Genomic DNA, 69,770 nt, shown 5'->3' with positions numbered 1-69,770 from the left:
GATGAAAAAACTTTGTATTGCGATCTCCTTCCCGCAGCTAGTCAATACGTGATCGTTGCAACCACATGAGTTCTTCCTTGTACATGAGATCATTCATATGGTCTTGTACTGCCCGTATTTCATTGCGATCAGCATTCATATGCAGCAACTCCTCCAGCCTTGTTCTAGACTTCTCATGTGCACGCACCACACATCCAAACCTACATTTGCTCCATACATGTAGCTCGGCCATCAGCTCACGTAAGCCTCTGCGTATGTCACCCAGGTGTATCTTTGATCCCGCGTTAGCCCATGCATTCTTAACCCTCTCAGGCAGGCTATTATCAGTCTCCCACATAATCTCGTATCGTTTCTGGTTTGGCTTGAAATTCAGTTTTTCCTCCTTTATACACTGTAAGACCACTGGACAGTGGTCCGAGCAAGGGCTTACATGGTGCATGACCCATGCCTCCGAGAAGATGTCCCGCCAACGGTTATCCGCCACTGCCCGGTCAAGGCGGACTTTAACATTCCGACTTCCAGCTTGCTTATTGTCATAGGTAAAAGGCACACCCGAAAATCCCAAATCTGACAACTCACATATCTCCAAGGTGTCTCTGAAGGCCAACATCTGTCTTTCTCCACGTTGTGTTGCTGAGAGATATTCGAAAGACCACATGGCTTCACTGAAGTCACCAATCACACACCACGGTAATGCAGACCTTGTTTTCAAGCCTTGTAATTTCTCCCACATCAAATGGCGGTTTTCCACCCTCGGTTCACCATACACACAAGTTAAATGCCAAAGTGGATCATTATCAGACACACGAACATATGCATCAATATATCTATCATTTATTTCTTGAACATCGACAAAGATTTGATCACTCCAGAAGAGGGCTAGGCCCCCACTCAGACCATTGCTATCACATCCAGCAAAACCCCTCAGACCCAGTCTACCTCTTAAACGACGCACTTTTTCAGCTTTAACTCTAGTTTCACATAAAAAGACCAAATGTGCTCTGGCGGTCCTCGCAAGTCCCGCCAACTCATGAACTGTCGGTTTGTTGGCCGCACCCCGACAGTTCCAACTCAGGCAATTAATTGCTCCTGACGGGATGCCACATTCGGCCCCGTCAGTTCACCGGCAGCCCCTGGGTCGGTTGCTTCCTGCTTAATAGACTGGTCCTCTGTCCCGGCGGACGTGCCATCCGCAACCACCTTGCCCCTCTTCTGAACACCACCTGCCATGACAACCTCCTGAAAGATAACAATTGCCTCGTCTTGCTCGTTCTGGTTCACGCGTTGCTCCTTTTCTAGCACTGTATGCTTGTTCTGAAACAAGAAAACATCGTTCATCTCCGTGTCTTGGTTGTTCAAGGAGACAACCTTGTCTATCGGGTACCTTGATTGCTGCAGATTGGCAATGCACTCTTTGATCAGTGATCCTCTCACTGGTACATCAACATAAGGCACAAGGGCTTTGACACAACCAGCCTCTGTTTGGTGTCGACGATCGCAAATACACCATGGATCACGGCTGCGTGTTCCACGGGTTCCCATTAACCGGCTTCGGGTTGGCAGCATCCACAAGGGGAGCCCCATGATCGCCCCCACCGGCTTCCGGGTAAAGTACACGGCTGGATTTCCTTCGGCTGCACCAAAAGTGACATCGCCTCCGCAATCTTCATCTCCACAGAACCGTACTCAGGAGGCAGGGATCGATCTGGCGGGTCGCAAGCCTTCAGATGAGTTTGTGCCATCAGTCTAGGGTCCCTTAAGACCGCGCCCACCTCTCCTTCCCCTTCCCTGAAGTGGTTCATGCATATATTGGGCTTCAGCTCTTGCACATGGATAGGATACTCCATGGATACCCGAACATGGATAGGGTATATGCCATCAGGCGACCAGCAGGGTCAACAGGAGCCCAGGGCTCAAGCGACGGGCAGGCGGACGTAGCCGCGACGGGGCCGTGGTACGCCCTGGGGACGCACACGGGAACATTGCCATTGGCCGCGATGCCAGGGCCGGGCGGCGGCGGCGACAAGGGCGTCGCCCCTGAGACGCCAAACCCTAACATACGGGAGGCGGGGGCAGGGGCGGCAGCGCGGGGAGGCGCGCGGGGGAGGCGGGGTGCAGGTGCGGCGGCGGGGGAGGCGGCGGCGCGGGGAGGCGCGTGGGGCGGCGGCGAAACTAGAGATATTCATGCACGAATCCATGATATGAGAATCTAAGAGTGGTGGAGATTGACTGGTCCTATAGAATTCAATCTTACGAATCAAATAATCAATACAGGAAAATTCTTAAGGATCACAACCTCCAAAAAATTTATGAGAATCCTCTTATTCAAAGAGGCCTGTATAACTTTGGTACTCCACTATTTTGGAGTACTAATAGTATCTATATATTTTGTGCGCCTCGCTCAACCTCCTTGTCTTTTTTAATAATAACTCAGCCAATATTTGTGACGCGTGAGTGAGAATGCATAGTGTGCAGCAGCTCAGCATTGTGGATTCCTTGAAAAAAAATAGATCTACCATTGCAGCTTTGTTACAGACTTTCGGTTTTCAACAAAGGGTCTACTTTGTAATGATTGTGGCCAAACAAAGTTATGCGAACCCCTGAATTAGTGAGATGACCTATGAATTGATAAATTGTCCATCTTTTTTTTCAGACACGCTTGTATACTCTTATGTTTCTTTTTCTAGTCGCCACGTGTAAATTCACTTTTAATTTCTTAGGACGGGGTATGATTACTTTAAATCACATTAGCCTGTTCATCACATGGTTTGCAGAAAAGGAGGAAGTTGTGCCCAGCTAGTTAATCTAAGGAATAGTGGTGTAGCATGTAACCATGCATGAGTTATTCGGACTTGTAACATCCTCATACATACCTTTTCTTTTGTGGAGATTCATAAAAAAGTATCACCAGTCTAACTGACGATTACATTTTTTGGTTGTTCACAAATTTTGTCTTATTTCGAAGTGTTATATAATGTTTCATTGAGTTTCTCTATTGTTTCAAAGTCTATCATAATATTTTGTTGACTTTTTTATTGTTGCATTAAAGCACACAAAACATGCAAGTGTGTGTGCGTGTGTGTGTGTGTGTGTGTTTTGCAATGTAATTTTAAGTGATACGTTTTTGAGAGCTGAATGTTAAACCGTAAAACACTCCATGTTAAGACACTAATCACGTCGTACAAAAAGGCCCGAGAGAACACGGTAGCTGACGCTCTCTCTAGAGTGGGTTGGTGTAAATGGATGTTACAACTTTGCAAGCTAAGAACCTTTTTTTAAGGGAGGAAAACTATTTGTCTCGGTCCATTAATTAAGAGATATTTAGAACAACATCAACCAAAAATGATAGGCTAACAACGAAAGGCTGAAATAATAGAATGGGGCTACTCTTCCGGCATAAAATTTTCCCAATCCTTTGCCCCGGCCTTGATCCATGTTGCCACCTTATTTTTAATCTATGTAAGGATGATGTTTTCCATGGTTGAAATACCTTGAAAGACGTTCATATTTCTTTCATTCCAAATCGTCCAATTAATAGCATAGTTACGGTTTCTATAGCCTTCCTCTTATGATTCTTGTTGGACACCTGTTTAGACCAACATTCTTTGATCGAGGAGTTTACACTCCAGGATTTGGTCTCCAAAGAGACCAAGCCAGTCTCCAATCTAGCTCTGAACTCTATTGAAAAGTTACATACAATACATATGCACACAACATGCAAGACACAAGAACAACGTCATAATCGTCAGTTGTACACTATCAGTGGACATAACCCATCATCTATGTGGGTGCTTGGTTGCCTCTCCTGACCGGTGTTTGGTGGTCCGCCAATTATGATCCCTTCCTCCATCGGGCCAAAATGGGCCCATTAGTGGAGGGGTTCAAGATATATGTGATAATATTATGTACCTCTAATATTAGTTACATCATCAACAATGTTTAGAATCCCTCAAACAAAAAATCAACAATGTTTAGTAGAAAAAGTACACCATCAGCAGTACAAGATCGAAGTTAGGAAGAACAACACATCTATACTATAATATAGCCCATGGGTTTCTCGCAAAAAATAACAGTGGACCATGGATGCACTGATTAAGCAACAAGCAGCTTTCCCAGAGCATGTCTAATTCATAATAACTGATCTCAAGTTCTCAACAATCGAAATTAATCAAGCAACAACAGGGTGCGCGCGGAGGCGATTATTGACGAAGCATGCATATGATTAAGAGCATGGAGTTTATTCATTCGTGGATCAGGACTGAGGAGGAATCAATGGTGTCAGGAAACAGCCTAGCCGATGTAGTACATGGGGTCGGGGAGCTTGAACGTGCGGGCGCCCTCCGGCGCGCCAAGGATGTCGCTCCACTGATCGCCGATGTTGCCGACGATGACGAACCCAGCGTCCTGCAGCTTCTGCCTCTCGCCGGACTTGTAGTTCACCGCAGAGCCCTTGAAACCGGGCTGCTTCAGCAGCAGGTTCATCCAGCCGGAGATCCCCTGGCGGCGGAGGTTGGTGATGGTGACGGCCCTCTGGTCCTCGGTCCTTTCAGTGAGGAACACCGGCTTGATGCCGACCGAGAGCAGCTTGTTGTACAACCTCTTCGTCTCTGGCAGCGCTGGCGCGCTCCCCTCCAGCACGTACGCATTGAAGCTCGTCGCGTTGAACGGTGTAGCCCTAAAAGCACATGTATATGAGGATAGATTAATGGCAGATTCAACCATATTAGCTACTAGTAATTATGCAAACCGAAGAAACATGTGTAACCTAGATTGTGGTCCAAGTGATCAAATGGTCAAGTGGATGAGCAGTACCTAAACCTAATGCTCTGTATCTGTACGTAATGCACATGCATGGGCAGTACAGTACGTATTGTGGACGAAGTAGAGGATATAGTGAGGTCGTACTGTTTTGCTGGACCAAGAACGAATGCCAAACTTACTCACTACTTGTAATATTTAACATAATCGTGCAAAGCTTTGTATGTAGCAGCTCAGCTTTGTTGATTCCTTGGATCAAATAGGTTTACTATTGCAGCCTTATACTCCCTCCGTTCCTAAATATTTGTCTTTCTAGACATTTCAAATGACTACTACATACGGATGTATGTAGACATATTTTAGAGTGTAGATTCACTCATTTTGCTCCGTATGTAGTCACTTGTTGAAATGCCTAGAAAGACAAGTATTTAGGAACGGAGGGAGTATATTGCAACTGAGTCTCGGCTTTCAACAAAAAAAGTTAGTTTTTTTCATGATTGTGGTGAAGCAAAGTTATTGGAACCCCTCGATTAATTAGATATGCAGCTGTTCATCATTATTTCTTTTCTCAGACACGCTTGTAAACCTTTTATGTTTCTTTTTTCTAGCCGCCCATTGTAGATTCACTTAAAATTTCTTAGGGCAAGGTATGATTTACTCTAAATAGCAATGCACTAGTTCCTTCGTTACATTATGTAAGGAAGTTATACACAGCTAGTTAATCATAGCTTCAAACAAAACCTTTAGCATTATCTTGGCTATATATTATCTAGACTTCTACTACGTTTCAAGTTAATTTCCATTTTGGTTCAACAGAATGTTCTTAACTAAGGAACAGTGTTGTGGCTTATGTAACTATGCGCAAGATGTTCTGACTTCGTACATTTTATAAAAAAAGTATTCTCGATCTAAACTCAATTAAGAATAACATAATTAGAAAGTATATGTCGATAAGGACGGTTGAAAAATAAATCCGTTGATAAAAGTAGCCAAGTGGACAGCAGATATACGGTCCTACTCCGGCAATCACATGCCCATGCTCTTGCCCATCACATCTCTATATCTAAAAACTGGAGGGACATATATATGGTCCTGCTGGCCGTCTCTGTAACTCCGATTAATTGGAGGTGACCAGCAATGATGATGTCCACGTGTCCAGTACAAAGCTAATGATGAGTACTCCCACTCTCGTTCAATAGAGATCTTACGACGCTAATGATGAGTACATTCCTTTTTATATCCACTTCTACTCTCACTTGTTTTCCAACTCTCATTCAATAGAGATCTTACGATGCCACAATGTTATTGGTGTTTTTTCTTGTCTAACTTGTGAGTTGATTTTAACTAACGAGGTCTAGTCAGATCTTTACTTCCTGTGAACGAAAAATCCCTGCTCAGATGGACCTGCAATAATTCGCAACTGCATGTATATATGTACACGCATATGTAGCATGGTGTGCACGTAGGTATACAATCAAGTAGTACGTACCCGAAGCCGTGCTTGGCGTAGTAGGGGAGGTTGGAGAGGGTGGTCTCGTCGATGTCGAAGACCCACACCTCCTTGCCGTTGCCGGCGAGCTTGAGGTTGTCGACGTATGCGAGGGCCTGGTCGATGACGATCTTGGAGTCGCGGCGGAAGTGCTTGCCGAGCATGTAATGGCCGACGTAGCCCTCGCAGCTGGCGGGCACCGTCTTCCAGTCCCGCACGTTGTGCGCCTCCACGCCCAGCACCCAGCTGTCGCACTCCACTCCGGCGTGCTTGCCGGAACCCAGCAGCGGCCGCAGCGCATGGATCAGCGGCGCCACCACGGCCTCGTCCACGTCCGCGGCCGAGGTCGGCATGCGGATGTTGACCTCCCACGCGCTGCATGAGGCCCCGAGGAGAGCCGCGGCGACCAGCAGGAGCGTCGTAGTCCTGGCCATCGCCATTCCTAGCGTGTGTGTTGGTGCTTGCTGAGGTGCAAAGGGTGTGGGGTGGCTACCTTGTTAAATAGGAAGGGAAGAGAAGGGAAGCTGCATCGATCGATCCTAGCTACACGGCGTGTGAGCTTGAGGTAGATTAACTGACAGAGCAAAAGAGGGAGGGGAGGGGGTCGCTTCCAGAGAGCGTGGGACACGAGCGTCCATTGGAGAGATATTTTAATTGGAGGATAGGGTCGATGGGATCCGATCTTGATGCGGTTAGTCCAATAATTCAGTCGATTATAGCATGCATACGTACCATGCAGATCACTTGTTCTGATTTACTGCATAGCCAATGCTACATTTTCTTTATAAAATGCAGTATTATAAGGGAGTGCTTATAGAAGAAAAAAAAATCCTATAGAATTCAATCTACGAATCAAATAAGCAATACAGGAAAATTCTTAAGGATCACAATCTCCAAATGTTTTATGAAAATCCTCTCATTCAAAGAGGCCTATAATTTTGGTACTCCACTACTTTGGAGTACTTATAGTATTTATTTTTGTGCACCTCACTCACCCTCCTTAATAACTCACCCACTTCCTCTGGGACTCGTGAGTGAGAATGCATTGTGTGCAGCAGCCTAGCATTGTGTGGATTCCCTTGGTAAAAAGAGATCTGCCATTGCAGCTTTATTGCAGAGTTCCGGCTTCAACAAAAGGTTCACTTTGTCATGATTGTGGCCAAACAAAGTTATTCAAATTAAACCCCTCGATTAGCTAGATGGCCTATGAAGGATAAGTTGTTCAACTTTCTTTTTTCAGAAGCGCTTGTATACTTTTATGTTTGTTTTTCTAGCTGCCCAATGTAGATTCACATTTCATATCTTAGGGCGAGGTACGATTACTTTACATCGCATTAGCTTGTTCATCACATGGTTTGAAAAAAAAGGAGGAAGTTATGCCCAACTAGTTAATCTAAGGAATAGTAGTTGTGTAGCATGTAATCATGCACAAGATACTCTGACTTCTAACATATTCATACATAAGTACCTTTTTTGTTGTGGAGATTCATAAAAAAGCATTATCAGTCTAATTGATGATTACATTTTTTTGGTTGTTCACAAAACTTGTCTTATTTCAAAGTGTTATATAATATCTCGTTGAGCTTTTTATGGTTGCATGAAATTGCAAAAAAAATGCAAGTGTATGTTCTTCTTTTTGCGATGTAATTTGAAGTGATATGTTTTTGAGAGCTGAACGTTTAACGCTCAAACATTGCATGTTAAGACACTAATCGCGTCATACAATAATGCCTGAGAGAACACGGTAGTACACGCTCTCTCTAGCGTGAGCATTGTAAGTGGATGTTAGAACTTTGCAAGCTACGAGATTTTTTAAAAATGGACGCAAACTATTTGTTTCATTCCATTAATTAAGATACGAAAGGATAAAATAATATAACAGGTCTATTCTTCAGGCATAATGTTTCCCAAATCCTTTGCCCCACCCTTGACCCATTTTGCCACCTCATTTGTAATGCATGCAAGGACGATGTTTTCCATGGTTGAAATACCTTTGGAAGACACATGCATTTCTATTGTTCTAAATCGTCCAATTAACTAGCATGGTGAGGGTTTCCATAGCCTTTCTCTGACGAAATTGGTAAACACACAGATGGGTTACATGAGGTTCATGGGCTCCTTCCTCTAATCCCCCCCCCCCCCCGCCCCCAACTTGAATTTCGGGTAGGTGTCCCCCCCCCCCCCCCTAATAAATCACCATTTTCCAAATCATAATGACCTTGTAAAACCCCCGTAATGATCCATGAATGTAGCATTACTCTTTATCTGATGATTCATGCTGGACAACTGTTTAGGCCAGCATTCCTTGATTGAGGTGTCCACACTCCAGGATTTGGTGTCGAAAGAGACCAAGCCAGTCTCCAATCTAGTTCTGACATTTATTGAAAAAAGGCGTGCTTTATTTGTGTTGCATAATTAGCTGATAAAAGTTACATACAATACATATGCACACAACATGCAAGACACAAGAACAACATCGTAACTGTCAGTTGTACATTGTCAGTGGAGACAACCAATCGTGTATGTGGGCTCTTGGTTGACTCTCCCGACTAGTGTTTTTCTTAGGGGTTAAACCAAGTCTTTATTGCTCAAAAGCCACATTGAGTGGGATACAAAAGGGATCATGGGGCTCGATCAACCATAGGTGATGACCCCGATCAAAAGAATGTGCAAACTTGGCTAACTTATCGGCATCGCTATTAGCAGCTCTGCCCTCGAAAGTAATATTACAATTAAATGATAATAAGTGTTGCATAATCTCCTTTATTATTGCTCCATAGCTTCCCTGGCTTGCCTTCTAGATGTCGGAGACAATCTGCTTGGAGTCCGAAGCCAAAACAAAATTTTGTAGCATCAGATCTTGGGCGAGAGCTAACCCTTCTCAGCAGGCGATAGCTTCTAATGTTGCCACATCTGTTATTCCATGCACGACCAACACTGAGCTGCCCATATAGTTTCCATCTGTCTCTACACACTGCAGCAGCAGCCCCTCTGTTCTCTATTTTGGCCACTGCTGCATCCACATGTACTTTCGCGTAAGCTGCGGGGGGAGCCTTGGGGCGCACTGTATCAATCCTGGACGCTACAAGGGCCTTGCCCGGGCTCTTTGGTAGGAGTTCCAAATCTGCAATGAATCTATTTATGAATTCATGAGTTGATGCTGGACTTTGATAGACTTCTTCGTGAATTGCCTTCCTTCGTGCCCACCGGACTAGTGTTTGGTGGTTCGACAATTATGATCCCTTCCTCCAACGGGCCAAAATGGGCCCATTAGTATAGGGATTCAAGATAGTATGCAATAATATCATGTATCTCTGATATTAGTTATACCATCAACCATGTTTTTGTAAAAAAAATGCACCATCAACAGTACAATATCCATGTTAAGAAGAACAACACATCAAACAATAATATAGCCCATGGATTGCTGGCAAAAAAAGTGGACCATGGATCCATCGACTAAGCATCATGCAGCTTCTCCCGGAACACGTCTAATGGAAATTAACCAAGCAACAATGCCGAGACGCGCGGGGGGGGGGGGGGGGGGGGGGGGGGGCATGCATATTAACAGCCTAGCCGAGCCGATGTAGTACATGGGGTCAGGTAGCTTGAAGGTGCGGGCGCGCCAAGGATGTCGCTCCACTGGTCGCCGAAGTTGCCAACAATGACATACCCAGCGTCCTGCAGCTTCTGCCTCTCGCCGGACTTGTAGGTCACCGCAGAGCCCTTGAACCCCGGCTGCTTCAGCAGCAGGTTCATCCACCCAGAGATCCCCTGGCGGCGGAGGTTGGTGATGGTGATGGCCCTCTGGTCCTCAGTCCTGCCGGTGAGGAACACTGGCTTGATGCCGACCGAGCGCAGCTTGTTGTACAGCCGCTTTGTCTCCGGCAGCGGTGGTGCGCTCCCCTCCAGCACATATGCGTTGAAGCTCGTAGCATTGAACGGCGTAGCCCTGCGCGCACATATATATGAAGATAGATTAATGGCAGATTCAACCATATCAGCTACAGGTATTATGCATACCGAAGAAGCATATGTGACCTAGCTAGATTATGCTCCGAGTGGCAAAATAGCCCAGTGGATGAGCAGTACCGAACCCAATGCTCTGTATCTGTACGTAACGAACGTGCATGAGCAGTACGTAGTTGTGGACGAACGTGAATTAAGTTGGCTAAGTGGAGGGTATGCATTACCTCGTGAGTTAACATGTGCATTGTACTAGTATGCAGTAGCGCGGCTTTATTGATTCCTTTGATCAAGATCAAATAGGTTTACCATTACCATTGCAGCTGAGTTTCGGCTTTTAACAAAAAAAAAGTTAGTTTTGTCATGATTGTGGTGAAGCAAAGTTATTGGAACCCCTCGATTAGTTAGATACGCAGCTGTTCATCATTATTTCTTTTCTCGGACGTGCTTGTAAACCTTTTATGTTCTCTTGTCTAACTAGTGAGTTGACATTAACTAAGGAAGTCTAGTCAGATTTTTACTTCATGTGAACGGAAAAGTCCCTGCTCAGATGCACCTGCAATAATTAGCAACTACATGTATGTACGCATGTATAGCATGGTCTGTACGTATGTATACAATCGAGTAGTACGTACCCGAAGCCGTGCTTGGCGTAGTAGGGGAGGTTGGAGAGGGTGGTCTCGTCGATGTCGAAGACCCACACCTCCTCGCCGTTGCCGGCGAGCTTGAGCTGGCTGTCGACGTAGGCGAGGGCCTGGTCGACGACGACCTTAGAGTCACGGCGGAAGTGCTTACCGAGCATGTAGTGGCCGACGTAGCCCTCGCAGCTGGCGGGCACCGTCTTCCAGTCCCGCACGTTGTGCGCCTCCACCCCCAGTACCCAGCTGTCGCACTCCTCCGGTGTGCTTGCCGGAGCCCAGCAGTGGCCGCAGTGTGTGGATCAGCGGCGCCAACACAGCCTCACCGACGTCGGCATCCGGATGTCGACCTCGCATGCGCTGCATGAAGCCGGGAGGAGAGCCGCGGCGACGAGGAGGAGGAGCGTCGTCGTCCTAGCCATCGCCATTTCTAGCTACTCTTTGGTGCTTGCTGAGGTGCAAAGAGTGTTGGGTTTCTAGCTTGTTAAATAGGAAGGGAAGGGAAGCTGCATCGATCAATCCTAGCGACACGGTGTGTGCGTGAGTGTGAGCTTGAGGCAAATTAACTGACAAAACAAAAGAGGGAGGGGGTGGTGTTATATGGTAGCTAGGGCTCGCTTTCAAAGCATGGGACACGCGCCTTGGGCCAATGTTTTGATTGGAGGAGAGTGTCGTCGACAGGGATTGGATCGACGTGATCAGATCTTGATGCAGTTAGTCCAATAATTCAGTTAATTATAGCATGCATAGGTACTACCATGGAGATCAGTTTTCCTGATTTATCATATAGGATTTCGCTACAAATCAAACGTTAACTCTTTAGCATGGCAAATCGAACGTGCGAGATAACAAATTATATTATCGCGAGGATGGCAATTTCCTTTAGCAAGCATGACAAATCTTTGTCATGTTAGTTTTTCACCAGGAATTGACATGCTTGTTAAAGCAAATTGTCATCCTTACGACAACATAATTTGCCATAAAAAACGTTCGATTTGTCATGCTTCAAAATTTGATGTTGGATTTTTAGCATTTCCGTTTACCATATGTACTACGTAGTGTTACCATTCTTAACTTCATATATTTTATCCCCTGCAAACAAGAAAAACTTGTATATTTTATGTCCTGGATTCCAACGTAGAGAGTGACAGGGGGACAAAGGGGGTTTGATGTTAATGACGGGGCCACATTTGGAGCGTGGAACCTGTCATGTGATATTTGAAAGGATTGGATGCATGGTTGTGATTTGAGGAGATAGATGTGTTTTTTTTTCCTTCTAAAAGTTACTCATGTGATAGATGTGTTGGCTATATGATAGATGAGTATTTATTTATATGATTTTTTTTCCAGGGAGGGGGTAGGTGTCATTGGCGGGGTCGCATTCAGAGCATGGAGCACGCTGGGTCCATATTTTACAGGATTATTACACGATTTTGATTGGAGGAGAGTCGATGGGGATATGATATTTCCTTTTAGGGATGACCGGGATATGATGTGATCCGATCGAGATGTGCTACTTTAATAATTCAGGTAACAATGGCACACGTAGGGCATAGCCAGGCCCAAGAAACGTGGACCACGGTCTGAGGTGTGGCGACATGATTCATTAGTGACTGATAGTAGCATTGTTTGGCACTGTAGCTGTGAGGTTGGCCTGGGGCGTCGCTCCGACCTGGCTACATTATACGTATAATGTTGATCTTACCTGGCTATGTTATGTGATATTTGTAAGGCTTGGATGCATGTGGTTGTGATTGGAGGGGCAAGATGTGTTGGATATATGCGGTTTAATTCAAAAATTAGCGAAAAAAGCCTGATGAATATTATAGGCATATTCAACAAGCAAACAAGACTAGATGATCTAGACATGCTATCTCATACACAAACAATATCTATCTTGATTGCAAGTACTAAGAGACCAAAAATGATCCCTACCAAAAGGGATAACAACACTTACTGAGTGGGTGTAGCACCCTTCGCCGCAATGGTGGTAGACTAGTACGGGGCCATGGGATGAAGCAGTCGATGCCGGGGGAGTGGGTGAAGCAGCAAGTAGTCATGCACACGCTCCGTAAAAACCTCATTTGCCCTCACTCGTGCCAAGTCTTTGAGAGCGGAGGTTCTGAAGACTCACTCTCTTGGTGCGACCAGTGCATGCACCTTGCCAGGATGGGAAAAACCTAGAGGCAACCCAAATCGTTGCAATAGAAGGTTGCGGAATAGTTACTTCTTCTCTCCTTGAGGAACGACCACTTGTAGACGAGTAGTAACTAAACCATAATGGGTGGGTGGTTGTCGTTTTCATCAACGTTCTCCCTCCATAGTAAGATTCCCCCGTGAGGGACAACAAAAAGGAAATAACTTGCACATTTCGCATGGATCCAAGCCCAGCTCGACTCGTTCACATAATACAATGAACATGAAATGCCTGTAGATGCGGACAACACCGGAGGAGCACATGAGTATCAGTTCACTTCTCAAGCTATTAGTAGATGGTAGAAAACGAAGTCTTATATCCTGGTCATACTTTAAAATAACATCTTATATCCCTAGTGGTTTCGATGATTAACGAGAGGGTAGAAAACCGGGCGTTATATTTGATCTAACTCATTCTCCATAATGTTGGACTAAAGTTCCACTACTTGTCATGCATCAGTGGGCTTCTAGAATTTGTTTTGAATTATTGTGATTTTTAACTTGACTGGCTCTACAATTCCAACATCATGTGTGATCCAATCTCGATGTAGAGCGCTCCGACTATGCTCAAATAATTCAGTTACTACATATGCCATGATCAGTGCTCATTTATTGTTTTATCTTTCCTGATCAGTGCTCATTTATTGTTTTATCTTTCCTATAAAAAATTGTATTCTTAGATTTTTGTTTAATATGTTGCACAACTATTGTTAGCTAACTGCAAATCTAAGCACATCTTTGGATGTAGTTGGCACAGTGTAATGATCGGTGTGGCGCATCATGGATCGTCATCCCAATTATTACAAATTGATTGTATGTTTATCCCACTCAGTCCTGCTACCACTGGGTAATTTGTGTCATCATTCTCTATATGTAAATTTTAACTTGTATTTATGACAGAATTGCTAGTGCAGAATATTTTCGGTAAAAAGATAGAACAAATATGTCATGATCTCGAATTTATGTCATATCTATTATGTTTATGTCTCCGACCAAATTAAACCATTCGATTCGTAACTACACAAAAGATAGGGCAAGGAACCGTATCCCTTTGGTAAGTTTCATTTTGTACTTCTGACTTATCATATTTATGTACAAGTCCCATTGGTTCATGCTTCAGCCCTCCAGCTTAACAAAATGTTGCAATTTAGGACTTTGTCTTACCATATATTCGATTAAAACCATTAGACCCATTGGACTTTGAAGTTTAGCTGTTAGGCTAGTTGTTTTCAGCAATTTAACTATATGGTTATTGTTACTTGTCTTTTGAGCTCTCTGCTTTAGAACAAATAGACATCTAGACCCGCATGTCTTTACAAATAATTACGCACCATTTTATATCATCTGAAACTACAATATAAGTCTGTAAAGTACTCATATATTGCACAAGTACACACACTTTCAACCATGTATATGCTTTCGATGGATTCAACACAGCACGGCCACGCGCACCAAAACCAATGGTACACTAGCGAACAACCAACCAACAGATAAACCCTGAAAAAACTTGCACAGCAAAGCACGCTTCTGCTCCTTCTTGCACAAATGTTTAAATGTTAGATGAATAATGATGTCGTTTGTATGATGACTGAATGAAACTAGAAATTAAATTAGGTTGTGCTTGTTCTATATAAGGTTCTAAACAAGAGAGCGACTAGTGCGCAAGAAATCAGGTATCTTGGTTTGTATGGATGTGCACATGTCTGTGTCGGCCATTTGGTAGATGGTAGTCCGCAAGGATCCCGCTGGAATATGGAATGATTTACACAAGGGGGTTGATAGGTCTCTGTACAATTAATGATATACTCCTCCATTCCAAAATATTAAGTATTTTTCTTGAAAAGTTAAACTTCCATATGTTTTTACGGGGTGGAACACTAGTGCAGAGTTTTGGAACATGGGTCTATGCGGACCCGGTTAAGACTTTAAATTAAAATAATCAAATATTTCTGTTTTTCTAACAAACATGATCTAGTGTTATACTTGTATGTGATGTTTCATGAGAAAATTGCTTTTTTGGACTTCTGGGAAAAAACAAAATGGCAACTACCAAAAACTTCAAGAGCTACTAGCACAAATGTCTGTGTGTTGCAATGTTGGAAATATGCCCTAGAGGCAATAATATTTGTATTATTTATTTCCACGTTCATAATTATGTGTTTATATTCTATGCTATAGAGGATATGATTCTTGAGTATGTGATTCGGAGCAAGACTCATAACCACATGTAGAATAATAAACGGTAAAACCGGATTGCTAGTCTTGCCTCTAGGACTAGTAGTTCAAGTGTTGTATAATGATTATGTTTATCTGATCATAGGCATTTTTTAAATGAGGATACCAACAACATTGAGAGTATGATGTTAGAAGAATGATTTATTGAATTGGCCCAAGTTGTATGTTGTACTTAGAGATGTTATTGTCACAAGTCTATAGTCAATAACACAGAGAGTTAATGTATGTTAGTTCCTTAGACTATGAGAGTGTCGAGTCACTTCATGTAGACGATACACTTTGGGGTTGCTCCAACGCCATCTGTAGCATGGTGATCATAACAACAACTTACGCGTTTATGGGTAAGTATGACAAGGGTCAAGATAGGTCAAGAGTAGGATTTGCTCCTCCGATAATGGAGAGATATTCTTATTGCCCTCTTAGTGTGGCGACATCAATTATCATCTGGCCAGACACAGGTGACTAGCTCACAGGGATGCCAGAACACGACAATGAGAAAGAAGAACAAAACCAGTAACAAAGAGACCGGTACAGTGAGCATGTGTATGACTCACGGGGATACCGATATATCTCACCTAGGGTTTTATAAAGTTTCACGAAGTAAAATAAAAAGCATATGATAACCAAAGGTTCACCCGAATATCATTCGTGTGAGTATAGGGGTCAACATGGATGTCCACAGCTCCATTGTTGAACATTGAATGAAAGAAAGTTTGTTCATGTCTATATTTCACCGAACTTATAGGGTCACACTCTTAAGGGGATTGCAATTTGTTTAGCTCTATTCGAGTATGGAATATGAGAATATATCATGAAAAAGTTTCGGTCATAGAAGAAATGGTTTTGAGAGAAATCGGAAGCGTTTCGGGGTTACCGAAAGTGTTTCAGAGAATACTGGGTAATACCGGGAAGCAACGCGCCAAGGGAGGTACCCCCTCCCTCCACCTATATATATCCAAGGGGGCGCCCCTATTCAGACACACAACTCCCAAGCCCCGGGTGCCCCTTCTCTCTAGTTAGTCTACATTTTAGATATTGATCAAGTTTTCTCTTGTCCTCATAATAGAGAAGCCCCGTGCGATTCTCTTCCTCCCTCACTCCTCTAGCTCCCCGACGACGTGAAGATCTGGATGGTGAAGCGCTGCCGGATCGTAAAGCCCAAACGCATGCAATCAGTAGAGAGGTCATGATTTTGTTCTATGGTTCGAGTATCATCGCGGATAGTTCATGGGACTTCAAGAATGATCTACGCCAACTATTCTTCCGCTGCAACTCAAAGTTGGTAACTATCCGATTCTACGCCAACTCTTCTTTCCGCTGGAACTTGAAGTTGGTAACGATATGATTTAACCTTGTATGCATCTTCATATATAGTGATCCGAGATCTTGATCGTAGGGCGATTTTTGTTTTTGTTTTCTACTACGTTTCCCAACATGCAATAGGAGACATTGTTTCCCGTCTCGTGCATCCACTTATTCCCGTCTCTCCCGCCTAATGTCCTCTTTCTCCCCCTTGGAGAGTTCCTTTATTACTTTGGACAATGAGCTTCTTCACATTCATATTTGTAGTACTCCGTCCACCTCTGTTTAATTACCCATCACTTACTGAATCCCAATATGTCCAACATGCAGCCTCCTTTAATTATGTAGCAAGCCAATCCCAATATGCACATTGTACAACCTTCTTTAATTATGCTCCAAGCAATTTAATTGCACACCCATTAATTAGACCACATAGGACATCCCTTCCTTCCTTTGGCAGGACTCTTTCTCTTCTTCTCACGTCATCGTCCTCATCTTTCGTTTATTGATTTTCGAGCCGACTTATTAAGTTAATCGATAACAGGTAACCCCAAGACGTATATAAATTGGTGGCTTCGGTTCTAAGGAAGCGAGGTGGTACTATTTAATGATAATAGCAAGAGCCAACTTATTGAGTTGATGGGTTTTAGGACCCTTTGCCCATGTAGGGGACTGACTCCCCCTTGACTACACGGTTCAGAGTTCCAGCCTTAATATTTATTTAAGCATCGACGGACAATTTTTTTATTACCACCTCAGATAGGTACAGGGGAAGACAACTTTATACGGTGAATGGACCAAAAAATTAGAGAAACGCACCTCCCATTATTATTAGGTATATATATTGACTTTGTTTTGTTTTTCACACAGAATACCACAGAAGCCATTCCTTCGCGAAACTTTACACGTGAGTATAACACTGACCATGTTTGTTACAACAAAAGTTTCAGGAATGTTTGACCTTTTCGCTATTTTTCTTAATTCGGATACAAGTAGATTAAGGTTCCATTGGGTATATCCGGATGGAACAAGTTATATTTGGAAGGGTGGGGTGCTTGTGGTTGGAGAATAAATATGCATGATGTGTGTAGAGTGCTTCGAGGGCGCTCCAATAGTTTAAGTACTATGTATGACATGACCCGTGCTTATTTTTACTTGTTTAATTTTTCCTATATTGATATTTTGTGTTCTCATTTTGTATTTCATACACTTAGTGTGGGTTCAATAGTAAGCTATCAACACTGCTAAGCATGATTTTCAAAGCAATTGGATCATTTGGACATCACAATCATTAAAAATTGGTTGTGTATCTTTCATACTCGATCTCGCAATTACTATGTAACATGTGTCATCATTCTCTGTATATTGCCTCTACCAATTACATTTATGATCAATTGCTACCGAGGAATATGGTCTTGAATATCCTCCATCTCTCATCCGGCTTATGTCTCCAACAGAAAAGACTCGTGACCGCACAAAAGTTGGGACAAACATTAATCCCCTAGTCAATTCGTAAAACCACAATGCAGAGAGGACGCCATTACCGCAAACCTAAGAACTAGAGGTGACGAGATCTTTCTGGAATAGAACACAACAAAAAGACAAGGTGAAACAAGCAAAGTAAAGCATCATTGTTTATATATAGAGTTTGTTGGGCCAAACCAGACACATTTACTAGATGTCCGTGTGTATATGTGTCACCTCTTTCACTATATCTACATTTCCACGGATCTCTCGCACGGCGGCCACCTATACAAAAAGCATGAAAACAATGACACAAAACGACCCTTGAGTAAACACACAACTAACAAATAAACCCTACGGGAAAAAATATAGCCAGTGCGGCAAAGCGTCCTTCTGCTCCTAGTCTCATAGTTATTCGAACGATAACTGAATAACGCTATAGTTCATATCATGAAACAAAAATAGAAGTTAAGAGCATCTCTAGCAACATGTCTAAAGCGTTGTGTATAGCTGATTTAGACACTGAAGTGACAAAATCATCATGCATGTGGTTGTGTAAAGCATTGCCTAAATTTAAACACCGTCCAAAAACGGCTCGACATCGTCCACAACAATGAAACACGAACCACCCTTTCCGAGCCTTTGTCGTGCCACCATCCAGAAAACATGAGGGCACCGCGCGAGCTCCGCGGGGTCTGAGTGGCCGCAACGTCCTGCAAGGTGGGCTCCATTCTCGTGAATGCGATGAGGGCGAGGGTGGGGGTGGAGGAGTTCGGGAAGGGAATATCGTGGTCGATCCGGGGGCTACCGTTTGGCGTCCGTCTAGAACCGATGGGAAAGGAGATGCTCGGCGTTGAACCGTTCGCCTCCATGCGCCATCCAACTGGATTAGGCGAGGAAGGAGAGGAAGTGGGCCGCCGGCGCATTTCTGGAGACCCCATGCTTGGGCAGCTCGGATGCGATGACATCACATGGGTAGAGGGACGAAGTTCGGATTATTGATATTGAAATGGGGAAAATATCCAGTGCTACGGGAGCACTTCACATTAGGTGCTCCCGCGCGTTCTCAGCCGTCGATCTGAGATCCACTGGACAGCATCACGGGATGTGGACCAAAGTGTCATTTTTGGAATGTTTGGGGGATTTTCTGCAAAACATTTATGTTGGATTTGTCTTCTTTGTTTCTCAATGTGCGTTTTGAATTTTGATTTGAATTTTTTAGGGATTGTACATTCATGTGATGCTAACATCCACAATTTTTTTTGAAACATTTATATGTGCGTTTTGAAAACGGGAGCACCTAATGTGAGGTGCTCCTGTAGCACCAGATATTCACCCTGTTGAAATGGTAGTTGAATTGTCGGCGGTAAGATGCCATCACAATACATGGGGGGAGAACGTAGAACAATCTGAAGGAAAACTAGGGTTCCGTATTAGACCGTGGTGTACATGAACATTTAGGCAACGGAATATATAGAAGAAGCGATGTACGTAGATGCTCCGAACTACGTTAGCTGTGACCTGTGATTACATTCCATATGTGGGTGGAGATCGGCGAGAGAGTGACTGCCTGACTGGGCCGGCCAGCGAAATGATCTTTTGGAGGCGCATGCATTTGTCCGTGTCGTGCGCACGTCGGGTAAGGGTCCCGCCACAATATTTGTTTAGACATGCAGCGTGTTTCGCGTGGAGGGGGCCCCACAGGGGACAACTTTTTTGGATGGATAAGTTGTTGCATGATACTAGTGCCATACTCACAGTTGATTAGCATTAGCGATACTAGCGGCACATACAGTAACTTGCATTGGTAGATCGATGCTTCAGATCCAACAACCCCATCCATCCAGATCATGTATCATTTCACGATGAGATCCACACACACACACACACACACACACACACACACACACACACACACACACACACACACGATCGAGGTGCATGCATGCATGCACTAGTCTTACTCACGGTACCCTCCCCTCCCTACAGTAAGATGGATTGTTTTGCATGGCAGGGACTCAGCTGCACGGCCTACCAAACCCTGGGGCTGCCCATGAAAACTCCTGCCTCCTTTTAATACCCTTTCGGCTGCTCAGTCGAGCACGCGCACGAGCCACCCACCAGCACTCCAGCAGCAGCTCGCCATGGCTCACCATGCCTCGGGCGTCCTCCTCTTCCTCCTCATGGCCTTCTCGTTCGCCGGCTCCGCCTTTGCGGCCGACGCGGCGGTGCTCGGCCGGAAGGCCGGTATTGGCGCCGTTGCCGAGGAGGAGCCCGAGCTGAAGAAGGCGGCGCCCGGGAAGTACGCGGTGATCTTCGACGCGGGCAGCACGGGCACGCGCGTCCACGTCTTCCAGTTCGACAAGAAGATGGAGCTCATCGACATTGGCGACGGCGACGACATCGAGGTCTTCGCCAAGGTATATATTTATGCGCACGACGCATAGCAATCTATTCTAGGAGTATCGTATGCTGTTGCTTTCCTCTTAATTATCTTCGTTTTGATTTGTTGGTGCAAAAAAGGTGGAGCCGGGGCTGAGCGCGTACGCCGGACGGCCGCAGGAGGCGGCCAAGTCCATCGTGCCTCTGCTGGAGAAGGCCAAGAGCACCGTGCCTCGCTGGCTCATGAAGAAAACTCCCGTCAAACTAGGGGTCCGTTCTTAAAAAACTATATATAGTAATAACAAATAATTTGTCCAGGACCTAGTTTACTACGTACTACAAACTGGAACTAAATTTGTATATGGGACAGAAATCAATCGCTAAAACCAGAAATGGAATTAATATGTGCAGGCGACGGCTGGGCTCAGGCTCATCGGAGACGAGAAAGCGGAGCAAATTCTTGAAGCAGTAATTATGTTTTATCTCTATATATATTCTACTCTTGTTTCAGTATCTACATATTTTCTAAAATTTCAAACGGACGGACTTGTTTGAATTGATTATTATTCCTAACCAAAACATGTACGCACAGGTGAGGGATGCTGTCCACAGCAAGAGCAAATTCCAGTACAATCCCAGTTGGATCAATGTTCTCACGGGGTCCCAGGAAGGATCTTACCTATGGGTACGTACTTAGTTGAACTTAATTAATTATTCACCCGCAAAAAAAAGAACTTAAGTAATTATTACTATACTCAATTTATATACGTATCCACGTAGAAGTATTTACTGTTGTCACACAAATTGATATTGCACCGTACTCATAGGTTGCTCTGAATTACCTGCTGGGTAATCTGGGAGGAGACTACTCCAAGACGGTGGGTGTGATCGACCTTGGAGGCGGATCCGTGCAGATGGCATATGCCATCTCTGCGGATGCCGCCGCTGCCGCTCCCGTGGTGCCTCAAGGGGACGATCCATACGTCACCAAAGAGTATCTCAAAGGAAGAGATTACAACGTCTATGTTCACAGGTTACTTACCCTCGGCTAGCTCCCTCCTTTGTTATTTTACTTATTACTGTGCATCCATCTCTGTTATTCCCTTTGTATTGATTTGTTCTACATATAAGCTTTGTCCAAAATCAAACTTTATAAATTTTGATCAAGTTTGAAGGAAAAACTTTAATATGATTAGAATCATGATTGGATATATGTTCACATCATATAGATGTATTATTGTAAGTGTTCATATTATTTTCTATAAAATTGGTCAAACTTTATAAAAATTGACTTGAATCAAAGCTAATGTGTGGAGTAAATAAAAACAGAGGGAGTAATTTGCAATTCTACAAAGGCCATGTGGTAACTACTTTGCTCTCCTTATTAATGGCTTTACGGGTGATAATTTTTGAACCATTTCAGCTACTTGCACTATGGCGCAATGGCTTCTCGGGTAGAGATCTTCAAGGCGAAGAATGGACCAGTGAGCTACTGCATGCTGCGCGGATACAATGGTATGATATATATCCTTAATTTGGGTTGAGTAAGCAGAGCACATAATATAATCAAATACAGGAGTGATCGATGTACAATTACAAATCCTTTGAATATATATAAATGAAGGCAAATACACCTACAACGGAGAGCAATACGACGCCGTAGCGCCTCCGCAAGGAGCGGCATACGACAAGTGCAGAGAGGACGTCACCAAGGCGCTTAAGATCAGCGCGCCCTGCCAGGCCAAGAACTGCACCTTCAACGGCGCATGGAATGGCGGCGGCGGCCCCGGCCAGGCCGACCTCTACGTCACCTCCAGCTTCTACTACATGGCAGCAGACGTTGGCTTGATCGACAGTGAGGCCACCAGCGGGAAGACCACCCCTGCGGCGTTCAGGGCCGCCGCCGAGAAGATCTGCCCGATGGGCTTCGTGGAAGCCAAGGCCGCGTACCCCAAGGTGCGATCCGTCGACGCGCCCTTCATCTGCATGGACCTCATCTACCAGTACTCCCTGCTCGTGGACGGTTTTGGTCTGGAGCCGACCAAGGAAATCACGGTGGCGCAGAAGGTGAAGCATGGGGAGTACTTCATTGAAGCCGCGTGGGCGCTCGGAGAAGCCATCGAGGCCGTCTCACCCACCAAGCGGCTCAACGATGCATGATTTTAGATATAATTGCTAGTCCCTCGCAATAAGGTGCAAGCATGTGTATCGTACGATTAATTGCAATAAGGTTCATATGCTTGGACGCCATCTCCAATTGTAATCCTTTTTATCATCTTTGTGGCGAGAATTGCCTAGTATAATGCGCTACAACATATAGATGTGCGTGCCCACACACACACACAAACCGCACTCATTCACACGTCGTTTACTGAATAGTGGAGTCGCGGTTCTTCACGACTACGAATGTCACAATTATCTGGTTCAAAAAAAATGTCACCATTATCGATAGAAATGGTCTGCCATGAAGAACAACCCGCAAAATGATACTCCCTCCGTTCCGAATTACTTGTCGTACGTATGGATGTATCTAGATGTATTTTAGTTCTAGATACATCCATTTCAACGACGAGTAATTTGGAACGGAGGGAGTCGATAAGGTGCGCGCACACACACACACACGGACATTCCATCGCCGTCAGCATGCAGTGCAACGGAGTAGATGACGAATGCCAAAAGTAAAGTTCAAATTGAGGATTCAAAGGGGTAAGTTTCAGAACGAAAAAGAAAGTGGCCCAACCAGTGATTTGTTGGGCCCGGCCGAGATCATACACGCGATGCGGCCGGCCCGTAGGAGATCATACACGAGGTTTTCTGCCTTCCGAGCCGGAAGTGAAAATTGACCCAGGGTTACCAGGCCGGATTTCTCAGTCAGAAAGAAGGGAGAGCGGCGGGCCGGGGGAAGGGGAGGCGACATGGCGACCTCGTCATCCCAGGCGGCGCCGCCCGTCGCCGTCGGCGAGGATCCAGCGGCGCCCGCAAAGGGAGAAGAGAGGACGAAGAAGGAGAAGACGAGGGTGGTCTTGCCGCAGTTCCACCTGGACACGCTCATGAGGGCCGAGGAATTCCTGGAGCCTCTGCCGCCGACGGACAAGGAGTTTCTTGCGCGGGTCCGCGAGCAGCGCGTGCAGAAGGGCTTCGTCGAGATAGAACTCACCGACGACGACGAAGACGAGGAGGAGGAAGAGGGAGGAAACGCAGCTCCCCCGGCTGGTGGAAGGGGATCTATGGAGGACAGGTTCAGCCCCGAGGTGACCAAGAAACCGGACGGCGGCTGCGGCGGCGGCACTGCGATCAAGAAGCTCAGCTGAACAGCTGATTCGTCGGTTGATTGGTTGGTTGGTGACTGATCCTTAATCCGGCCTCCTCTCCTGCTGCTTAATTATGCCTAGCTATCCAAGCTTTCTGTCAAGTATGTCCTGTTCTATCATGTTTGCTGTTGTCGAATTCTGAAACTGCTGTAGGATAATGTTATTGGGTATGGATGGAATGGATGATATATGTATCGGTGTTGGTTATGCGCACACTGATTAAGGATCACTCTGAACTTCACTGAAATGGGTATCACTTTGATTGTCTTGCATAACTAACTGACACTACAAGTTACACAAATTACATATGCACACACCACACAAGGGACAAGGCACAAGAACAATATCGTAACCGTCATCTGCACACTATCAAGAGAAAAAAACCTCACTGGCTCTGCCCTCCCAAACATGTTAAAAAGCTATCTAATACTCACATTAGCAAGCACACAATGCTCTGAGTTGATCGCCCTGATAGACCATGTCCACAAGTCATAAGCGACATCTTCTAACAGTTCATCTAGTAAGAATCCCCATAAATCCACAACATGTTTCCGATCGGAGATTCATCCAAGTTCCCTCTTCCAGATCCATGTTACCTAGCTGGTTCAATGTGCTTGGATACTGATAACTGAGATAGCCCTTGATACACTTATTTATTTCTGAGATGAAGTTCTGTCCCATTGGTGGTGCCTGTATGTTTTGTCTAGCAAAAGATAAGCAGGGGGGTTTCTGAAGTGTTTGCCCTGTATTGCTGTTATAGCTTCGCAGATGCAGTCAAAGAAGAGCGTCAAATCATCTGTTTGATGATTGCCCTGATGCAGTTCTTCAAACAGGCAGGTGCTAACTAATTCATCTTGTAGATACCATGCCTCTAAGTTCTGGTATGTGCATAGTCCTGATAGCTTTCTATGTAACCTAACCTGACATCCTTGTCCTCCCAGAAGATCTCTTCTTGGTAGTACTGGGGCATCAAGACATGTTTGTGCAACTCACCTGTAGGTCATTGGAAGATGAAACCAGTCAAAAAATTACAACATGTTAGTTTCTAAAGGACGATGGTAAGCATAAGTTTTACTTTCTGTCAATTGAATATTGCATTTTATCATGCTCTTATTTTCAGCGCTGTCGACATCTTCAAGGATGAACAGATCAAAAACAGACACATGACTGGGCTGCTCTTGCTTTTTATAGTTTTCCTCTTGTGATATCGGTTCAAGTGACGTGCCTGGCACTGGTCTCGGAGTTTTTGGCTCTTGGTGCTCCAGCATCTCAATGACATTCTCAGGGGAGCCTGGACAAACCTCGGCATGCTCTTTCCCTGGTTTTGCTCTTTCCATCATTTCCTTCAGTGCAGGCATTAAAAGAACTTAGACTAGTACATCACCGAAGACTAGATGCAATACCAATAAACATTGGCTTGAACAATAACCTACTAGGGGTGAGTTATATCTTTGTTGCTCTCCTGGGATGCATTGTGCGCTGCCAATTGTTTCAGAGTGATTGATCTGGATTTTCAGTTTCATCAATACAAACGATATCAAGTTAAACACCTGCAAGTATTCGCATTCTGTTAAAACAATATCCATGCAGTATTTGATAATTTTGTAATCTGTAGTCACTCACCTTGTTGTGTGTTTTGTTGATTGTGATATCTTTCTTGATCAGCTTGTTCAATCGGTGCTTCACTAGTACTGTACCGCATTCAACACTCCCTGAATCTTCCTCTGATCTATTTCCTTCTTCTGCAGATTCTTCCCCCCTCAGCCTTGTGCCTGGCACATATATTTTTTCTCTTAGTGAGAATGTTCGTTCAATGCAGTTTTTACCCTTGGGGTACTCCTAGGTGATGATGGGGTACTGCATTGAGTGAAGGAAAGCATTTTTCTACCAAGGACCTTGAGACCTGAACTGTTGGACTTGGATACTTGTCAGTAGGACTTCCGCCCTTTACAATTTCTGTTAAGGCTGCGCTTGGATTGGGTGTAAAATAATACGGAGGTGTTTTCTTTACAGGTGTAACTTACCGGCTAGTGAGCAATTTCCGGCCAGAAAATGAAACGACCGAGCGAGGCATGTATTTTTTACAGAGGTATTTGAAACGAAAACGCTGGTCCAAACAGGCCCTAAATGTTTCCTTTGAGGTACATGTATACTGGGCATTACCTTGTCCCTCTGGGTATCATAGGCGAATTCTTGGTCCCTTCAGTACGGTAGCGGCAACAGGCTTAGGTCCAAAAGTACTGCATATGATCTTTGTCCTGCATATTTTCTCTGCACAGTGGTGCTCGTACAGATTTTGGAGGAAGTGGGATTCCCATGAACATGTCTGGTATTGTTTCTTCCTCCCTACCACCAGCAAAACCACCTGACACTGATGGAACTCTCGGTACCTGTATGGCTCCTCACAGTAGGCTGAGTGTTATATTTCTTGGAGTTCCAGTAGTATGGTCACACTTGAAAATGGATAAGATAAGTGAATTCTACTCAGCAGATAAATGAGAGAGATTGAATATACAGTCTGTATGCAGTCATCAAGTGTTACATTTATACAACATGCAGCACACGAGGGTGCAGCCACTACTCAACTAACCCTGAAGCTTATTAGCGGCTCATGCTCATGTACAGGAAGACCTGTCCAAAACAAGAGCTATGGTGTTACAGTTTCGATACAGGTTGCCTGAGAGCTTATGGTCACGAAAACTGAATTTCAAGTGGAAGCAGATCATACTAGCCATGTTTACTACTTGGTTGTACAGTTATGTTCCTGCCGCTGATCTGCCTCGCCATTTTTCGTGCGAGAACCTCATTCTTCTTGGCACAACTGCAGCAAACTCTGAGATGGTACAAAGTGGTACAAATGTTGGTTGCAAGTTAGTTGGTAAAACCATTGTGACGACACAAAATATAAGTGGTAAAATACACCTTAATTTGATTACCCTCATTGGTATAAATATACTGTATAATGCTAAAGTTTACAGAGAATAACTGGATACTCAATTTGATTTGGCAATTGCTGCATCATCATCATCCTATCATTCAACTTATTGCATGCTATGGACCATGTTTACTGGCCCGTTTAGTGTGTAGAAGCAAATGCCATGCACATTGGTGGATTGACCTTGGCCAGTGCAAGTAAGGATGCAGGGAAGATCCAAAGACCATCCCCACATATCAAACCAGATGCAACTGCTGGCACCATTGGTACCGCATTACGTCTATCAATCTTGTTCCATACATAGACTATCAAGCTCCCGACACACATGTCAATGGCAAAGCTCGCGCCTGCAAGGAAAGGAAATCCCATTGCCATTGGTAGCGGAACCCATCTAGCATACTTGGAAGGAAGGAAGTCCCTCATAAGGTTGGCGGCCACAGCAAAGCCAAAGAAACCATAGCACAGCTTCAAGCAATGCATGGGCAGAGCCGAGAAGCCTTCGACTCCAAGAATCGCAATGTTCCGGTATATTAGAGCATACGGCGCCTTCCAGGGCCCTTCTTGGTTGCCTATGTCAAAGGCTCTGTAGAACACAAAGAATGTCAGTGGTGAGATAACACACCCCATGGCGGTTCCAATGATCTGAGCAATAAGCATTGATCTTGGCGAGGTCAATGTAAGATGTCCAGTTTTGAAATCCTGCATCAGATCGGCAGATATCGACGTCAAGCATTTCACCATACTGCAGCCTACCAGGCAGCGGCGAGTCTACTAGGGAGGCTTAAACAGGCTCAAGCCTACCCTTCAAAAACCAATATTTTTTTACTACTACTACTTTCATACCAGCTCAATAGTACATCTACCATGAGTAGCAAGCACACAACGCCACACACGCATAGAACCGGCGCCACACATGAATGCCCAGCCTCCATCTACTGTAATTACTAGTTCATGTACAGTTAACTAATTTAGTGTCTAATGCAACTTATTTGCAAAAAAGAAGAGTACAAAGATGAGTGCATGCATGTACTCCTCGCACTGAACCCCTGAACCTATCCCAACTAATGTGAACCCAGATACCCTTCCCTTAACAGCTAATGTGATCGGAATCCCTCCTTATATGGACAGCAAGATGGGGACATAGTGGCTATTTTTCAAGATAAATTCAAATTTTGCTTCAAAAATTCATATATTTTTTAAAAAATCCTAGAAAAATATAGTTAAGACAACATGTTTTAAGTAATAATCTGGAAAACTTTGAGCTTATTTTGACAACAACATTAGGACATCATGGTTATTTATTTTTCTTCAAAAGAGAGCTTAGTTTCATCGCCATTGACTTGAGCCTACCCTTCATTTTGTTCCTAGATTCGCCATTGCTACCAGGCCAGCGACAACGCCAGAATCCTTTCCAGCTGTGGCCGCAAGAACGAGTAGCGCAATCTTGCCATAATTTGCGGCCATGTTGATGTCAGTAAGGCCGGCTCCATAGGCATTGGAGAAACCGAGGGCAGGAGCCAAAACGTAGGCCATAACTGCATAGTACCACTTCATCTCAGGGAACATCAAGGTAACGGTGATTGCTGCTGCAATTGCTAATACCATCAAGGTAACGGTGATTGCTGCTGCAATTGCTAATACAACGTAACCACAGCAGGCCAGCCAGTTAGGGAGACTGTCTCTTGCAAAAACTTCACTACGCTGAATGTCATCGATATCTTGCTCTGGAAACATATATAAGCAGCCATGGGATCAGATCGTATATATGATCTTTCATGTGAAGAAAACAAACTGGCTAGGATCAGAAAGATGCCATTCATTCATGTTAAACAATTAATTTACCTATCTTTTCATTCTTCTGTGTTGATGATTTTGCAACTAGACTCTTAATTGTGGTCACAAAAATCTTGGTAAAATTGTATACGCCGTCCCCTAGGATCAGAGCTACACAGATGAAGGCCTATGCATGACATGAATATGGGAAGGTTAGAAGGAATGCTATCACACATGTTTTTCGATATCGTAGGAAAATCAATTTGGAAACAAACCTTGTATCCTTGCAGGCTTCTCATGCTGCTTTCTGGTAAATCTGCCGGATACCAGTCCCCTTTCAAACCAGCTATCAGTGGCCACATTACACCCCAAGACAGGACGGAACCGAGAAGTAGAGACGCATTGATAAGGTACGGACAAATCATCCCAGCGCCAACATATGTGAGGTTGAAATAGAAGAAGAATCTGACATACATATATCGATCCCAGGAAGAGGAATCATGAGACAAGGATCAGTTTATATTGTTATTAGTCAACCATCACAGTATGTAATCATGAGTGAAGCGGACAGCTAGTGTTACGTATGTTTCCAAGCTCGTAGTCCAAGAGTGGGAAACTGCGAAAACCCGCAATTATCTCCACCAGAGAAGAACCACTGGAACACGCTCCAAAAGAAACTGATTGTAAAGTATTTTGTAAATCCTTTCACTTGCATCCTGACGTTAGCAAAGCAAAACATTAAGTAAGAGAGCGCAAAACCAAAGCATGATTACGAGAAACAAGAAGATTGTCTATTTCCAAGTTTCGATGATTTAATTCACCTTAATCACTTTTATGAGTCACATGACTAACAACCCCGCTCCAAGATTTAGTGTAACTAATGTGTGGCCTAACATGCATAGTAAAACCATATATAATATCCCATATATATGGACTCAAATTTACAATATGTTCATGCTATTGAATTAGGAAAAGCAGCTCAAATTTACTTTGCCAGTTGATCTTCCTGAGCTGCATGAAATCCATTTATAAGCACGGCGGTTGCTGTCCCGCTTGGGTGAATTAACTTGTAGTCAATTACCAAAATCTGAAATTGTGCAGTGGGAGAGAGAATTGTTGCTAGGTTGCATTTGAAACAATCAATCGTTTACACATGACCTATGAGAGAAGCAAGATAGTATGTAATAATTTTCCACCAACCTTCCTTAGAGGGACGAGCGCAAGAATGCCTACGAAGCTCACGGCGAGGAGGAAACCGATCATCCACGCAAGGCCAGGCTCCTTGTGCCCCACGTTGCCTTCCATATCCACTCCCGACATTTCGTAGGTCTTCTTGTTGAGCCCAAGCAGGTAGGACCCAAACCCTCCTGGTAAAATAAAGCAAAGCAAGGATTCCAATCCAGGAAGGAGCTCGTCAATTTACTTGACAACATTTCTTATTTTCATAAAACTAGCTAAATACCCATCCATTGCTGCTACGAAATGAATGGTGAGTAGCATGTGTAGAGTTATGTATGAAGGGTTTTTTTCTTTCTAAAAAGGATTTTCTTTCTTCCCAGGAAAGAAAGAAAGGCCATCTCATTCGCCAAGAGCGGCTAGCCTTCGACGGCTCCCCTCTGCCGCTGATCTATTGGTCATTAGTGGTGGTGTGTGTGTGGTGTGTGTGTGGGGGGGGGGGGGGGGGGGGGGGGGGTAGGTCGCTGGTTCTAGCATGCAGATCATGTAGCTACATGTTTTACGGCTTAGCTTAGGTTTTGGTTGTTGATCGTCTCGGCTCCGGCGAGGGCGATGCTGGTGAAGAATAAGAAAGCTTCAGATCCTTTCAGGACATGGCATACTGCTCTTTGGTGAGCGGTGAATCTGGGTGCTAGTTTGTTCAAGTGAGGATGGTGTGGCGGCGGTGGCATCCCTATAGCGGACTTGTGTTCTCGGGCTTTGCCGTTAAGACGACGTTCTCTCTAACATTGGCACGGAGCACAAGAGGTTGTTAAGAAGCGGGTATCGACGGTGTTCTCCATCGGCGGCGGCTGGAAGATGATGGATTCGTGGTTGAAGGTTGGTTGGTCAAGTTTACTCCTTCGACGTCGTCACACAGAGGTATCAGATCTGGAGTTCGATGGCATGTCCAGGGTGCTGCCCCAGCCAGATTGTTTCAACGGTAATGGTTTAAGTGAGCATGAATCTCACAAAAAATGTTTTTAACTTCAAACAAAATGAAGAGACTGTTGCATGATTTATTTTTGTCTCCACCACGTGCATTGAATAGAACACGGCGGGGATGCATACATGAGTTTAGACAATATTGTGTGTGCAAAAGTTTGCAGCAAAAAATTATAAGGATCTTGTCCCTCTTTTCAACATCAACAGAAGAACAGTGTGTTTAATAAAAAGATCTGCATGAACAGATCGGAGACTGAGCAAAAGGAAAACACTGTACAGAGATCTACGGTCTCAAGAACCTAAACCTGAAAAAAGAGAATATATAGAACCATGTATACATACTGGCAATCTATCTGAGTTCATGAGGGTGCGTGACTTTTTAGGTAAAAAGAAACCCCTTCCTTCCTAGGCGACGGGGAGGAATGTTGACGTATAAATGTATTGTCGAGTCTCTTTCATCATATCAGTCTTTTGATTGCATTGGGTAGAGCATGCACTTCTACATGGTATCAGAGTTAAGAGGTCTTCAGTTCAAAACTTACCTGGCGCAATTAAAATTGCAGCCCACTTTTGGTCCACGTTTAGGCCTGAGGGAGCTACACGTAAGGGGGAGTGTTAACATATAAATACATTGACTAGTTTTTTTCCATCAGATCGCATTGGCTTGGTCAGGAGAAGCCATGTCGGCCTTGCTGGTTAGGATCCTAGCGCGGGACAGTGTCGCTGGGCAAGGGCACCGCATGGTGGCGTGACCAAGCACCCTCCAACGATTGCACACAGGCTCCTCAAGTGGCATGGCTAGTTCAGGCGAGGTGGGGGCGTCTCCTGCGTCGGGTCCTGCAGGTCAAGAGACCCTATATCTAGCGATGGGCGGCGGCGGGCGGCACGTATTGTAGCCTGTAGGTAGTGCAGGCCAGTGGCGGTCGCCGTCCAATGCGCGGTCGAGACCGGTGGTGAGGATGGAGGGCGGTGCATGCAGGCTCGGTTCCGGTTAGGTCCAGCTGGATCTGACAACGAACATCAAAGATCCACCGCTGCCGCAGTGCCGCACCACTACAAAGGCAACACCGAGCAACTAGGCCGACACATTTGAGATTGAGAAAGAAGTGACCAAACACTCTCCCTCTCGTCGCTCCCTGTGTCGCCTCCTCGGCGGCGTCGCGCCGACCCCCCTTCCCTCCGGCCGCTCGCGGGGTCGACATGGCCTCGTCGACCGCTCTGCTCGCGCTGGCTGCTGGCTCAGGGCCGCTCAAGGAGTCGGGAAACTCCTCACCCACCCCGTTCTTGGATGCGCTGCTTTCGTCGCGTAAGGTTGCTGCACCATCAAGATCTGCAGGCTCTGATGCGCCTTCAATGCCGCCCGCGGGGGCGGGAGCGCCGGCGAGGCGTCTCCAGTCCATCATCACTGCCCCGCATGCGGATCCCACTCCCACGCTGCCTGTTGTGCCCATCCCCCCCCCCCCCCCCGCTGCATTGAATATGGTGGGTGGACGATGGTTGGAAGGGGCAGGCGCCCCCTTTTTACCAGCGACCACAGCGGCGTCCCAAGCCCAAAGCAAGCCAGTGGAAAGAGCTCCTGTTCAAGAAAGCTTGGGGGAAGTGCTTTCGGTGCTTGGAGCCTGACCACCAGATTGCCAAGTGCACTAACCGCTCCAGGTGCTTGCTGTGCGTCGGCGTAGGCCATAGAGCTAGGTGGTGCTCGCCTCAAGTCCAGCCACCGGCAGCTGCTTCGCAAGTCATCCTTCCCCCTCCGCCACCCGGCCCGCCGCCGCGCTCTGCTGTCCGTGCTCCCATGGAGGCGCCGGCATCTGACCCCGAGGTCCGGCGTGGGCTAGTCGTCGCGACGGCTCGCCGGACCGCTGGTCTCGCAAAGGCTCTCCAGGTGTGGTGTGGTGGCGATCATGGTGGGGACGCCAGCCCCGTTTGAGCTCGTCGATGTTAAGCGGGCCCTGGCGTTGCTCTTCCGCTTCCCTGAAGAGCAGGTCAAGGTGTCACTCTGGGCGCTTGGGGAGCTTCTCCTCGTCTTCGACGACGCGGCAGTCCGGGACATGGTGCTGGGGATCCAGGGGCCGCTGGTGCTCGGGCGCGTCTCCTTCATGATCGCGCCGTGGTCGCGTTTCCGGCGTGGTACGCCGGCGAAGCTGTTGTACAGGGCTAGGGTGTGCCTAGAAGGGGTTCCAGAGCATGCGTGGGATATCAGCAGTGTGGCCTCTTTGTTCGATCCCTCCATGCTGATCGAGGGGATTGACACGGAGGTGCGTCGGGAGTAGGAGACTGGATGCTTTCACCTCTGGGTGTGGATGGACGCCATCGAGAAGCTCAAGACCAGGGGTGTCCTTCAATTAGAGGAGCCGAGGGAGATGGAGTCGCCAGGATCTCACTACCCTGAGCTGGGCATCTTCGAGGAACCATCACCACATTGGGGACAGGTTGGGCTGCTGAGCCATCCAGTTCTCATCCATCTGGATCATGTGTTCGACTTCACCTGCCCGCCGGAGTCGAGCCCGGACAGTGCTTGTAGCAGTCACAGTGCGGTCAGCGGCATCCCTTCGGAGGATGGTGTGCCGCCGTCTTGGCCGGCCAGATGGGGTTACAGGTGGTTTCTAAGCTACGAAGATGGTGACTTTCCGCCGCCACCGCCGCGCGTCTCGGCGCACACCAGGCTTCGCTTCCCAAACGCGGGCACGGGCGGATCTGGAGGCAGTGGTGGAGGTGGTGGAAGTAGGCGCCGGTATGGGGACGGCAAGGGCCACCGGCTGGCGAGCGTGGGGTTGCGTCAGGAAGCAGCCGGCAGAGGTGAACGTCGACATAGTGATCACGCCGGAGAGGGAGGCAGCACGCCAGGCGGCTGGAGGAGGACCTGCCTCCGCTGATTGACATTGCAACGGCTGGTTGTTCAAGGTCAGAAAGGGATCCGTTCATGAGATCAGATGAGACGCCTCCCATCCCCGGTCAGCTGGGAGCGATCTCTGCGGTCATGGGCCAGCTACAGCAAGAGAAATATGCAGAAGGGCAGTCCGACGTCAGGGAGGTTGTGCATGGCCTTCCTCGTGAAAGTGTGATTACTGAGGAGCCAGGGACGCAGCGCCAGGAACCAGCTCAGCCTCGTGCAGGCGTGGAAGACCATAGCCAGAAGGGGCATCAAGCAGCAAGGGCAGCCTCCGATGAGGGCAACGTGCATGGCCTTTCTCATGCAAATCTGGCGATTGGTGCATGTGCCCCGCTAAAGGTGGGACCAGTGGGGCTGCTAGAGCCTATCCTAGCGAAAGGACTGGGTCAGGATCGAGCCAAGGTGAGCGGTGAGGTGGACGGGGGAGGGGAATCCTTTGAAGGCGTCTTTGGGCCGCACTCGCCTACAGCAAGCCCACAGGTTGGGCACCCTGAGCAGGGCCTGCCGGTGTTGGGCCTGGACAGCCACAAGGATGTAGATGCGGGCGGGGGAGAGGAAACCATCGACCACCTGAGCCGCTTCCTCATCTCATGCGCATCTCCTCTCCGCGCCGCTCTTCTCCTCACCCTTGTCGATGGCAGCGGCCAAGAAGGGGGCGCAGCTGGGAAGCTCGCTAGGCGAAGCAGCGGCAGGCTCGCTGCTAAGCCAACTGCGGGGTGGTCCACCATGGACAAGGTACAGCTCGTTCTCATGAAGAAAGGGGGTGTCTGGGCAGGAGAATCGCAGATGGTGGGCCCGACAACGGCGGACCTCTAGAAGAAGTACAGAGACATGTACAAGCAGCCGCTGTCTGATAAGTTCGTCGAGGCGATCATCGAGCTGATCGATGCGACGGGCGGACCCGGCAAGAAGGGCGGGCAGCCGGTCCATGGGCGGGCACAGGTCTCTGTTGCCTGAACTTGTTATAATGCTTGTTGTGTGTGTGTGTAGCTTCAGTTTCCTGATGTTAGTCAAACAAAGGTTAATGGGCGTGGGGTGCTGCTCAGGGTTGTGGTGTGTGCGTTTGTATCTGTATGTGGGTAGTTGTTGCAGCTCCACCTGGCTTTGGTGGAGACAGTGGATGGAGATTGATGTCAAGATGTGGAGGTCTGTTATGAGTGTTGGCACTGTTTTATGGATATTGCAATTCTGAATTGGAACGTCCGGGAATTAAATAACCCGGCAAAGAGAAGGGCTGTACAATTGTTTGTCGCTGAGCTAAAGTGTAATCTGATTTGCCTGCAAGAAACTAAAATCAATGACATGACCAGGAGCTTAGTGTTGGAGACCTTGGGGCACCGTTTTGCTGATAATTTCATTACCTTACCTGCCAATGGGTCTAGAGGAGGGGTATTGCTTGCTTTCTCAGATGATTTTGAGATTTCTGAGGTCCCCTTGGCAACAGGCGTTCACTCCATCTCTGGTACAATAAAGCATAAATCGGATGGCAGCAGCTGGTCAATCATTGGGGTCTATGGCCCTCAGTTAGAGGCTAAAAAATTGGGGTTCATTGCTGAGATAAGAGGGATTAAGCAACACATGCTGCCGAAATGGATGGTTTTGGGAGATTTCAACATGATCAGACGGGCTGATGACAAGAGCAATTTTAACTGCAATCTCCGGATGATGGGCAGATTCAGGGCACTCATCGAGGATCTGGAACTAATTGATTTCCCATTGTTGGGGAGGAGGTTCACCTGGTCTAACGAGCGTCAAAACACCAATCTCACCAAAATTGACAGAGTGCTGGTATCTGGCGAGTGGGAAGCTGCCTTTCCCCAATTTCAGTTGAGCCCAGCATCGACGAATATCTCCGATCACTGCCCTTTAGTGCTGAAAAAGATGCAGCTTGCTCACTGCAGGGCCTTTCATTTCGAGAACCATTGGCTAAAATCTTCGGAGTTTGACGGGATTATTGAGCAAGCTTGGAGTAAAGAGGTCACATCCGGGGATCCAATTAGGGTGATGCACACAAAATTGTCCAGAACTGCAGCGGCACTAAAAAAGTGGAACAAGCAGAATGTGCGATGGGCTTCTTTCATGTCTAGAATTGCAAATGAAGTTATCTTTCAGCTTGACCTTGCGCAAGAGAACAGACAATTGACAGAAGCAGAGAGAAAGTTGAGGAGTCTACTAAAAGCCAAGTTGTTGGGATTTGCGGCCATTGATAGAACTAGATGGAGGCAGAAGTCAAGATTGACCACGATCAAGGAAGGAGATGCCAGCACCCGTTTTTTTTCACCTCAGGGCCAACGGGCGGCGCAGGAAGAACCATATTCCAGTGCTAAATGAACAAAATGGACCGGTTTCTGATCATGCCACAAAGGCCCAGATCTTGCTCGACCGCTTCAAAGGGATCATGGGTAGCCCTCTCTTGCGCACTGTTTCACTTAATTGGGAGGCCCTGAATTTGCCACACTTGGATCTGTCCCACCTTGAGAGGTCGTTCTCTGAACAAGAACTTCGAGATGCCGTGTCAGAGATCCATGGGGAAAAAGCGCCGGGACCGGATGGCTTCACCGACGCGTTTTACAAAAGATGTTGGCCGCTTATTAAGGGGGATCTCCTTGCTGCTGTGAATTGCATACACTCCCTCCGCGCTCCGAATTGGAACATTGTAAACACGGCAAACTTGGTGCTACTGCCAAAGCGAGATGGAGCCCAAAATGCAAGTGATTCCCGCCCTATTAGCTTGATGCACAGTGTGCCTAAGCTGCTGAGTAAAATGTTGGCATCTAGGCTGGCTCCCGAGATCCACAAGCTCGTTTCTAACAACTAGAGTGCTTTTATCAGAGGGTGGTCGATCCAAGATAATTTTCTATATGTGAAGAATGTCATCAAGGCTGCTCACTCTGGAAAATCTCCCCTGGTATTTCTGAAGCTTGATGTGGCCAAAGCCTTTGACTCGGTCTGTTGGGGCTACCTGCTGGAGGTTTTGGAGGCAATGGGTTTTGGCCAACGTTGGCGGGATATGATCTCTATCATTCTTGCTTCTTCCTCCTCTCGGGTAATGCTAAATGGGTCACCAGGTCCCCCCTTTGTTCATAGGTGTGGACTGCGGCAGGGCGACTCGATATCGCCGCTGCTTTTTATCATCGCGATGGAGCCTTTGCAGCGGATGTTTGCGATGGCCACGGAGAGGGCAATTCTGATGCCTTTAAGATTACGGGTGGCTCGGCTGAGATCTAGTTTCTACGCCGACGACGCGGCTCTCTTCATTAACCCGGTGCCCCAAGACTTTGCTGCTGTCCAGGCTATCCTTAAGGCTTTTGGGGATGCCTCTGGGCTCTGTGCCAACATTGAGAAGACAGTGGCGTATCCCATTTCTTGCTCTTGAATCGATATTCAACATCTGATGGTTGCTTTTTGCGGGGTGCAGGGAAGCTTTCCATGCCAATATCTTGGCCTCCCACTTGGGTTTCGGAAGCCACGAAGAGCGGAATTGCAACCGGTTCTAGACAAAGTCGCGGGTAAGCTGGCTCCTAGGAAGGGGAGGATGCTGAACAGGATGGGAAGACTAGTGTACATCAATTCAGTGGTTACGGCCACTGCCACCTTCTTCCTGACAAGCTTCCAACCTGACAAGTGGTTCATCAAAAAGATGGATAAGATGAGGAGAAATTTTCTTTGGTCTGCCGAGAATGAGTCGGTGGGAGGGAAAAGTCTTGTAAATTGGAGACGTGTCCCAAGCGTTATGGTGGGCTCGGTGTGAAGGATATTGACTGTTTTAGCAGGGCTCTGCGATTGCGGTGGGAATGGTTCAAGTGGGAAGATGAGGACAGACCATGGAAAGGATCGCCGACTCCCTGTGACGATATTGACCGCCAGCTCTTCTCCAGCTGCACTTCCCTGCAATTGGGGGATGGCAGTGTTGCTGTTTTTTGGAAGGATCGCTGGCTCAATGGTGAGGCCCCTAATCAACTGGCCCCCGACATTTTCAATCTTGCCAAATTCAAAACTCTGACAGTCAGAGAGGCTTTGTGCAATGGGCGGTGGATGCAAGGGTTGCAAAGAATGGACAACAATCATCAACTCTGTCAATTTGTCAGTTTGTGGGAAAAAGTACAGCTGATTACTCTCTCGGCTCATCGAGACAAAATCAAATGGACAATCACTACAAATGGACGTTACTCGGCCTGCTCTGCTTATGAGATCCAGTTCGCTGCACGGATTGAACAACCTGGGATTGCACGGGTGTGGAGAACAAAGCTCGAGGGAAAGGTTCGGTTCTACATCTGGCTGTTGCTGCAGAACCGAAATTGGACCGCTGACAGGCTGCAGGCTAGAGGATGGCCACACAATGCCTGTTGTCGGTTGTGTGACCAGGAGCCAGAAACTGCGGAGCATATCACGCTGCGATGCAGCTATGCAAGAGAGGTTTGGTACCTAGCCCAGGGCACAAGTGACAGGATTTACAATGTGGTGCACTCTGCAATTTCAGTTTCAGATTGGTGGAAGAGGCTCTATATGCATCGCGGTGCGCAATCCAAGGCTGCCGAGGAAACATCCCTCTCGGCATACATTGCTTGGCATCTTTGGAAGGAACGGAATAGAAGGGTTTTTGAAAATGCTGAGATGACGCCAAGAGCCTTGGTGAATCTCATTCAAGAAGATTTCAAGATGCTCAACGAGGCCTTCCGCCCTTCCATTCAGGTGGCTGGGTAGGAACAGGGTGTAGGATGGTGTCTTCTTTTTTGTCTCTGTAGCTCTCTGTTTCAAGAGCTAGTTTTGTCTTCGGTTCGTGGGGCACTTTTGCCGCCTCTACCAGTACCATGTAACTTTATATCTCCTCCCATCTATAATGCAAAGGCAGAGCTCCTACTGTTCTCGTCAAAAAAAAAAGATCTGACAACGGAGGCTAGCATGCGGCGCGGGTTGAGGCATATTGCGGACAGCTTGGGCCGTAGTCGGCTGCCTCTACAGTGCCCGATGGAGGTGGCGTCATAGTGGTAGTGGCGCTCATCCGATGGCGGCCCGGCTGGTTGCTCCGAGCGTGCTCGGGCGTGTGGCGCTCTCCTTCCACGAGCATGTGACGATGAGCATGCGTGGGGTCAGATTACGACACTCGGCGGTGAAGCGCGCTGGTGGAGCACATTGTCGGGAGCCAAAGGAGGTGACTGCGATTGGCGGCCGAACGTGTCGGCTGTCACAGGGCGGCCGGAGGTGCCGGTTGCTATGGAGGTCCCCTGTCCGGATTTGGACGAGTAGATCTGACGGGGCGACGCCCGTGCTTTGGATCACCTCCAACCATGTCTAGGCGGAGTACCATCGGTTGTTTGTGGTGGCGTTTATGGCGTTGGTGATGGGTTCATCTTTGGAAGCCCCGGACGACATGGGATGGTGGTCTGCCCAGTCGGCTCTTTGCGGGATTCGTGGTGGTGGTGGTCTTGCCTCTTGGTCGTCTGTGGGGTGGGGGGGTCTGGCATGCTCTCCTCCAGTGGAAGTGGCGGCGCCCGAATCTTGTTTGGACGGGCAAGTCTTCATCGTAGTGGTGGCCTAGGTGTCTCCTGGTGGTGCGGGTGAGTTCCCGAGCGAAAACTTTGCGATTTGACGCCGGTGAAGGCGACGCTCGCGGGTGCCGCTATCTTCTTGAGGATGTTGTTTGTGGGTCTCTTCCTGTGCCAGGGCTCCGGGTGAAAATCAATGTCCGCGGACTCGGCAACGGTGACACGTCGTCACCCTCCTGAGGGCGTTGTCATGGAGTGGTGGAGTTCGGGCGCCGTCCCTTGGACTGTTGCGATATATTATGATTATTTTATGCTTCTTGTCGTATCTTTATATCTGGTTTGTAAAAGGACCTTCTCGTTGTCGTGTACTCTTATGTTGTATTTTATATGTAAAATGGGGCACAAGCCTATTTCAAAAGAATCTGTCTGAATTTATGAACCAGAAATCCGGATAAAATTGATCTAGAAAGCTAAACAAGAATGTTTATCTAAAACAGGGAGAATGGATTTGGAACACGGAGAAGAAATCATACCGTAGGATTTTATTCGGTAAACATTTATTTCACAAGTATTTATTTATTGGCTTATTAAAGAAAATAAATTTCTACTCCCTCCGTCTCATAGTGTAAGAGGTTTTTTGATACTACATTAGTATCAAAAGACGTCTTACATTATGGGACGGAGGAAGTATTTGGTAAGTCAATAGCTGGTGGGGTAGTTGATACAGTCCGGCCCTGGGGCATGAGCAGGGGGGCAACGGCCCAGGGCCCAACCCAGGAAGGGGCCCATGATGTAGTGCACATATATAATATAGCCAAGCAAAATAGGTGAGAAAAAAATTTATGAGAGAAGAAAAACGAGATGAGGTAGGCCCATCAGATAGATAGCAGGTAGCGATTAGCGAAGCGTCACGCACGCCGCACGGCAGGGCCGCTCGTTTCGATTGTGAAACAAATCAATCGAAGATCTCGGGGACGCCTTGCTCGTCTGTTTGTCCACTCGTCGTTGTGGTCGCCTCGGTCACCGCTGTGCGCGTCGCCTGCCGTGCGGCAATCCAGCAGCCGCAGCCCGCAGCAGTACGTATACGTATGTATGTGAGCAGTGAGCGCAGCCCACAGCAGTACGTATACATATCCATGCATAACTCTCTGTACCATGTTCCTGATCCATCCCTGCAAACCCCAATTTCAGTAATTTCTTTTATTTTTTAGAACATATTCAATTATTCATCCATGATCCATCCTCTAATTTCAGTGTACACGAAGTTCCAAATTTTAATGTATAATTTTCGAATTCAATCTTTCATAGTATGTATTCAACCCTCCTTTTTTTTGTCATTCTATGCACATGTCTAGGGTTCCAATCATTCAAATCATCCGATGTATAAATTTCTAATTCCTTGAATAATTTTTTCTTCATAATATTAGGACATTAGCCCGCCATGTTGCCTAAGAAGCATTTGTCAGTTGCTCGAACAAGGAGAAAAAAGATAGAAAGGGATCTGAAGATTCAACAACTGAAGGGTACTTAAGTATTATTGTTGTCGATGGAGTCAGTTGAATTTGGTTCTTATTTGAGGTAATCATATCATGTTACTTTCAATTTTCTATCTTTTTAGTATTTCTGTCGTAATATGGCATTGTCCAACAATTATTATATTTAAGTTTATGTACCACGCACACGCATACATATATATGATCTTAGGACATAGGGGCACATGACATCGAATTCGCCTAGGGCCTCCCGAAACACAGGGCCGGCCCTGGATACGGTTTTGACTTTTGAGGCAAGCTGGTGGGAAAAATATCAGGGGTGGGAGGAAAATATAAATATAGGGAGAAGGGAGGAAAAAATGTTTGAATGAAAAAATACAAACAAAACGACTAAGAGCAAAATAAGGAACTTTTAAGTGAAAAAAAGGATGGCTTATCCTAATGTTTGGGGCGGTATAGTGGCTGCAGGCGGCACGGTCATCTCTTTATCACTCCCTTGAAACATAATAAGAACGTTTAGATCACTGCTTTAGTGATCATATTGATCTAAACGCTTTTATATTTCCTTATGAGGAGGCAGTATCTTGAGAAGTTGCCCTATTTGATTTAAATATGTAGTTTAAAGGATGGCCTTTTAGGGGACGTAAACTTGGAGTATTAGTTAGACATTTAGTGGAGTAAGTATAACTTTTAATAAATAAGATAATAACCTGCAGCGCCGACGCTGTAGCAGGCGACGGCGCAGGTCTGGACAACGGTGTTCTCCTGCCTCGTAAGCGGTTTGACGGGGATGCCGAGGCGGGCGAGGGCCTGCGTCCACCCGCGGAGCATGACGAAGGAGATGAGCGCGGCGGAGACGTTGAGAGTAGGGTTGAGACCCGTGGTGAGGTTCAGCTTCATGACGATGACGCTGTACATGGTTCCGACGGCCACGCTCACAACCAGGCCGCGCGCTGTCAGCTGCTCCGACCACGGCGGCACCGGCACGCGGCCACGCGCGGCTCCTGGCGCCTCGACGATCTCGTCGACATCCAGGAGCCGGGCTTTCTCCTCCTTCCCTCCCACGGCGCCCCGCTGGTGTGGCGCCATTTTTGGTTCCTCTCCTCCTCTCCTTTCTCCTGTCCTGCCTGCGTCACATGGGGAAGAGAGATTCTGGATAAGCAGCAGATCGGTTCCATCAGTGTGCTTGCGGGAAAATGGATAATTGCGCCTGGGCTCTCCAGCACCAATAAGTAGGTATAATCAATAAGAGATTAACCAACGTGATTCATGGCGAACAAAAGAACTGAGCGCCTAAAGAGCTTAACTCAGTTTATGATTATGCTGGAAAGGAACTAACTTGGCTGCTCGTGGAAGCACCAGGGGCAGACGTGCGACACAGTACCACAGGTTTATTATAGTACATATATACAGGTTATTATGTGGGTGGACAGCATGCTTCATGCATCTCTTGTTTGTTAGGTGCGACGTTTTTGGCGCTGTTTTAACTTTTAAGTGCCACTTAGATAACACCACCACGGTTCGTCAACAGCAACGACAAAAAATATGTCCACGCCACGTCCTTTATGCTTTGACTAAAGACGGACCCCGCCAAAGCCCGCGCGTCCTGGCGGCGATGGGGGAGGAGGGGACCAACCCTGGCGGCGTTAGGGTTGGCCCTCCGGTCGATCACGGGAGCGGGGAGGTTTACTTTCCATGACACCTTGTGCTAGCACATCGCAAGTCCATCCATATTTACAGCTTTTACATTGATTCCTATCGACCAATTCCTTCTCTTTTTTTTTGGGTTTGACACTATTGCTTATCAAAAAGGTCTAGAATTGACCTCCTACGCTTGTCGTTGCCGGAGAGTGTAGCGCTTTTGATAAGTGAAAACCGCTAAGGAAAACCTTTACTGTGGTTAATGTTTTCTGTTTTTCTTTTACTCTTTTAGTCCATTTATCAAATATCTTGTTGTTGATAGCTTGTTGGGAGGCCTCTCCTGCACAAGTACTGAGGTTAGGAAATGACTCCACCTTCTGAAATGAAAAAGAAGTTTACAAATATCTATTGGCACACTTCAGCATGTGAGAGATGACTGTTACGCAGGAGATGACATTGTCCATCTAAAAGATCACTTACTCATGCTTGAAAAATTATGTGGTCTCTTTAGTATTCAGGTCTACCACATGATGAAGCCAAAAAAAAAGTATTATCTTTATCTTTGGTGGGCAAGGCATCGGAGTGGTATAGGTCCTGGGCGATCCGTAAGAAATAGATTAGGTCGATCTTTACACTTGGTTTTATAGAGAAGCACATCACTTCAGTGAGGGGGTATCGAAGAACTGGAACCCGAATTGACCGTCGTTGGACGTTTTCCCTCTCCCACCTCCCTAGCTCCAACTTTCTATACCCACTTCTTGCTGCTAGTGACTTGTATCGCTGATTCCAACACGTGTATCCTTGTTCATATTCGTGAAAAATTGAGAGAGAGAGAGAGAGAGAGAGAGAGAGAGAGAGACTAAGGGCCAGTTCTTTTGACGGCTTAAAAATAAGCCTCCTCCTCCCCAGCTTTCTCCATGAGCCACCTCCTTCATTCATTGGAGCTTCTGAACTAGTTATGGGATAACTAATTTAGAAGTCTCAACAAATTTAGGGAGCGGCTTATTATGTGCCCAGGCAACTTCATGAGGCAGATAAGTCACCCCGGGTCTCTAACTAAACATACCCCAGACAGATTCCAGGCCAGACAGCTTGAAACGAGGACACAAACCTCACTAATCCATAGAATGTTGTTTCCTTTTGGCAACTAACCCATAGAATATTGATGGAATGTTGTTGGCTTTTTTGCATAATTGGGTTGTGACGGTGTCCTAGATTAGGGATTACTCATCATGTCGGCCTATCATTTATGGGTCGGGTCGAGGACCACCGACAACTGAAGAATACACCCCGGTCCACGTAAGATATGGCCCTCAGCATACTCAAAATGGAATACTCCGAAGACTTGGCGTATACTTCAAGGCATATTTAAATATTTGGCATATTTATCTCTAGATGCAAGTCCCATCCACAATCTATACAATACAAGTAGGATGTACGGTTTTACCTCTTCGAGAGGGCCTGAACCTGGGTAAATAATGTGTCTCTCTACTTCCTGTTACCATCAAGTCAAGATCACTAGCTCGGGGGCCCTTACCTGAGATTCGCCAAATTTAGCTCCGACATTGGTAGCCCATACTGGCCTGTTGTGTGGTCGCAAAAAGCTCAATGAAAGCATTGATTGACGAACGGATCCACGCCGACGCGATCTTTGTGCCAGAGCATCAAGACCTCGGCTTAACTGAGACGCAGAAGAATCTTGGACCTCCTACGCACCGTCAAGGCATAAATCCTAACAAACCAAGTCTGGTGATCGGATCCCTCACCGTATCTTCGGATTCGGCCAAGAATCTTCAAGCGATCACTGCCCAAGAGTCGGTTTCGCATCTGCCACAGGGCAATAGTCACATCTAGTTGGACCAAGCCTGGAGCTCATATCCAAAGACTCTCTATTGGGTCTCTGTTGTGACCCAATGAGCGCGGCCACAGAGTCTGTCCCGAGGCCAATGCTAGATCAACCTCGGGAAGTTTTCTCCAGGAAACAGACGCTAGATCGGTCCGAAATTAAATTTCTGCTCCCCCCAACCACCCCTACCCCAACGTTGCGTATTGCCCCCAATAACTTAGGGCCGACTGACGTCTGGGATTTGGCTTGCATTACACAAAAACCTAAATTCTTTTATATATTTGCCAATCTCAAATGATGTGTCGGCTCAGTCTTTAGGAAGTGCTCATAGGGGAAGGGCGTGTGTGCGTATGTGTGTTCATAAGGGTGAGTGTATGTGTGTGTAAGAGTGTTTATGTTTGTGGTGTGTTCAATAAAAATCTAGCTGAAATTATTTTCTATCTTTGCCAATAAATAATGAGTTACAAAAGGATTCGTTTTTTCCTGTCATAGTGGATTACTCCTTTTTTTCCCTTTTAAAAAAGCGGCATTCTATGTACAATATCTCGATCAAATTATGGAGGCCGAAAAAAATAGAATAATGATCAATGGAAAAAAAATGAAAATATCCTTTATCATAAGGAAGGTCGGCGCGAACAATTTTTTTTAAACATAGTACAGATGCAAGTGCTCATATATACGCGCATATACTCACCCCCTATAAACACACACACGTACACCCTACCTCTATGAGCACCTTTGAAAGACTGAGCCAACATATAATCTTGAGATTTTAAAAAGTCGCCGTATGCGCCTCGTAGTCAATGAGAACGCCTCCGCCCACTGAACGCACATCATCGAAAATCCTGCAATAAACCTAGGATAAATGTGAGCACTAGCATTTGAACCCTGGTGGGCTATGCATATTACTGTCCTTCTAACCATCCAACCATAGATTGGTTCGCTCAGTGCCAAAGAATTGATTGCTAGCGGGTGGATCGACCAGCGAACATTTGTTCGTTGGGGGTTACACAATCGAGTGAGGTGGCTTGGACATACGAACAAAATGAGCTAGGCCTAGATAGCAGTTTATTTAAAAAAAACATTATAAAGAAAACTGATACAAGAAAAAACAAAAAAGATTATGTACAAAAAAATAAAGTTGCCATGCTAAACTTTAAAGACTATCATCCTCTAGATAATTTTTTTATTTGGATAAATCGCAATTAGATTACAGGTGTTGCCATTATCAAAAAAGGAAAAAAAATTCCATGCCATAAAAATAAAAAATGTCATCCTCTTAAAAATAAAAATGTCATGTTATTGACTACTAAAATTCTATGCCCTGAATTAAAAAACTGCCATGCTCTTGATAATAAAATGCCACGCTCTTAATAATAAAACTATCGTCCTCTTATTAGTAAAAAATTCATGTTATTTATTATTAAAAATGCCATGCTCTTAGTAATAAAACTGTCATCAGCTCATTTAGAAAAATGCCATGTCATTAATTATCAAAATGGCATGCTCTTAATAATAAAACTGTCATCATCTTATTAACAAAAATTCCATGTTATTAAATATTAAAATGACATGCTATATAATTAAACTACCATCCTATTATTAACAAAAAGTCATGTTATCCTCAGTAAAGAAATATAAGAGTATTTAGATTACTAAAGGAGTGATCTAAACCCTCTTGTATTTCTTTAGAGAGGGAGTAATTATTAAAATGTCACTCTCTTAGTAAATAATGACATGTGAGAAATTGAAAATGGCATGTTTTAGAAGGAAAAATATATGTTATGGTTTTAATAGAAAAAAAGATTCTCCATGCCTATAATATATGCACGTGGCAAGTTTTTAAAAATCCCTCTAAAAATAGGGAATTTTTTCTTTCCAAAAATGAAAAAAAAAATACGATTTCTGGAAAAAAAATTCAAATTAATTTTTTAACTCAAAATACATAAAGATGTTTGACCATAAATGTATACAAAACTGTGCTTCAGCCCTGGTGGTATGTGTGCATTGGCTTCCTGTAGAAGGGCCCAAGTTCTATTCCCTAGGAACCGTTCGCCAGTATATCTGGGATAGCGAACGACGCCAGAGAGCTGACCTGACACATGGTTTGCATCAAGATTCGTGCAACAGCAGGGAATGTGTTCGCTGGAACAGCCTAAAAGTCTAACGGGCACTAGATAACATTTCCAGAAATATAATGTTCTTGTTCTTGTTTTTGTTTTTAAAAGTTTCTTTTGAGACATATTTTTGTTTTTAAAAGTAGTCCAACCAGCCTGTAATTGGTTGGGCCCAACCGAGATCATACGAGGGACGTGGAATTGAGCCCAGCGGTGTGCAAACGGGCTTTTCTGACCTAGGGTTGGCCACCGGGCCGTATTTCTCAGAGAAAGGAAGGGGAGCGGCTGGCCGGGCGAGGGATAGCGAGCTCATCATCCGAGAGGGAGCCGCCCGTCGCCGCCGGCGAGGATCCAGCGGCGCCCGCAAAGGGAGAAAAGAGGACGAAGAAGAGGAAGAGGCTGGTCTTGCCGCAGTTCCACCTGGACTCGCTTGCTTGCTTGGTTGATGCCTGATCCTTAATCCGACCTACTCCTACTGCTTAATTATGCCTATAGCTAGCTAAGTTATCTGCCAAGTGTGTCCTGTTCTATGATGTTTATTGTTTTGATTTGCCCACTGAATTTCCTTTACTTTTCATATGATGAATCAGTTCTGTTATGTTATGGGCATGACTGGAATGGATGATATATGATGTATATTGGTGTTGATTATGTGCACACTGTGCTAGCTCTCAACTTCACTGAAAAGGGTATCACTTTGACTGTATTTTGCACAACTAACTGACACTACAAGTTACACAAATCACATATGCACACACCACACAAATCACAAGGACAACATCGGAACCGTCAGCTGCACACTATCAAGAAGAAAACCTCACTGGCTCTTCCCTCCCAAACATGTTAAAAGCTACTTACAATACTCACATTAGCAAGCACACAATGCTCTGAGTTGATCGCCCTGATAGACTATATCCACAAATCATAAGCGACATCTTCCAACAGTTCACCCAGCAAGAATTCCCATATATCCACAACAGTCTCCTCGCTTTCCGATCGAAGATCCATCCAAGCTCCCTCTTCCAGATCCACACTAACTAGCTGGTTCAATGTGCTGGGAAATTGGTAACAGAGATGGCCCTCAACGTGCTTATTTATTTCTGAGATGAGGTTCTGTCCCATTGGAGGTGCCTGTATGTTTTGTCTGACAAAAGATAAGCAATGGGGGTTTCCAAAGTGTTTCCCCTGAATTACTGTTATAGCTTCACAGATGCAGTCAAAGAAGAGCATGAAATCATCAGTTTGATGATTGCCCTGATGTAGCTCTTCAAACAGGCAATGGCTGATCAATTCATCTTCCAGATACCATACATCTAAGTTCTGGGATGTGCATAGTTCTGATAGCTCCAGCACTGCTTGTATGTAACCTAACCTGACATCCTTGTCCTCCCAGAAGATTCCTTCTTGGTCTGATCCATCGTCTGGGTAGTACTGGTGGGGACTCGAGACATCTTGGCGCAACTCACCTGTAGGTCATTTTGGGAGATGAAACCGTTAGATTAAAAAAAAACTTTGTTTTTCTGAAGGTCAATGGTTAGCATACATCAGATTTTTTATCAATTGAATATTACATTGTATTGGGCTCTTATTTTCAGGGCTGTCGACATCTTCATGGAAGAATGGATCAAGAATAGACACAGGACTGGGTTGCTCTTGCTTTTCACAGTTTTCCTCTTGTGATGTTGGTCCAAGTGATGCGCTTCGTCTGGGAGTTTCTGGCTCTTGGTGCTCTAGCATCTTGACAACATTCTCAGGGGAACCTGGATAAATCTCAGCATGCTCTTTACTTGGTTCTGCTGCTTCTTTCGTTTCCTTCAATGCAGACATTCAAAATTTTCATTAAACTAGCACATCAATGGAAACTAGATGAAATAGCAATAAATATTGTCTTGAACATACTGGGGGTGAGTTATATTTGTGTTGCTCTGCTGGAATGCATTGCGCATTCCGAATTGCTTGCGAGTGATCCAGATTGTCAGTTTCTTCAATACAACCAGTATCAGGTTCAACGTCTGCAAGTATTCATATTCTATTAATATAATATCCATGTAGTATTTGATAATTTTGCATCCTGTAATCACTCACCTTGTTGCGTGTCTTCTTCCTTGTAATAATATCTTTCTCGATCCGCTTGTTCAACCGTTGCTTCACTAGGACCACATTCAACACTCCCTGAATCTCCCTCTGTTTTATTTCCTTCTTCTGCAGATTCTTCCCCCTCAGCCTTGTGTATGGCACAAATATTTTTATCTTCCTGTGAATGTTCAATATACTCTTTTACCCTTGGGGTATTCCCAGGTGATGATGGGGTACTGCATTGAGGGAGGGAAAGCATTCCTACCAAGGACCTTGAGACCTGAACTGCTGGACTTGGATACTTGCCAGTATGAGTATCGTCCTTCAGAATTTCTGTTAAATGTTTTTTGGCTTCTGCGTAGAAGTTGGATGCATCCTTTGAGGTAGATAAGTCGCTGTTGAAACCACCTACTGAATGATTTATTTGCTTGTGTTTACTGCTGTTTGAAGGTCCAACATCATTTTTATCAGTAGCTGGAGGGGCCTGTCTGGAATCCTTTATAATTGTAAATGAATCTCTGAGCAAACACGGATCTCTTTGTACATCATCTTCGTTCATTGGGGGTCTTCCTTTTCTAGTTTCTCCGGTCACGATTCTGAATCTTCTCCTGACTTCCTTAACTGAAAATGTTGAACATTCAGCTGCACTGTATTCTGGAGCTTGAATTCCACCTGTTTGCCGATGGAAGGATGTCGATGCAGTTGCTTCTGTAGGATCAAATCCTCTCCTTGGATTTGGCTTCAGTATTACTATTTTGTTAACAGGCTGAGAAGACCTTCCTTCTGGTGCATGTGTTCTGCTTGATTTATCTTTCTTCCAGAAGAATATATTCCTGCTCTCTTTATTCTTTGTTTTGATAGCCAACTCACGCTGATTTGAAGCCTTTGTATCTTCGGCAATGTTAGTTTTTTCAAGCATTTTCTTGGGCTCTAGCCTGGCCCCTACATGTCTGTTGCAAATATATTTGTTGTCAACAAGCTGCTTTTCCTCGCTCACCGGTGTTTTCTGATAATCAAGGTCACGGGGAGGATTGTTATACTCATTAAGCTTTGTATGGATAATGGACTCTAATTCAGGGTATAGTTCACTCTTATTCCTGCAATCATCATGCGGCCCTTCATCATGGTACTTATAGACTTGTCCCAGGAAATCTGACAAAGCAAGCTCAAGGCCATCTTCTTCCGCCTGTTCCATGCATTTTGAACCACTGGGATCCAGGGACCCAGAGGAGGAAGCAATGCCTATGTCTGCGCTGGGATCTGTGACTCCCTTTGGTTTGCTGTTCGGCGTTGTTCTTTTGTCCAGACAGACATCATGTCCCAGGTCAGCCAATATCCTTTGAACCTCGTCGTTTGGGATCTTCTTCGAATGTTTTGGCTTGCCAACCTCGCCCTCCATGAGTCTTTTGACAGTTGGTTTCGTAGTGCTGCATTCCTCCGTGTTCTGAGAAATACAGGACCAAAACATCAGTTGTCTCCAGGAAACAAGTTTCGACATGCAGCGTAAATATTACAACAATAGAAAAGCTTGAACAGAGTCTGTACTGCATCAAGAGGACTGAATGATGGTAGTTCAGTACAAGCCCATACACAGTAAGGAGGTTCCTTCAACTGCCCAACAATGCTGTATTTATGAAATCATATCCGGACTGCTGTTTTCTAAGTTTATTACTCAACTTATATTAAACTGTACTTTGCTTCGAAAACTTTTTGGCTGCTATCAGAATCAAGTTGGCACTTTTCAAAACCACAAGTCACAGCGATTTTTGTTATGCAAGTAACTTGATATAGCATCTGCTGCATCTGGGTGGAGTTGTGGTTTTAACGAACACGCTATGTGATCTACAGTAAACAGTAATTCATATGTATTTTTCTCTCGTAGAACCGCATGTTTTTCATTTGATATACAAAAATTAACTTACATCCCTGTCTTCATCTGTTTCCTCAAAGTCCCTAGACTTCTTTCTCAAGTGCCCTCTTCCTGCAACCAAGCAGGCTGTTAATCCCAATAACAGAATTTACAACAAGAAGCTTGAGTGATGTATTTTCCTGAATGCCTTAAAAAAATTCAGTTAGTTCTAGAGGGATCAGTTGCTGGTTTGTAGCATTAGAGAATTGTGAAGCGAAGGATGGACATCAGAAATGAAGATAGTACTGTCATGAAACTGAATTGCTGTTGCACTACCCACTTATCTAGATCACTACTACTCCTTACTATTCTGTCTTTACTCTTCGCATAACTAATATAACTGTGGTTTACAATTAAATTAAGAGAAGCAGTACCAGCAAAGCCACTGAAGGAGTGCCTTCTGCTCCCTTGCTTCCTGTCGAGGATAAGCTTGGGGTCGCGGCGGGAGTAGAACATGCGGATGAGGCCCCAGGTGCACCCAACATTGTTCTCTTGGATTTGTGAAGCCCGTCTGTGGCTCGTCTTCCCCATTCTCTCGGTGGTTTTCTTCTACCTGCACTCTGAAGGTGAAGTACCTGGCAGAAGTATGAGTTGTTCAGTTCATGGTGCTAATCCTCAGCAAACGTGAAGTACCCGGCAGCAAGCAAACGTGGTTGCAGAAAATGCATGTGTCTACTCTGCAGTTAAATCAACGTATAACAGAATTTTACTACTATCAACATGGATTAGAATTGAACTACTTTCACTCTGTTTTGGTTCTGACCCTTGTTCCTTTTCTCTGCTATTGTAGTAATCACAGAAGAAACGGAGCTGGGGATGCAAAGCCACCGCAGAGACAACTTGTATCATTATGGTTAGAAAACAAGAGGGAAACCCAGCCAGCAATATTACAAGGCAAGAGTATAACAAGAAAGAATTGCTCACTGACAATCGCGACGGCGCAGCAGGGAAGAAGATGAAGAACCGCCCGTAGCTCCGAGCCGATGAGGAGATCAGCACACACAGAGGACTAGATAGAGGAGTGCAAGGGAAGCAACCAACCATGAGAGGTCCTTCAGGGCATGTCTCTGGCCATGTCAAGGGATGCCATGACCAGCTGGCTGCCCTGAGCTGCGGAGCAGGCGGCGGCGGCAACGGCGGTGGGAGGAAGGAAGGAATCAGAAGAAGAAGCCTTTTCTTGCTTGCTCGCACTGGCCAGTCAGTGGCACGCCATTTTTTCAATCTTCTTCCCCTCTTTGTGCTTTGTGGAGCTAGCGTGGAGGGGCATGCAGCAGCACAGCTATGGCGACGGACAGGTGTAGCAGCAGCAGCGGCACATGCCATGGACAAGCATCAAGGTGACCACACACGCACAAGCAGCAGGCAGGCACCAGGCACGCATGCTTTTCCCCCACCCCTCTGCTCTGCAGGGAAAAGTGGCAGGATCAGAGCGGTTGATAATTGTCCTTGAAGCATATTTATTCCTGTAGCAATGATCCAGCCTTGTGGTAAAAGCATCGTACCATCAATTTGTTTATTTTGTGATTTGTTGGGGGGCACATTTTTCTGCCAATTCAGCGCGACGGTCGGGCCAGACTAGTTAACGGCATCATCAAAACAGTTAGCATTTTGGATCGGTGTTTTTGCCACTGTGAAATCTTCAAGTCGGTGTGAAATGTCGCGTTTTGTAAAGTGGTGGTTTTTCGCAAGTCGTGCCGTAAAAGTGATGGTTCTGTGCATTTAACTATGAAATATGTCAATGGTTGTGCCACATGCTTCATGAGCGGAGCTAAGTTTCTTTACTTGTGCCAGACTATTTGTGTTGGTTGTGCACTGGATGCCACTCATCGTCCTTTATATTTGTTTGATGCTAAATTTTAAGTTAATAAAAATACCATTTATCAAAAAGAAAGTACTACATCTCATTTCCGTTAAACACTAGTAGGGATACTGCACACACAGGAACAGGATACAACGTGAGCAGTAAGCATGCGCACGTGCCTTGATTTTTCTGTTATATACTTGCCCTGGTCTGCTGATTATGCGTGCATGTCACGTACGTGCTGTGGCTGCGATCGATGGAGTACGTAGTGTAGCCGGCACACGTAGCTACAGTACAGTGCACGCCAATCAACCCTTGGAAACGACGGCTCACATTATTTATCTTAATATTAATTAGGTTCTCTAGCTAGCGACGCCTTGTTTGTGCTTACTTACTCCACATCAATCCAGGGTGTTTGTCTACCTCTTTCGATGCTGCTTCACGGCCACAACACCATCGAAGCCATGGATCCAGCAGCGAAGGCCTACCTCGACAAGCTCACGACGACAATGGAGGCCAACACCGCGGCTCTCACCGCGGTCACCTCCCGCCTGGATGATCTGGTTGCCTGGAGGCCAGATCTGGAGCGTCGCGTCTCTGATCTGGGCGACGCGGTCACTGCTCTACAGCAAGCGCGGCCAAACGCTTCGATCTACGGCGCCACCGCCCGCGCTGCCCACCGACAAGTTGGGCCAGGCGGGAGGCGATGAGGACGCCCCTCAAGGGTCTAAGGACCACGGCGAGTTTCATCTACAGTGGGGGAGGGGGGGTGTCGTTCCAGATGCCGCCGCCACTCCCGGCCAACGGTTAGATCGAATTCCTGTCTTCCCCTTTCGCTCATGCTAGTCAAATGCTCGCTGGCTTGGGACAAGCCCATCCTTCCATTTCGTTTCCGCAGTTCTCGGGCGAGAACCCGAACATGTGAAAGACGATGTGCGAGCAATATTTTTCCATGTTTGCCATCCACAAAACTTTCTGGGTTCCCATGGCCGCCCTCAATTTCATAGGGGCTGCGGCCATTTGGTTGCAATCTGTCCAAAAGAGACTCAATAGTTTCGATTGGGATTCCTTTACTGCCCTGTTAACCACCCGATTCGGTCACGATCGCCACCAACTGCTGATCCGCCAGTTTTACACTGTTAAGCAGACATCCACAGTAGCGGATTTTATTGAACACTTTGAATTAATCATTAATCATCTCAGTTCTTACTCAGATTCAATTCACCCATTTTATTTCCTCACTCGATTTGTGGAAGGACTGCGGGCGGATATTCGAGCGGTGGTCATGGTCCAGCGACCACCGGACTTGGACACGGCGTGTGCTCTGGCGCTGCTTCAAGATGAGGTGGCGGACAATGCTCACGCCGAAGCGTAGCGTCCCACTCCAGCGCGACCGCCTGACGCGTCACAGCGGCTCAGCGTGCCGCTGCCACTTCCCCCCCTGCCATTGCGCACGACACCACCAGCACCAGCCGTGGATCGCCGTGGCACGGACGCAGCACGAGCCGACGCCTCCAAGATCAAAGCTCTATGCGACTACTGTAGGGCGCGCGGCCTCTGTTTCAAATGCGGCGAGCGCTGGGGCCCCGACCATGTGTGCCCAACATCGGTCCAGCTCCACGTCGTCGAGAAGCTTCTGGAGCTCTTCGGCATCGACTCCACAACAGAGCCAACTCAACCAGAGGCTGCCCAGGATGGGGTAGTGATGGCCATATCCAAGACCGCTCTGACGGGAGGCGTATCACCCAAGGCGTTCCAACTTCGCGCGTGGATTCAAGGGCGTGAAGTTCTGATGCTTGTGGACTCCGGCAGCACCACTTCCTTCATCAACGAGCAACTTGCCGCATCCATCCAAGGCGTCCAACCGCTACCGCGAGCGTATTAGGTGCGGGTGGCGGACGGAGGAACCCTCACCTGCTCCGCTAGCGCGCCAAAATGCCAGTGGTGTTCACAAGGCCACCAGTTCACGACGGACATGAAAGTGCTGGCGCTGGGCACCTATGATGCGATTTTGGGCATGGACTGACTCGAGGAGCACAACCCCATGACCGTGGACTGGCGTGCCAAGCTCATCGAAATTCCCTCTCCCACGGGGCCAATCCGTCTCCGCGGGCATGAGGCGACCTCTTCCAAGTGCGTCGTCATCAACGCTCTCCAACTTCAGCAACTGTGCAATACAGGCGCCATCACCCACATGGCAGTGGCGGAGCCAGGAATTTCCTGCTCGGTATTCCTCGGTATTCATTTGTGCAATACAGTAGCAATATGGCAACAAATATGCAGCAAGCTAGGAGTAGTATATCAATGAATCAGTAGTTCTTTGGTATTCCATGGAAGTCCAGGGAAGACCCCTGGCTCCGCCACTGCCACATGGCATTGATCTACGCAACAGCAAGGGAGGACAGCAGTGACACATCCATCCCACCTGACATCCAAGCTGTCCTTGAGGAGTTTGAGGACGTGTTCAAGGAGCCAGAGGGCTTACCACCTCGCCGTGATTGTGACCACAAGATTCCACTCATCCGAAGAGCTCAACCCGTCAACATCCGACCGTATAGGCACAAACCCGAGCACAAGAAGGAGATAGATGCACAAGTGGAAGAACTGCTTCGCAAAGGGATTATACAGAAAATCACTAGCCCCTTCTGTTCACCAGCCATTCTAGTCAAGAAGAAGGACGGGACTTGGCGGCTCTGCATCGACTACAGACATCTGAATGCCATCACCTACATCGCCAAGTACCCAGTGCCAATCATCGAAGAGCTGCTAGACGAGTTACACGGGGCAGCTTGGTTCTCCAAGCTAGACCTCCGATCTGGCTACCACCAGATTCGTCTCGCGGAAGGCGAAGAGTACAAGACGGCCTTCCAGACGCATTCAGGACACTATGAGTTTCTGGTGGTTTCATTTGGATTAGCAGGCGGGCCAGCCACGTTCAACAGTGCCCTGACGACCACTCTGAAGCCTGTTGATCGCAAGTGCGTGCTCCTCTTCTTCGACGACATCCTAGTTTTCAGCAAGACACTGTGAGAACACATCAACCACCTCCGCCAGGTGCTGCAACTATTGCGCCGCGATCAATGGCGCGTGAAGAGGTCCAAATGCGAGTTCGGTCAGCACAAATTATCTTACTTGGGCCATGTCATCAGCAGCCAAGGGGTATCTACGGAACCAGCCAAGATACGTGTGGTGGCCAACTGGTCGACACCATCTGATGTCAAGACAGTACGCAGTTGTTTGGGGCTGGCAGGGTACTACAGGCGATTCGTCCGAAACTTTGGCATCATCGCTCGACCGCTGTTCAACCTGCTGAAGAAAGGTGCACCGTTTGTATGGACACCTGCTACCAACATAGCTTTCCAGCTCCTCAAACAACACTTGATTGAAGCCCCAGTTCTTGCCCTGCCCAACTTCGCCAAACCGTTTGTAATTGAAACTGACGCCTGCGGCAAGGGCATCGGCGCAATTCTTCAGCAAGAGGGCCATCCCATTGTGTATATCAGCAAGGCTCTGAGCCCTCGTTACCAGGGTCTATCAACATATGAGAAGGAGTATCTGGCAGTCATCGTAGCCGTGGATCAATGGCGCCCCTACCTGCAACATGCTGAGTTCACTATCCTCACTGATCAGTGCAGTTTGACACACCTCACAGAGCAACGGCTTTCAACACCATGGCAACAGCGAGCTTTCACTAAGCTCCTGGGACTTCGGTACAGCATCAAGTACAAAAAGGGGCATAGAACACTGCAGCTGACGCACTATATTGGGCGAACACGGGCGAGGTGCTGCACACCCTCAGCGTATGTCAACCCGTGTGGCTCGAAGATATCATCAACATCTACAACACAAATCCGTAGGCGCAACGGCTTCTAGAGCAGCTGGCCGTACGGGAAGATCCCAATGGACGATTCCAAATCCAGAATGGACTCCTTCGATTCAGGGGCCGCATCTGGCTCGGTGGGACCACGGCTATGCAACAACACATAATCACAGCTTTCCATGACAGCCCCATGGGAGGTCACTCCGGATTCCCTGTGACATACCGCCGAGTTTGCAGGCTGTTTGCTTGGCCGAAAATGAAAGCACACATCCAGGAGTACGTGCGATGCTACACGGTCTGCCAACAAGCCAAACCGGATCGCACGGCGTCACCGGGCCTACTTATGCCATTACCTATACCAAAAGGAGTCCTGAGATATGATTACCATGGACTTTGTGGATGGACTACCACAGTCAGGACAGTACAAATTGCTTGCTGGTGGTCATCGACAAGAGAACCCGGTTTGCACACTTCCTACCCTTGGCTCACCCGTACACAGCAGCTAAAGTGGCCATCCTTTACATGCAGCAGTTGTACAAGCTTCACGGATTCCCAGGAGCTATCGTGTCGGGCCGTGATCCAGTCTTTACCAGTCACTTCTGGCAGGAACTCTTCAAATATGCGGGCACTGAGCTCCGAATGAGCACGGCGAACCATCCTCAAACTGACGGTCAGACCGAGCGGGTGAACCAATGCATCGAGACATATCTTCGCTGTTTCGTGCAGGCATGCCCAAAGCGATGGAGTTTTTGGGTGCCCCTGGCGCAATTCTGGTATAACTCTTCCCACCACTCAACCATTGGGATGACACCCTTCAAGGCCATGTTCGGGAGAGAGCCAAGACATTGGGGGATCACTGCTTCAACAACTTCTTCGGTACCGGTGTTGCAATCATGGCTCGAGGAACGTGCTGTCATGCAAGATCTGATACATAAACAACTCCATCGCGCGCTCCAGATCATGCAAGATCAGGCGAATAAGAAGCGCTCTTTTCGGCAGTTTCAAGTTGGCGATCAAGTCTTCCTCAAGCTCCAGCCGTATATCCAAACATCAGTGGCTCCTCGCGCCAACCACAAGCTCAGCTACAAGTTATACGGACCGTTCAAGATCATTGACAAGATCAATGAAGTCACCTACAAACTCCAGCTGCCGCCTCAAGCCACGGTACATCCGGTATTCCACGTCCCCCAACTCCGGCATGCCCTACTTCCCGGCACCACAGCAGCGTCAACACTTCCTACTGGTGCGGGCGACACAGCGATCCCGGTCAAGGTGCTGCAATCAAGGTGGCGCAAGAAGAATGACGCCATGATTGAACAAGTCCAGGTGCAGTGGTCGGCAGGCGCAGCGATCGACATCACCTGGGAAGACAAGCAAGCACTACAGGCTCAATTTCCCCAGGCGGAGGCTTGGGGGCAAGCCTCTTCTCAAGGACGAGGGGATGTTAGCACCCCTGACGACCCGACCCCACCTGCACAGGAGAAGATGGTGCGGCCCAGCCGCACCCGACGCGCCAACACTCGCTTCTGCGGCCCAGAGTGGCACAACGGGTCCGGCCCAGCGACGGCTACTACTTAAGGGCATTGCCCTCTCCTTCTGGCTCATCCAGTGGATCACGGAACCGGCGGCGGCACGAACCCTAATCCTTCCTGTTTGATCCATTCTTGTACTCGATATTGTATCCTGGATATATTGCCACCGAGAGAAATACTAAATCGATCCCCTTCCTTGTTCGTCCCTAACAAATAAGGGTTGCCTTTGTGCCTTGTGTTCCCTCGCTGATCAATGAATTTGGTACATCTTCTACCAACATTCAGAAAAAAAATATGGGTTGCAAATTAAGCGATGCTAACACTTGACACGCATAGGAGTATAATGGAGTGCTGGACTGGACTCGAATCTACTTCAGTAGGTAACCTTCCTTGGCAGTTGGCACGCAGAAGCAGTTTTTATTAAACATCTTTAATTTAGTTCCTGTTCATTGCACTGGTTTGGATTCAAGAGCCAAGAAAATACTTCCTCCGCCCGGAGATACTAGTGGGAGAAATGATTCGTTTCTCCGACAAGTATTTCCGGACGGAGAGAGTATACGATAACTCTTATGATTAAGAATTGAAATGATATTTGTAAGACCATCTCTTCGCGGTATCACTTTCTGCAAGACGAAAAACTTCATGGACTCTAGTAAAGAGACTACAATCAGGCCGAAACAGCACCACACTCTTTCACCTGCACGCAACATTGTTTCTTTATATGCCTTTTTTTAGCGATTGTTTTTTTATGCCTGCCAGCGTAAATGGCACCGACCTCGTTTCAAACCGGCCCACCTCTCTCTCTCTAGGCTGGCTGGCTGGCTAGCTGGCCCAATGCAAGCGGAGGAGCAACCGGCTACCGGGTCGGCGCGCGTGGATTCCTCGTCTCTCTCTAGTCCAGTCTGTAGTACAGTGGCCCTTGTTTGGTGCTGGCTGCTGCTGCCTGGGCAAATACCCTCAGTCAAAAAAGAAAAGAAAAAACAAGGGGCAAGCAAGATGCCAAAATGCGGCCGCACCGCACTCACGGCTCCAGATTGTAATAGTAAGACTACGCTACGGTTGCGGCACCTCTGTTCCCATGCTAGGATACACATCCTCGAACATTCTTACTTCGGTGGAGCGCTCATGTCCGCTTGGCGATTCAAACTTCGCCGTCGGGCCGCCCATGGCTAACCTCGCCGGCGCCGCCCCGGCGGCCGGCGGGTCGGCGGTCTCGGCTGCGCCACACCCGGAGTTGGTTGCTCCCCAGGGGCCGTCCCTGTCCTTCGCGTCGTCGGCGTTCTCCTGGGTGGATCTCGCGGATGAGGAGGCCATGGACGTCGGACCGGTCGAGCGTCCGGTGAAGCTGGCTCCGCCGCTCTTCGGAGACTTCTGGGTGGCGGCCCGGCCCGCGCGCGTCAGTCCTCGTCGCCTCTCCGGCCGTCCCCGCCCCTTGCGGCCGCCGCCGGCGCGTCCCGTGGCTCGCCCGCCCCTATCTGGGCCGGCGTCCCGTGCGGATCTGCCGGTTCCTGTGGTCGCGGTGGCCGCCGTCTCCGACCGTCGCCTGGTCCTGGCGGAGCCTGGTAGCTCTGCCGGGTCTGGTGCGGGGTCCGGGAAGGCCGCTCCGGCGATGGCGCCGGCGGCGCTGCGGGAGGGGTTTGCCCCCTGGTCGGGTCCGGATCGGGCCGTGCTCCTACGTGGGCCAGCTAGCGCTCGCATGGTGGGCCGGCCCGGGGGAGCGTGGGAGGGCCTGCGCCGTTCTGGGCCTGGTTCCTCACGGAGGGCCATCTGGGCTGACCCGGTGGCCCGCTGCGCGGCTGTCCAGTCCCAGGCCGTTATTGACCGGGCCAACCGGGCCTGGTTGCTGTCCCACGCGGACCCGGCCCGTTGGGTGTGGATCCAGCGTGGCGCTGGAGACGTGTCGCACAGATGGCCTGCGACCCGTTTAGATGTCGCTAGGGCTGGACGGTGCGCTTGTCTCCTCCTCCCTGTTACCTCGCAGCCGCCGCCTTCCCCCTGCGCTCCCGCCGTTCCGGCCGCCTTGGTCTTCTCCACCGGCCCGTCTTCATCCTCGCCGCGGTCGTCGCTCCCCATCCCCCCGCCCCGCCCCCGGTCCTACCTGGAGGCCCTCGTGACCAGGGATGCCGGCGACGGATTGCCGCGGCCGAAGAGGCCTCTGGACCAGGCGTCCTCCTCGCGCTCCAACGTCCGGCCGGCTCGGGCCTCGGCGACCTACGCCGGAACTTCTCTGCGCCACCCTCCCCCCCTGCGACCCATCTCGGGATGCCCGACTGCCGCTGCCGGGGTCCCCGGGCGACCTGCGACGCCAGGATGCTGCTCGCCGTCGCGCCAATGGTGATGATGGGCATCGCCGTGATGAGGACCTTGCTCGCGAGGCAGATCTGCTGGCGGAGCTGCAGACCCGGCCCCCCGCCGCCGACCGGGCGCGGGCTGTTCTGGAGCCGGGGCGGCCGGCACCGCAGGTGCCTTCTCCGCGGGCGTCGGATGGCGATTGGCGTCGTGGGCGGCCTGCGGATGACTCTGCCCGTGCATCTCGTGAGCGCCGGGCTATCTCGGCTCGTGATTCCCGCTCCCCCGATCCTGGGCGCCGGGTGGATCGCCGCTCTGACCGGGACGGCGGCCAGTCAGGGAGGAGGGGTGACTCTGTGACCGCGAGGGCCTCTCCTGCTCGCTGCTCTGTTGAGGCGCCCAGTGCCGCTGTTCAGTCAAAGAAGAAGAAGAAGCACAAGAAGAAGAAGACCCCTGGGGTGGCCGCGTGTCCCGCTCCGGCTGGTGCTTCGGAGCTAGTGGCTCCTGAGCAGACCCCGCGAGTTGGCCGTCCCAGGACTCGCAAGGAAACGATGTGCATCAACTGTGGCTGTGCGGGGCATTTCCGCTCAGAGTGTGAGGCCCCTCCCCGATGCCCCACGACCCTTGCTTACCTTGGGTACGGGACTGAGGGGGTGGTTTCTACTATGTGGATGCTGAGATTGAGGAGGAGGCGGTTAGGCCGCTCTTGGCGACGGTCACTCTTGCCCCCGAGCAGGACTTGCCGTCTGGGGTGGTGATCTCGGCCGCCCTCATCCAGGCCAAGCTCGTCGCATACATCGGCGACTTCCGCGACTCCGACTTCACTTGGGAGGTGACTGAGACGACTCCCCTCGTCTTCTCGATCCCCTTCCCCTCTGCTGAGCTGCTTCGTGTGTGTTCCCACGATGTCATCCGGTGTCCCATCAACAAGCTCCTGATCTCCGTTCGTGCAGCTGCTGCGGAGCCTGATCATGTGCCTCCTCTGGAGAGGGTGTGGGTTCTTGTCTACGGCTTGCCTTGAGGTGGCAGGTCAGCACCGCGGGGTGGCAAGCTTGCGCACATTCTCAAGGCGATCTCTGAGCCGGTGGGCAAGCTGGTGACCGCCGACTTGGCGTCTTTTGAGGATGATGGCCCAGCCCGCATTGAGATCCTGTGCCCCGCTCCGGCAGAGATTGACGGTCTGTCTCTGGTCTTCTACTTCGGCACTAAGGGGAAGCGCCTGACCTTCGAGCTCGAGTCTCCGGTTCCTGAGGATCTGCTTGGGCCGGCCCCCGCAGCCACTGTGCCGCGCTTGGATGAAGGGCGGGGTGGGGGTGGGGGCTCGTCCGATGGGAGCTCTTCTTGTGAGGGGGATGATGATGATGATGTGATTCCGCCGGCTCCGTCTGCTAGGCGGCGTAGCCCGGTTTCTATTGTTGGTGGTTCTTCCGGTCCTGCTGGAACGGCCTCTCAGGTGGCGTCAGGGGGTGGGTTTGTGGCTGTGGCCGTCCCTCCCCCTGTTGCGACCCAGGTGGCTGACCTAGAGGTCGTGGAGAAGGACGTGGTGAGTGTGGGGATGGAGGTGCGCCCCTCGTCGTCGCCGCGCTCGCCAGGGGTGGTCTGCTACTCGCGTTCGCCGGGGTCCCCCCCTTCCCTTGCCTTGGGGGCCCCGGACCTGGAGCCGCCTCCGCCCTTGGACCTGGCCGCTGTGACCCCTACCGCGGCCAGCTCCAAGCTTTGGGGTGGGTCCTCTCCCCTGGTGGCTGCGCGTCAGAGTGCGAGGCTCAGCCAGTCCTGGGTCATCCTGGATGGCCGTGTCCCGACGATCTCGGAGAAGGCCGCCATGTGGGCTGCAGCTCGCGACCTGTCCTCAGGTACCCCATCCATCCCCTCTGTTCCTTCTAGTTCTGGTTCTTGGTTTTCTGTGCTTGGTTTCGCTCCGTTGTCTCACCTGGCAGAGGTGGCCACCGATAGTGGCATTGTGTTTCGTGGCGAGAAGGGGCCCATTCTTGAGCAGATTTCTGCTATTTGCGCCAAGGAGAGGCTCGATGGGGCGTTGGCTGAAGCCCGTGCTTGTGCTGCGCGTGGTGAACCCAGCACCCCGGTGCACACTGACCCTGGTCATAGAGAGACCAGGGCTGGTGAGGCGCCCCCTATGGAGACTGGGGCAGAGACGCCCCTTGCAGTTCCCCCCTCGGTGAGGGCTTTGCGAGGGCGCCCCCCACACGTCTCAACCCCACTGAACACCGGATAGAGGTGTGTGGGTCTAGTTCCAGGTCCGCTTCCCTCGGGCCGGAGGCTTCCACCGCCCCCCCTACGCGGGGGCGACGTGGACGCTCAGTGAAGGCATCCCCCCGACCCGCGATTGATGGGCGGGCTAGCTTGGCCCCGCTTGCGGGGCCTAGGGATTCCACTGAGGTTATTAAATGAAGCTCCTACGTTGGAACATTAGGGGCTTCGGCCTCTCTGGCCGGCAGCGGCAGCTCATCGAATATTTGCGACAGGAAGAGATTGACATTGTGGGACTTCAGGAGACGATTCGTCAGGACTTTAGTATGCATGAGCTCCAGGGGCTCTCCCGCCACCAGTTTGCCTGGCAGTGGCTGCCCGCTATGGGTCAATCTGGAGGCATCTTGCTCGGGGTCAGGGAGGATGCTTTCTCGGTCGACGATATGAACCGAGGGGAGTTCTTCCTGAGCATGTCTGTCACTGACCGACGAGTTCACTTCAGTTGGGAGGTGATTTTTGTTTATGGTCCTGCGGAGCATGCTCGCTCTGCCGTATTCCTCGCTGAGCTTAAAAATAAGGTAGAGAGGTGCACCACCCCGGTCGTGGTGGCCGGGGACTTCAACCTCATTAGATGGGCTTCTGATAAAAGCTCGCCTAATGTTGATCGGGTCCGCATGCGTCTATTTAACGACTGCATTGCGGACCTTGCGCTCCGTGAGATAGCCCGCGTAGGGGCTAGGTTCACGTGGACGAATAAGCAGGCGGACCCCATCCGGAGTGTTTTGGATCAGGTATTTGTGTCGGCTCAGTGGGAAGTGATGTTCCCATTGTGCTCTCTCAAGGCGGTCACTCGGATTGGCTCCGACCATACCCCCCTGCTTTTCTCGTCGGGCGATGTGTCTCCCCCTAGGACCCGCCGTTTCCGCTTTGAGACTTTTTGGCTGGAGCAGCCGAGCTTCTTTGAGTTGGTGCGCGACCGCTGGCTAGAGGCGGTCGCGTCCCCGCCCCGTGTGTTTTGTGTTGTGGATGTGTGGCATCACCGTGCTAAATTGTCTCGTCAGGCCATGAAGGGATGGGGGGCGAACCTTGGTGCTGAGCTGCGATCCCGTAAGGGGACCCTGCTGGATCAGATTAAGGTTTTGGATGACCTTGCTGATAGGCAGGGCCTGTCTCCTGACGACTGGCTTAGGAGATACGGCCTCGAGGCCTCGCTCATGGACATCTACAAGAGCGAGGAGCTCTTCTGGCAGCGGCGTGGGGGCTGGAACTAGCTCCTTAAGGGGGATGCGAACACTGCCTATTTTCAGGCGATTGCTAATGGCCGCAGGCGAAAGTGTGCTATCCCTTTTCTCTGGGATGGGGATGTCCTTCTGGAAAGCCCAGAGGACATCTCCACCCATATTTACTCCTTTTATAAGGAGTTGTTCTCGGCTGAGCCGCGTGGAGGCGTCTCCCTCTGTGCTGACTTCTGGCCGCCTGCAGAGCAGGTCTCTGATGCGGAGAATGCGGAGCTTACTCTCCCTTTCTCTCCTAAGGAGGTGGGACGGGTGATTGCTTCTATGAAAGCCTGCTCAGCCCCGGGGCTGGATGGCCTTCCGGTAGTCTTCTTTCAGAAATTCTGGGAGATCTTGCGCCCGATCATTATGCCCATGTTCCACGAGTTTTATATTGGAACCTTGGACATGGCTAGGATTAACTTCGGTGTCATATCCCTGATCCCCAAAGTAGTTGGGGCGACGGATATCCGCCAATTCCGACCGATCACGGTGATCAACGTGTTGGAGCGAATCTTTGCAAAGGTTTGTGCCACTCGTTTATCACCGGTGGCGGAAAGGATTGCTCACCCCCTTCAGTCCGCCTTCCTGAAGGGCCGGCGGATCCATGATGGAATGCTTGCCCTTCACGAGATCGTTCACGAGGTGGCGTCGAAGGGGCTCAAGGGGGTTTTCCTCAAATTGGACTTCCAGAAGGCGTATGATCGTCTGGATTGGTCCTTTTTGAGGTTGGTGATGGAGCGACGAGGCTTCGACGTGAGGTGGTGTTCCTGGATCATGCAACTGGTTAGATCTGGGAACACTGCGATCAACATTAATGGTGAGGTGGGACCCTTTTTCCAGGCATCCAGAGGAGTAAAGCAAGGGGACCCTGTTTCTCCCTTGCTTTTCAATCTCGCAGTTGATGCCCTTGCGGGCATCTTAGATAAGGCCAAGTTGGCCGACCACCTTAAGGGTGTTGTTAGCCACCTCGTCCCGGATGGGGGGGGGGGGGTTACTCACCTGCAGTATGCGGACGACACCATGATTATGGTGGAAGGTTCGGACTCTGACATTGTTAATCTTAAGTTCCTTTTGCTCTGCTTTGAGGAAATGTCTGGACTTAAGATTAACTTTGATAAGAGCGAGGTGGTGGTACTTGGCTATTCTGAGGCTGAGCAGCTTCGGATCGCAGATAATCTCAACTGTAGGTTGGCGTCATTCCCCATATCTTACTTGGGGATACCCCTGGCCGAGTCCAGTATTACAGTGAGTGGGTACGATCCGCTAGTGGGGCGAGTAGCGTCCCGTGCGGAGCCCTGGTGCGGTAGGTTCACCTCTAAGGGCAGCAAAACTATCCTCATTAGCTCTAACCTTGCCAGCCTCCCCATGTATATGATGGGGATGTACATCTTACCTGAAGGTGTACATAGCTCCTTCGACAAGGAGCTGGCTAGGTTCTTTTGGCAGGCAGGGGACGGTCGGCCCAAGTACCACATGGTCAAGTGGGCTGACATCTGTATGCCTAAGGACCGAGGTGGGTTGGGCATACCCGCATCCCGCCGGATGAACGTGGCGCTCATGCTATGTTGGGTTTGGCGGATCTTGCGGGGAGATGGGGGGCTGTGGTTGCAGCTGGTTGAGGCCAAATACTTGCAGGGCCAGCCCCTCTTGGCGTGTTCTCAGTCGGCTGGTTCTCAATTCTGGAAATCTATTCAGGCCATCAAGGAAGAGATTAGGTTGGGTGTGCGCTTCTCGGTTGGCAATGGGTCAGGGACCCAATTTTGGTTGGACCCCTGGCTTCAGGGCGAGCTTCTCCGCCTACGGTTCCCGCGTCTCTTTGCGATCTGTGCGGACCCGGGCATTCTAGTCTCTGAGGCGGCTCTGGAGGACGGATGGAACATTGCGTTCCGCCGCTCCTTCGGACCTGCTGAGGTCAGGGAATGGGCAGACCTGAGGGAAGTAGTCCCTCTTCCTCTGTCCCTGGACCTTGATTCGGTGTCGTGGAGCCTTTCGCCTTCGGGCGATTTCTCCGTTAGTTCGGCTTATCAGGCATTATGTAGGCTGCCGATTCTACCGTGGCTATCCCCATTGTGGAAGGCACCGCTACCTTTGAAGATCAAGATTTTTGTTTGGTAGCTTCTTCGAGATCGTCTCCCTTCAGGGACCGAGGTGCTGAAGCGCCATGGTCCGGGCAATGGACTGTGCCCTTTGTGCCATGTCCCGGAAACGGGAACACACATTCTTTTCTCGTGCATAGCAGCGCAGGCACTTTGGTGCTTTGTTCGTGAGGCTCTTGGGCCGGAGTGGGAGGCCACTGACCTCGCAGGGTTTCTGCAGGTTAGGGCCACCCAGGTTGGCCGTAAGCGCCGACTGTTCTGGTTTATCTTCGCGGCTATGATGTGGACTCTCTGGACTACCCGCAATAAGATGGTGATTGAGCGGGTGTTCCCGCGGCGTGCTTTTGACTCGTTCTTCAAATTTCTTGCCTTCCTGCAGCACTGCCATCCGCTCGCTAGGCCGAGGGATCGTGATCGTCTTCAGCTTCTCTTGGACGCCCTGGTGTCTTCTGCGCGCCGGCTCTCCGACCGCTCGTCTGCTACTTAGCTTGCCCCTGGAGGCCTTTGTTTTTTCCTTTCTTTTGGGCTTCTTTGTGCTGTGGCCCTAGCGTTTTCTCCTTTCTTACTGACTGTACCTGAGATGTGGTTGTATGGACTTATGCTTTATCTATAAAGCGGGGCGAAAGCCCATTTCGGAGATTGTAATAGTAATGGCACCGTAACAGCAGGCAGAAATATATCTGCATTCTGTGTCTCTGCGTGCACTGTAACACTGTCTGTCGACCCACCTCTCTGCGTGAACATCTCCCCTTCGCTGTGTGGTAAGTTTTCACCTCTCCCTCTCTGATCTGTACGCCCCCTAACCTCTGTTATCTTCTTAAAACACTGTCTGTCGACCCACCTCTGTCTGTATCTGTACGCCAATCGTTACCGTTGGGTTGCTGCTACGTACTAAATAAACAGTCTAGCAGTGGTCGAGCACGACGGCGTTGGCCCCCTCCCTCCGCCGGCGCTTCCTCGCCCGCCGCAGGATCTCCAGCGCCTCCCCCTCGCCCATCGCCGCCTCCGCCACCGCACCACCTGCACCAGACATACAGTCACTGTCACATCACATGTGTTTACACTTCTCAGTAGTGTAGACTGTAGAGGGAGAAAGGAAGTTCAGTTCAGTTCAGTTCAGTTCAGTTCAGTTCAATTCAGCGGCTGGCTGGCTCTACCTGCTTCGGCCTTCAGCGTGACGCATGACGCGCTCCCGGCGCTGCCACCCCCCTCCTCGTCGTCGTCCGAGTCGATGACAATGGTCAACATCGCCTGCATTGTTTTCCATCCGCAACAGCCATCATCATCATCATCATCATCGCAAACACAGTCAATAACCGCAGGAACAACTTGACTCGTTTAACCTACTGTTCTACTTCACTTGCTTAATCCACGGGGGCAAACTACAGAGCATTCGTGAAGCAGCAGCACCAAGCATGCTCAAGCAAATTCAGTTAATCAGTCATGTTCTTCTTTCAGGACAAAATGATTCGGTTAATCAGTCATGTTATTCTTTCAGCACAAAATGATTCGCTTAATCAGTGATGCTCTTCTTTAAGGGTAAATAATAACAATTCAGCGGTGTCGGCCTTGAGCCATTAACATTTTACAGTTGTTCAGTCGAGCCAGAAATGAGCAAGGTTGCGGCGCGAGTTACCTTGTTGACTGGTGCCTCTTCATTGTCCTTCTGAATCGCCAACTCTTGCTCTTTAGGTGGCGCCGGACTGCTGTCGCCTGAGCTACCCAATTCCTGTGCACCTGTGGCGGCCTTTGCCATCCCCTTTTCCACATTTGGCTTCACACCTTCTGTCTTCCTCTGATAAGCCAAGGGCGCAGGAGCACTGGCACTGACAGACAAACAAGCCTAATTAGTAGTAGAATCTCAAACCAAGCAGGAACAGGGAAGACTAAAGCAAAGGCAGATGCATATTCAGAAAAGTGAAGGGACTTTAGTTAGCAATATAACTGAAAACACACCAATCTGATCTTGCTGTCAAAACGGAGATAACGATCTACTGTACAAGCGTTTTAATTACCAAATCTCAAGAGGACATTTCAACATTTCAAAGGCCAGAACTAACTAGCTTTGCAGCAAAAGAAAATGAGAAGGATCTTATCACAAGATCCTCCTGCACATAAGAATATCTTGCAGCTTTCCTCTTGAGGATGTCGGCATTTATAGGTTCAGTCAGCGTTTCGATTTTTCATCAAGGCAATTTTCACATCTGATGCTCCATACTACAGCAATGCATAGTACTAGTTATCTAACAACTTGGATCTGTATAAGGAGCTGAGGTTAGAAGATTACGCTTGAGTTACTGCTAGTACTTGGTTCATTAGGGCCTTTCCATCTGCTTCGGGTTTCTGGTTCATCTGCGAGCTTCCATCTGCTGTTTTTGTTGGCTTCACCTGGGGCCTTCCATTTGGTACTGGTCTTTGGTTCCTCTGGGGCCTTCCATTTGCTACTGGTCTTTGTTTCTTCCTCTGGGGCCTTCCATTTGCTACTGGTGTTTGTTCCTTCCTCTGGGACCTTCCATTTGCTACTGGTCTTTGTTTCTTCTGCGGCCTTCCATCTGGTACTGGTCCTTGGTTCATCAGGGGGATTTCATCTGCTACTGGTCCTTGGTTCATCAGGGGGCCTCCATCTGCTACTCTTGTCTGGTTCACCAGGGTGCTTCCATCTGCTGCTGGTGTCTGCTTCATCAGGGGGCTTCCATTTGTTACACTTGTCTGGTTCATCAGGGGTTTTGCATTGGTGGTGCAGCTCTGGTTCTTCAGCAAAGAAAGGGAAATAGAATAAGAGGAGAAAAGTACTGAAAGGCTTGTTAATTCGATTAGTTGAGCGACAAGTACACGTACTGCCAGCATTTGCATCCGGTCAAGCCTAGTATCAACAGCTCTAACTATCCCCTGTCCAAATAGGCAAAGGTCAGCAAAACCAACATTAGTTGCTTTACTCTAGTATGTGAAGTGATGGGGTCTTAGCATGCCACATGATATACTACAAGATTGTGCATGTTCTTCAGAAGCAATCCTTTAACTTCAGAGTAAAATGCTGAAAAAAATAAGCCCTAGTGTAGACTGTGAATTTTTAGTGTTAGATATCATGAATAGACAACGGAATTACGCTTCCTGAAAGAAAAATAAGATATAGAAGAAAATGGTATGAACCAGCTTATATGCCTTCATAGAAACTAAACTCACACATATGGACATAAGGGAGAATTTTACATGGTGGTAAATCAGCAAGGTAAGATAATTACTCATATGCACATCAGAATAATTCCCAAACACAAGTGAACCTAAAGCTAGTGGTTGATCTTAGCAGTAGTACCTCTATCTCCTTTGAGAAAATTCTGCTGATGTCACCCTTCAGTTGCCCCAGTTCTATTTGCACATGCTTTGGCAAGACTGAAAGTAACGAGGACATCTCATCCTGTTTGCTGGCGAGAGAGTTGAGAACACTCAGTTGGTCAGGATTTCTTTCTGTGATTCCTTCAAGGACTGCTTTGAGATCATCTTGTCCCTTAAGCTGTGGTACCACGTTTGGATTAATTAAACCTTGTTGCCTCAGCAAAAAGAAGAAGCAAAAAAAGGACTGAACCAGCAACTATCCTTACAATTTGCTTTAGAGAGTCCTCTAGGAGCACAAACTTTTTCTGAATGCTACCAGCTGAACAAAGAGAATACATGCTCTCATTAGTCGATGATGTACTATTTGTGGGATCTAACAGAATTAGAGTGCAAAACTCATGAAGAAATAGCAGCAATTACGATCGCCCATATATTGATCAAAAGTACCAATTAGGGGGTGACTTACAGTCTAGTGATGCCTCTTTCATGGCTCTGTTTAACTGCATCACATCATTTTGCACCGAGTCTAATATCATTCCCATCTTATGTACTGAACTTGCCAGATGCTGAAACTTGCGCTCAACTTCCTCATTAACCTGACCTGTCGAAACAACATCAACTGGGCACTTTAGTCGAAGTATATTTCCAGGTATATCATGACAATGTGACAGCTTAAAATAAAATCTAGAGTCTACGTTTAGAACAGCTTCAGGTGCACTATCTGTTCAAAGCATGCACTATTTGACCTTATATGCCCAGTTAATGAGAGAATTTTTGCGAACCTATTCAGAACACCAAAATCAGTGTGCTTGAAGAGCATGTGAACTGGTGTTATGGCCATGAATGAAATGTAATTTCCCGCAAAAGAAAAATGGATAAAATGTAAATTCTATCAGGTGCAAGGGCTTGAGTTTACATCTGCTATCCGGAAGAGAGGGGCTCCAGCGGTGGATAGGGTTGGTTGGTATCTTTGTCAGTTGCAGCTGAGATTCCTCGCGCACACAAGAAGCTGAACTGGCAGGATATGAAGATGTCCTCTTCGACGAGTCCTGTTCCAAGGCAAATCTCTGGTCACCAAAGGAAGGAGAATGAAGATCACAATTTGGCAGCAGATAAACAGTGTGCACATTATATAACTTTTTTTTAAGGAATCCACCTTCTGTAACCAGCAAGTATAACAAAAAACATAGCTGTTCTCACTCAAACATTTATTAGGATAAGAACAGTTGGTTTGGGCATTCCCTCTGCATTGACGAATATGAATAAATCGTAACTGCATACTGACTGTGCACAGAACGGCGTCAATTCTGACAAATCATACAGATCAAAATCACCATTTCATACAGT

General features: G+C 48.0%; 5 protein-coding genes, 1 long non-coding RNA gene and 1 pseudogene across 7 annotated transcripts in view; 2 read left to right on the top strand and 5 right to left on the bottom strand.

Moving 5' to 3' along the window:
- Positions 1–3,893: 3,893 nt before the first annotated feature.
- On the bottom strand, positions 3,894–6,801 carry LOC123106055 (stem 28 kDa glycoprotein). Its single transcript, XM_044528254.1, has 2 exons — positions 6,248–6,801; positions 3,894–4,675 (listed from the first exon to the last, which is right to left on the bottom strand). Exons 1-2 carry the CDS (start codon positions 6,685–6,687, stop codon positions 4,291–4,293), a joined length of 825 nt encoding a protein of 274 aa, XP_044384189.1. The 5' UTR covers positions 6,688–6,801; the 3' UTR covers positions 3,894–4,290.
- Positions 6,802–9,801: 3,000 nt separating this feature from the next.
- LOC123108458 (stem 28 kDa glycoprotein-like) lies at positions 9,802–11,396 on the bottom strand (annotated as a pseudogene).
- An 8,745-nt stretch (positions 11,397–20,141) lies between these two features.
- Positions 20,142–22,745, top strand: LOC123106054 (probable apyrase 3). The gene is made up of 7 exons (XM_044528252.1): positions 20,142–20,468; positions 20,572–20,700; positions 20,842–20,898; positions 21,023–21,115; positions 21,258–21,463; positions 21,854–21,945; positions 22,055–22,745. Exons 1-7 carry the CDS (start codon positions 20,193–20,195, stop codon positions 22,588–22,590), a joined length of 1,389 nt encoding a protein of 462 aa, XP_044384187.1. The 5' UTR covers positions 20,142–20,192; the 3' UTR covers positions 22,591–22,745.
- Positions 22,746–26,817: 4,072 nt separating this feature from the next.
- LOC123106053 (probable metal-nicotianamine transporter YSL9) lies at positions 26,818–41,825 on the bottom strand. Of its 2 annotated transcripts, none has more exons than XM_044528250.1 (8): positions 41,189–41,825; positions 29,650–29,816; positions 29,439–29,536; positions 29,031–29,165; positions 28,725–28,914; positions 28,508–28,636; positions 28,060–28,398; positions 26,818–27,444 (listed from the first exon to the last, which is right to left on the bottom strand). In XM_044528250.1, exons 1-8 carry the CDS (start codon positions 41,565–41,567, stop codon positions 26,818–26,820), a joined length of 2,064 nt encoding a protein of 687 aa, XP_044384185.1. In that variant the 5' UTR covers positions 41,568–41,825. The 2 variants fall into 2 exon arrangements, with proteins under 2 accessions (XP_044384185.1, XP_044384186.1); XM_044528251.1 differs by having other exon boundaries at positions 28,060–28,400; positions 28,519–28,636.
- Positions 41,826–46,360: 4,535 nt separating this feature from the next.
- On the top strand, positions 46,361–50,973 carry LOC123106052 (uncharacterized). The gene is made up of 4 exons (XR_006451181.1): positions 46,361–46,523; positions 47,678–49,751; positions 50,431–50,760; positions 50,858–50,973. It is a non-coding gene; the product is annotated as an uncharacterized lncRNA (long non-coding RNA).
- On the bottom strand, positions 46,748–50,642 carry LOC123106051 (uncharacterized). Its single transcript, XM_044528247.1, has 6 exons — positions 50,442–50,642; positions 50,081–50,139; positions 48,168–49,602; positions 47,982–48,094; positions 47,654–47,894; positions 46,748–47,548 (listed from the first exon to the last, which is right to left on the bottom strand). Exons 1-6 carry the CDS (start codon positions 50,596–50,598, stop codon positions 46,992–46,994), a joined length of 2,562 nt encoding a protein of 853 aa, XP_044384182.1. The 5' UTR covers positions 50,599–50,642; the 3' UTR covers positions 46,748–46,991.
- A 14,481-nt stretch (positions 50,974–65,454) lies between the features above and the next one.
- The window catches only part of LOC123101817 (protein PAIR1), a 5,867-nt gene continuing 1,551 nt past the window's right edge, over positions 65,455–69,770 (bottom strand). The window contains exons 3-11 of the mRNA XM_044523097.1: positions 69,340–69,490; positions 68,890–69,024; positions 68,690–68,742; positions 68,404–68,601; positions 67,929–67,979; positions 67,378–67,841; positions 66,727–66,916; positions 66,248–66,341; positions 65,455–66,110 (exon numbers count right to left, since the gene is read on the bottom strand). Coding sequence (XP_044379032.1) covers positions 65,995–66,110; positions 66,248–66,341; positions 66,727–66,916; positions 67,378–67,841; positions 67,929–67,979; positions 68,404–68,601; positions 68,690–68,742; positions 68,890–69,024; positions 69,340–69,490 — 1,452 coding nt within the window. The 3' untranslated portion in view covers positions 65,455–65,994. The remainder of the gene's footprint in view (positions 66,111–66,247; positions 66,342–66,726; positions 66,917–67,377; positions 67,842–67,928; positions 67,980–68,403; positions 68,602–68,689; positions 68,743–68,889; positions 69,025–69,339; positions 69,491–69,770) is intronic.

Source organism: Triticum aestivum, chromosome 5A, assembly GCF_018294505.1.
Source record: "Triticum aestivum cultivar Chinese Spring chromosome 5A, IWGSC CS RefSeq v2.1, whole genome shotgun sequence".
In the NCBI taxonomy this organism is placed as follows: domain Eukaryota; kingdom Viridiplantae; phylum Streptophyta; class Magnoliopsida; order Poales; family Poaceae; genus Triticum; species Triticum aestivum.
The sequence above is the reverse complement of the archived record's forward strand: the minus strand, read 5'-3'. Positions and strand labels throughout refer to the sequence as shown.

Excerpts from the sequence above, each read along its gene's own strand:
- LOC123106055 (XM_044528254.1), bottom strand. The coding sequence starts at position 6,687 with ATGGCGATGGCCAGGACTACGACGCTCCTGCTGGTCGCCGCGGCTCTC. Across the intron at positions 4,676-6,247 it reads TACGCCAAGCACGGCTTCGG|GGCTACACCGTTCAACGCGA; the intron begins GTACGTACTACT and ends ATGTGCTTTTAG.
- LOC123106054 (XM_044528252.1), top strand. The coding sequence starts at position 20,193 with ATGGCTCACCATGCCTCGGGCGTCCTCCTCTTCCTCCTCATGGCCTTC. Across the intron at positions 20,899-21,022 it reads CGGAGCAAATTCTTGAAGCA|GTGAGGGATGCTGTCCACAG; the intron begins GTAATTATGTTT and ends ATGTACGCACAG. Across the intron at positions 21,946-22,054 it reads CATGCTGCGCGGATACAATG|GCAAATACACCTACAACGGA; the intron begins GTATGATATATA and ends ATATAAATGAAG.
- LOC123106053 (XM_044528250.1), bottom strand. The coding sequence starts at position 41,567 with ATGGCGCCACACCAGCGGGGCGCCGTGGGAGGGAAGGAGGAGAAAGCC. Across the intron at positions 29,166-29,438 it reads CAGGAAGATCAACTGGCAAA|GATGCAAGTGAAAGGATTTA; the intron begins GTAAATTTGAGC and ends TGCTAACGTCAG. Across the intron at positions 27,445-28,059 it reads CTGGCGTTGTCGCTGGCCTG|ACTCGCCGCTGCCTGGTAGG; the intron begins GTAGCAATGGCG and ends CCTCCCTAGTAG.
- LOC123106051 (XM_044528247.1), bottom strand. The coding sequence starts at position 50,598 with ATGGGGAAGACGAGCCACAGACGGGCTTCACAAATCCAAGAGAACAAT. Across the intron at positions 48,095-48,167 it reads GGAAGAAGACACGCAACAAG|ACGTTGAACCTGATACTGGT; the intron begins GTGAGTGATTAC and ends GAATACTTGCAG. Across the intron at positions 47,895-47,981 it reads ACAAATATAACTCACCCCCA|GAAACGAAAGAAGCAGCAGA; the intron begins GTATGTTCAAGA and ends TCTGCATTGAAG.